Here is a 60,948-nt window from a genome sequence, read left to right on the forward strand (position 1 = left end):
TGGGAGAGATTCTGCTGGGACTTGTTGTGCTATGGAGATGGGAGAGATTCTGCTGGGACTTGTTGTGCTATGCAGATGGGAGAGATTCTGCTGGGACTTGTTGTGCTATGGAGATGGGAGAGATTCTGCTGGGACTTGTTGTGCTATGGAGATGGGAGAGATTCTGCTGGGACTTGTTGTGCTATGGAGATGGGAGAGATTCTGCTGGGACTTGTTGTGCTATGGAGATGGGAGAGATTCTGCTGGGACTTGCTATGGAGATGGGAGAGGTTCTGCTGGGACTTGTTGTGCTATGGAGATGGGAGAGATGCTGCTGGCACTTGTAGTGCTGTGGGGATGGGAGAGATGCTGCTGGTCAGGTCTATAGACATGAGATGTGGGGAGGGGGTTCATGCTGGCAACATGTTGGGAATTTTAATTATGTAGAGAGCAGAGTGGCATAAATAGGACATGCCTGAACTTGTAGCCGAGCAGTGGAAGGCGCTGGAGACCAGTGCAACATGCTTGGCGTTGTAATACTGCATTGACTAGAGAGATCTCAGTGATTCAGCGTGTAGGGCATATTGGCATTAATAGTTCTTTCAGATCTATAAAACCAAAGGAGAGGGGAGACTGAATGCACCTGGCAAAGCAGGGATCACTAGTCATCCCGCAACATCTATCACACACAAAACATGACATCCTCCTCCTGAACATGCCTGGCTGTCATGACTTTAGTCCATTCTGAGTCAACGTACAGTAACAAGTATTTATTCCAGTTCAGACTTCACTCACTGCATGCTTGTTCAAGGTCAGTCACTCAAAGTAATGAGGTCTAAGGTTCAGCATGATAGCCAGGCAGGTAGTATTTTCAGGCAAAGGTCAAATTGCACCCCAAGGAGAGTGACATCATATCTTCACCAGTGGTGAATATCACAATTGGTTTGATCCCTGGATTCTCAACTATGTGTTCATTTTCACTGTTAATGATTTTGTCTGAAGTTACAAACCCATTTTTCTCCCCTCAGGAGAACATTTAAGTGAAGAATTTACCAAAGTGAATCCACTTCGAAAGGTGCCGTCCATAAAAGATGGAGACTTCACAATGGCGGAAAGGTGAAATCAGTTTTGCTGCAATTCTTAATGAGGCTGTGGTGTTCAAAATTCCTTCTAGGGCTTATTCATGTGTGCTGCTTCCCCTCTGAAGAGTGATCCATGGTGGATCACTTTTCAGAGGCGTTTGACAGGAACTGATATGTGGCCTCCTCACCACCTGATTTAACCCTGTAAATGCTGCAATTGTGCACACAGTTGTGGCACAGCCCCGTGGACTTGTGTGGGTCACGGCCATTGGCATGTCTACAGCCCTGAGCAGCTACATGCCTATACAGGTGGGTGGTAAAACTGCAACTTGACTATCTGATTTTGCTGCCCCTTGGCTCCACATGTGAATGAAACCTTAAAGCAGGGATCCTCAAACTACGGCTCTCCAGCTGTTGCCTAAAAAGCATTACACCCTTGATCAGTGTATCATGGGTGCAATGTCAGGCTCCTGCAGACAAGTCCTATAACTTTTTTTTTTTTTTTTTTTTTCCCCGGAACAATGTGGAAGTTGTTGAGAAAATAAGTTCAAGGAAGGAAGCAATAACGCCAATCTCGCACAAATGGTACACATGGCATAAACCCCCAAATGCCGGGCGTGACATCGACCGGTTCAATAAAAACGGGCTGCCATTCGGGCCCTTCTTTTGTCGGATGAGCATACTGGAAATCCAGCAGCTGACTGGCTCCCAATCAGAGCTCTCAGCCAATGGCTGAGAACGCTGACTGAAATGTTCTGTCCCCCTGTCAGAACACAACAGCTCAGTGAGCGGGATTGCTGTACTAGTGGGTTGAATAAATGACCAAAAAAAAAAAAAACCAAACAAAAGGGGCTTCGACTGGAGCTAACAAGTTTTTGTTTGTTTTGTTTTTTTTTTTTTTTTGGTCTTTTATTCAACCCACTAGGTTGAGCAGGAAAAAAAAACTCAGTGTGTACCCGCCTTAACACAGTCACCATTAGTAGCATGACCATAAGAAGAGGACATTTCAACAATAGAAGAAACATCCGTGTATCCATCCTCCCTGTCCCTGTAAAATGGGATAGTAGACAGGATTTCTTATATTCTAAAACTTATACTAAAATGATGACACTACACCTTTAGAGCTGGTTCACACTACCACTACCAGAAAGTCGCCCCGTGACTTGAAGAGACTTGTTTAGAGACTTGTTTAGAGACTTGTTTAGAGACTTGTTTAGAGACTTGTTTAGAGACTTGTTTAGAGACTTGTTTAGAGACTTGTTTAGAGACTTGTTTAGAGACTTGTTTAGAGACTTGTTTAGAGACTTGTTTAGAGACTTGTGCACTACTTTGAAGAGACAGGCGACTTTGTCTGTGGGGAATGCCTGGCTAATCTCTTTCTTCTTCCTGGAAAGTCTGATAACAAGTCTCTTCAATTAAGATAAGGAGGCGACTCCCATTGAAGTATATGGGACAGTCGGATCACAGGTCGCCTCAAAGTAGTACAGGACCCTTTTCTGAAGTCGGAGCGACTTCAGTAGTGCCAATTAAGACGGCACTGATTGATTAACATTGCTTTTGTTATGTCAAGCTACCTGGGGCAACACAAGTTGCCTCACAAGTCGCGCTAGTGTGAATGGGCTCTTACTGTTGGATTTAAAAAGGCCGCAGCCGTTTATTATTTGTTTTAAAACACTCGTAACTTGAAAACCTCAATTCAAAGCAGTCAAAATTAACCCGGCCACTACGGCCCAGGTTAAAACAAATAAATAATACATAAATCAATTAGGCTCCGTTCACATCTAGGCGTTTTGGGGAGTTTTTCTGCTCTAGGATCAGCTCTCAAAACGCCCAACAAGACAAATCCTATTCATTTCAATGGCCCCTGTTCACATCTGAGCGTTTTGACGCTGTTTACAAAACGCCCAACGCTCAAAAAAGTACATGAGCTTCTTTTTGGGCAGATTACAGGCGTTTTCCATTGGTATCTATTCAATCAAAAAACGCCTGCACAAAAAACGCCTGTAAATCGCGGTAAAATCACGGTAAAAAACGCGCGAAAACGCTACGCTCAGGTGTGAATGTAGCCTTATCCAAACTTAAATCAAAACCTATCATTAAACAAAACCAATAGAATATCGTCCCCCTTTGCTTATTATGCAAAGGTGACCCTACAAATAATATACTGAAACAGTCAAAATAACCCGGCCACTACGGCCCAGGTTAAACAATTAAACAAAACCAATAGAATATCGTCCCCCTTTGCATGATGCAAAGGTGACCCTACAAATAATATACTGGCCGCGACAAACAAAAAGGGAGGGGGGGAGGGGAACAGCACGGTTTTTCTTGACTTCTGTGAGGTGTGCCTTGAGGTTCCTTTAGGGGTGCCTTGGCAAAATGCCTAAAAATTGCCCCAAAATTGTATATGAGCCAGCGTGTGGATGAAGTTTACCTGTTTAGTTACACCAAGTCACAGGTTTGCATCATCATTTGATAAGGAGGATGTCAGTCGCCTGCATGGCATCCTTGTTTGACCCTCCCCTGCCCCTCTCCATCAGCGATGGCGTCACATTAGCTGAGTGATGGAGAAAAACTGAGGGAGAAGGGAAACATTGGAATACTAGTCAGTACCAGTTTGCAAAAGTATATTTGCTTTGGAAGAAGTAATCCCCTCTAATGTTGAGTGTCCTACTTGGACTTGTGGATGTTGCTGCATTATGTAAAACTATTAGAAAAGCTTTTACATTTTAGAATGGGGCGCCTCTAGACTGTCCATAAATTTTAAAGGGTGCCTCGAGATTGTCCCAAGTTTTTAAAGGGTGCCTTGACTGAAAAAAGGTTGAGAAACACTGTTTTAAATCAAAGCATATTCAGGTGTTAGAATGGCCCAGTCAAAGTCCAGACCTAAATCCAATTGAGAATCTCTAGCATGACTTGAAAATTGCTGTTCAGATGCTCTCCATCCAATCTGACAGAGCTTGAGCTATTTTGCAAAGAATGGGCAAACATTTCACTTTCGTTTCAGACATACCCAAAAAAAACTTGCAGCTGTAATTGCAGGGAAAGGTGGTTCTACAAAGTATTGACTCGGGGGGGCTGAATACAAATTCACGCCACACTTTTCAGATATTTGTAAAAAAAATTGAAAACCATTTTCCTTCCTTTTTAATGCCAGAACTTGGTCTGCATTGTGTGTATTACATACATACATTACATTACATACATTAGTTTCTCATGAGCCCCCAGCTGTAGGCTCTCCTCTCACCCTCCCACCCTGTGACTTCTGATGTTCATGCTCTAGGTGCCTCAAAAAATGCCCCCATAATCTGTCTTGTGGCAGCACTAAAGCAGTGGAGAAAGCCTCGGAAGAGCAACTGTGTATATTCTTATTTTTTATTTTTTTTGCCATGGATGTGATGTAGCTGCATCGTGGCGATCTAAAGCGAGGCTTTTTTTTTTTTTTTTTTTTTTTTTTTTGCTTTTAATTGGCCATTTACTAGTCTGCCATAAACGGCTGCTACCATCCATTAGGAGGAGGGCACATTTCAGCCAAGACTCATTAAAGGTTTGCTGTACATATTTTTTTTTAGATTAGCATAAGAAACTGACGGTTGTGTGATCTAATTCTGATTCCCGGATGTATTCCTTGGCTCTTTATGCTTTTATGTGTTAAGTAACTAACAAAGTGTAAAGAAGAATTCCAGGTATGGCATTTTTACATAGTTCCATTGGTCCAGCTTGGGACCAGTGTAATTTATCCATATACAATACCTAGCGGATTCCTCTAGAAGCTGGAAATCACTGCAGTAGACACTGCTACTTCAGTGGTTTCCATTTACTGCCCTGCTGCATTGTGAAAAACACAATTTCTCAATAAATGCAAAGAGTTCTCAGGGTAGATTAAGTTGAGAGACAGGGTAGTGACCTCACGCTCTCCACCTCATCCAATCGGAGAAGGGTTTGCTTACATTCTCTGAATTGCACTCATGTCCAGCAGACAACCTACTGTGTTCACAATGCAGCAGCGCATCCTACTCATGAGCTTATTTGTTTCTAATACCATCCTACCTTTTTGTTGTCGTTCACCAGTACTGCAATTCTTCTGTATCTGGCCAACAAGTATAAGACCCCTGATCACTGGTATCCAGCAGATCTTCAAAAACGTGCCCGTGTTGATGAATATCTTGCTTGGCAGCATACCAATACCCGTCCACACGGCTCCAAATTATTCTGGATTAAGGTGAGATTGTGTGTGTGTGTGATTGTGTGTGTGTGTGTGTGTGTGTGTGTGTGTATGTATATGTATGTGTGTGTGGGTGTATGTATGTATGTATGTGTGTGTATATATATATATATATATATATATATTAATGTGTGTATGTATGTGTGTGTGTATGTGTGTGTGTGTGTGTATATATATATATATATATATATAGATAGATAGATAGATAGATAGATTATTATTCCCTTCTGTGTGTTTTATAATTTTAATGACTTTTTTACTTCTTTAATTTAAAAATGTTTCAATTTTTATGAAGCTATCAGATTAGTTTTAGAGAATTTTTTAATTACATTGGGATTCTGTAGTATTGCTGGTGTGGGCCGGCAGTGAAACTGATCTGGCAGCGAGCTGCTGCATGTGTAGTAAGTAAGTTATTACTACTGGAACTATTATGGTGCCAACTTTCACCATCAAAGACCATCACTGCACATAGGCAGTTGTGTTGCCAGCAAAATTACAACCCTACTCTGCAAGTGCAGTAGTGTTTTTGATTAAAAATGCTCAGTATTGTCTTTGTCAGGAGCTGCATCAATGCACCCAATACCGCTGCACCAGTGGACATTTCTACACCAGCATGCACTTCTGCAATCTTCTTCGCTGCACTGACTTGTGCTTCTGAATCTGCCACTACTGTGTAGATGGACCCAGGGACGGTGCAAGGATTTTAGCCTACACAGGCGACAGTGCGTTTTTTTTTTTTTTTTCTTTTTCTACCCTGCATCGGTGCTGCTAGCCCCCCCCCCCCCCTCCCCCTGTCCTCCAGCCATCCCACGATGGTACTGCTGTATCCTGCCCTCCCCCCAGCATCCTGCTGGTACACCCCCCTCAAATCCCCAAGTGACTTGGGATTCAGATTTTACTGCCCCCCTTCTGGCACCCTAGGGTGGCTGGAGCCAGCCTTGCCAGCCAGTATGGTGTGGAGTTGGGGGTCCCTGTCCCCAGGGGAAGTGGTTTATGGGATGGTGTATGGTGGAAATTGGGTTGTCTTACTCACTGTGACCGAGGTGCAGGGTCTGGTTGATGGGAGTGCGGGTACTGGATCCCGTCAATTGTGGTCTGGCCTGTGCCACAGGTATCCACCTGGATGTTGTAGTCAGTGAGGAAGCACTTGTCCATGGTCATCTGGGCTCCCTCCTGCAGCAGCAAGACAAATGGGGCAATCAGCATGGGAGGCCGCATCCTCTGCTCCATGGGCTCTCAGAGGGAGATCTGTATATGATGGGGGTTGTCCTCCAGAGAGCCAACTTTCATAGGGCTGCACCAATGGGCCAGAAGTTTGTTTGTCCAGGAAAGTGTGCACCAGAATGCTCTTCACAAAGGAGGGGTGGGGGGGGGGGGGCTGAACTGAGTGGTGCTCTATGGGGCAGGAGAGAGGAGCCAGTGGAGAACACGGGTTGGGGATGTGAGACTGAATAGCAGTACGGAAGGGCAGGAAGGTACCTGCTACTCCTCCTCACCCCCCAAACCCTCCAGCAACACGGACACTGGTACCGCTATGTGCGGATTCTAATGTGTAATGCCAGTCAATTTTGTCTTTTTATAGTGTTCTGGAGGCAGTTTTATCAAGCTTGGAAAACAGGTTTGCTTGTAGGTCTACTTTGTGTGCCTATAAGATGTCTAACAGATTGAGTACAAGAAAGATGAGTGTGATTTATTCATCTGTAACAGTGCAAATTAGGATATATCCAAACTTTTCCAAAACCTACCTTCAGGACGTCATAGAAGAACCTACACACGAGGGGAGAAATGGATAACCAATTTGTTAAATCATATGCATTGTCTTCCTATACTTCTTTGCAGTATTCTGTTGGTTCCAATACTATGGAAGTACCTTAAATTTATTTTTAAGTAGGTGGAGTCTTAACATTTTTATAAAAAAAAAAAAACCTTCCACGAACTTCTATATATTACATACACTATATTACCAAAAGTATTGGGGCACATGAACTTTAATGGCATCCCAGTCTTAGTCCGTAGGGTTCAATATTGAGTTGGGCCACCCTTTGCAGCTATAACAGCTTCAACTCCTTTGGGAAGGCTGTCCACAAGGTTTAGGAGTGTGTCTATGGGAATGTTGACTGTTTTTCCAGAAGCACATTTGTGAGGTCAGGCACTGATGTTGGAGAAGGCCTGGCTCGCAGTCTCTGCTAGAATTCATCCCAAGGGTGTTCTGTCAGGTTGAGGTTAGGACTCTGTGCAGGCCAGTTAAGTTCCTCCACCCCAAACTCACTCATCCACACTAGATTGCCAATAGTATTAGGCCACCCCTCCAAATCATTTGGTGGAGGGGGATTATTGTGTGGGGTTATTTTTCAGTGGTTGGGCTTGGCCTCTTAGTTCCAGTGAAGGGAACTCTTAAGGCCTCAGCAATCTAAGACAGTTTGGACAATTTCATTCTCCCAACTTTGTGGGAACAGTTTGGGGCTGGCCTCTTCCTGTTCCAACATGACTGCGCACCGGTGATTTATTGTGATATCACATATTTGAAATCACTTTAAACGCCCCCCCCCCCCCCCCCAGCATTTCCAGCCATGGCCATGTTGAGTAAGGGAAGATGGCTTATGTAGTGCAGTAAAACTTTGGATTGCGAGTTAGGGTCCTTTCATATGATGAAAGTCCATTCTCTGCTCAGCGGGGAATCGATCTGCCGATCCTGGCTGAGCAGGCGGATGACAGCTCCGTCTCCACTCTGTGTGCAGAGACGGAGCTGTCAGATCCCCGCTGCTCTTTATAGGGGAATCGGATGAGAATGGACCGCCTGTCCTCATCCGATCCCATCCGATCTGCTGGACGAATGGAAAATGGGGTTTCCATCCTTCCGGATTTCAGACAGAATCGGATAGCAGCGGGTGTCAGCGGAGATATCTCCGCTGACATGCGCTAGCCCATAGGGATGCATGGAACATCTGATCAGGTCCGCCTGAAAAACTGACGATCGGATCGTTCATGTGAAAGGGGCCTAACTTGGTCTTCGAGTGTTTTAAACTGTATGGTTACACTGTTTTTGTAATTTTACGTAAATATTTTTCTAACAGGTAATGACACCCTTTCTCCTTGGCCATGAGGCTGAACCTGAGAAGTTGGAACCTGTGGTGACTGAATTTAATACCACGTTGACTACTATAGAAGAAAAGTTCCTGAGAGGCAAACCTTTCATAGCTGGTGATGAGATCTCTATAGCCGATCTAGTGGCTATTGTGGAAATCATGCAGGTAAGTGACCAGCTAGGATATTGCAACCTTCACCCTGTATTGCTTACTGTATTCATTATTGAAGTAGTACTTTTTCAGAGTGGCAGGCTTCTCTTTATTTGGCACCCTGTGGCAGTAAAAGTCATCATGCACAGAGTTCTCTAAGGGCTCATTCACATGGGTCACTTACCTGCGGACCACGTTCTCCCAGCACCGGGATACACAGGCGTTGTGGGTATCCACATGCCGATGCCCTATTAATTTCTATTGGGACACGCGACTGCATGAACACACCTGCTGTATTTTAATAGAACATGCGTGTCCTTGGAACCCACCCTGTATGCATTTGGAGACCCTTACCCACACTCAGCCACATGTCATATTAGGACCCAGCGGCTGTGTCCATGCAGCTGCGTGTCCCAATAGAAATTGGAGTGCATCCTTGTACCAGGAAAATGCTGACCTGTACGGGGCCCGCAGTAAAGCCCCTTGTGTTAATGAGCCTTCACTGTTGTATCTGAAACAGACAGGTCTATCCACAAAAATGACAAACTCCTTCAGCTGTACACATAGTGCTAGATTACCCCTGCCAAGTAGAAGAGACCAGTAGGAATTTTATTTTTTTTTTTTTCTCCCACCCCCAGGTCCAAGCTTTGAAACTCAGAGCTCATAATGATGGTGTCCCTTGCCCTTTTGGGAACCCTCTGAAAAAAGCAGGGAATATTTTCCAAAAGGAACTGATGGTCAGATTACACAAGAGTCTCGGCTGTTTCAATAGTCCTTTTGGGAGAGGGAGAAGGCTGTCATTCCTATGGGCCCAATGAAGGCCTAGTGAGGATATGGTTTTCCCTCTCCACCCAAAATGTAAAAAAGGTATTTTGTTATACGATATTCCAATTAAAAGTGAAACGGCATGCCACTGATAGTTGTTCTTGATTAAGAATCATTATATGTAACTATAACTACAAATCTTTTATTACATGAGAGGATACCCAGAACTAGGGATAGACTGATCTGGTTTTTCCAGGGCCGATACCAATATTTTGGTCACAATGTATCGGTATCGTCCGATATTCTGCACATTCAATCACACATCCAATGCAGAGTGACTAGTGCCTCCATCCAATGCAGAGTGACTAGTGCCTCCATCCAATGCAGAGTGACCAGTGCATGGGGATTAGCGCCCCGCCTGATTACACAGAGCAGGGTTCTCCTGCTTACCCGGCGTGGGCGATGTCATACGAAGTCCTGCTTTCTGGACTGGCTCCTATTATAGACGTCACCAGTGTGCTGTCTGTCATAGGTAGGACTTCGTATGACAGGGCCCGCGCTGGGTAAGCAGAAGAACCCTGCTCTATGTAATCAGGCAGCGCTCTATTCCCCAACCCCTCCAGAGGCAGCCCTACCTTAAGAAAATATCGGTCATATCGGCCAAGTTTGTGACCGATGCTTTAAAAAAAGTGAATATCGTCCGCCGATTATCGGCCAAACCTATAATCTGTCGATTCCCTACCCAGAACACTATATGGGTTAGCTAAATTGAAACCTAAATGAAGCCATCTGCCTTGAGCTACTGCTTTTTCTGATTGAAACTTCAAAGGGAGCCATCTAGTCCTGACTATAAAAAACAAAAAATGCAGTATATTGCAGCCAGCATTTTTTGAATGGCCTGTAAAATGCAGACCATGATATGGGTAACCCTGTAACTTTTATAAATTTGAGCAAATGGCAATAACCACTCTTTTTATTAAAAGTGGACCCCATAGTATTTTACTATTCAAGTGTAATAGGGTTTATTGTGTATTTGACCAGAAAACCCAGGCATTACAGTGGGTACGGAAAGTATTCAGACCCCCCTTAAATTTTTCACTCTTTGTTATATTGCAGCCATTTGCTAAAATCATTTAAGTTCATTCTTCTTCCCCATGAATGTACACATAGCACCCCATACTGACAGAAAAACACAGAATTGTTGACATTGTTGCAGATTTATTAAAAAAGAAAAACTGAAATATCACATGGTCCTAAGTATTCAGACCCTTTGCTGTGACACTCATATATTTAACTCGGGTGCTTTCCATTTCTTCTGATCATCCTTGAGATGGTTCTACACCTTCATTTGAGTCCAGCTGTGTTTGATTATACTGATTGGACTTGATTAGGAAAGCCACACACCTGTCTATATAAGACCTTCCAGATCACAATGCATGTCAGAGCAAATGAGAATCATGAGGTCAAAGGAACTGCCTGAAGAGCTCAGAGACAGAATTGTGGCAAGGCACAGATCTGGCCAAGGTTACAAAAAGATTTCTGCTGCACTTAAGGTTCCTAAGAGCACAGTGGCCTCCATAATCCTCAAATGGAAGACGTTTGGGACGACCAGAACCCTTCCTAGAGCTGGCCGTCCGGCCAAACTGAGCTATCGGGGGAGAAGAGCCTTGGTGAGAGAGGTAAAGAAGAACCCAAAGATCACTGTGGCTGAGCTCCAGAGATGCAGTCAGGAGATGGGAGAAAGTTGTAGAAAGTCAACCATCACTGCAGCCCTCCACCAGTTGGGGCTTTATGGCAGAGTGGCCCGACGGAAGCCTCTCCTCAGTGTAAGACACATGAAAGCCCGCATGGAGTTTGCTAAAAAACACCTGAAGGACTCCAAGATGGTGAGAAATAAGATTCTCTGGTCTGATGAGACCAAAATAGAACTTTTTGGCCTTAATTCTAAGCGGTATGTGTGGAGAAAACCAGGCACTGCTCATCACCTGTCCAATACAGTCCCAACAGTGAAGCATGGTGGTGGCAGCATCATGCTGTGGGGGTGTTTTTCAGCTGCAGGGACAGGATGACTGGTTGCAATCAAGGGAAAGATGAATGCGGCCAAGTACAGGGATATCCTGGACAAAAACCTTCTCCAGAGTGCTCTGGACCTCAGAATGGGCCGAAGGTTTACCTTCCAACAAGACAATGACCCTAAGCACACAGCTAAAATAACGAAGGAGTGGCTTCACAACAACTCCGTGACTGTTCTTGAATGGCCCAGCCAGAGCCCTGACTTAAACCCAATTGAGCATCTCTGGAGAGACCTAAAAATGGCTGTCCACCAACGTTTACCATCCAACCTAACAGAACTGGAGAGGATCTGCAAGGAGGAATGGCGGAGAATCCCCAAATCCAGGTGTGAAAGACTTGTTGCATCTTTCCCAAAAAGACTCCTGGCTGTATTAGACCAAAAGGGGCTTCTACTAAATACTGAGCAAAGGGTCTGAATACTTAGGACCATGTGATATTTCAGTTTTTCTTTTTTAATAAATCTGCAACAATGTCAACAATTCTGTGTTTTTCTGTCAGTATGGGGTGCTATGTGTACATTCATGAGGAAGAAGAATGAACTTAAAGAGGTTGTAAACTTTTTTTTTTTTTTTTTTTTTTTTTTCTTCTTCACCCTGCAAGAGAAACGCATAATGAGCTAGTATGCATCGCATACTAGCTCATTATGAAATACTTACCTTAGAACGAGCCCCTGCCGTGCCGCCCGCTTAGCTGGATGACGGGCGACATGTCTAGTCGCCCGTCTTCCGGGATCCATCTGATTGGCCGGAGCCGCGGTGACTTCACTCCCGCGCACGCGCGCGGGAGCCGACAGTCATGGCACGGGGCTCTGAAGGAACGGCACGAGCGGCCGTTCCTTCACAGCGCATGCGCCAGTGACGTCACTGGATGCATCTAAGGTAAATATCTCCTAAACGGTATATGTTTAGGAGATATTTACAGTACCTATAGGTAAGCCTTGTCATAGGCTCACCTATAGGGAAAAGTGTCAGAGGAGGGTTTACTTCCTCTTTAAATGATTTTAGCAAATGGCTGCAATATAACAAAGAGTGAAAAATTTAAGGGGGTCTGAATACTTTCCGTACCCACTGTACATGTAATATGAGTTTATGCTACTATAATTGTAATGTAAATGATTGGTGCATGGCCAAAATTATAAATGAACAATAAAAAAAAAAAAAAAAAAACAGTAAACAGAGCTGTTTGTGTAAAAATTTTGTTATAACTTTCTTTAACAAGTCTCTCAGTTAGAAAAACCCAAACGAATTATGAGCTGTAATTGTGCCTGGTATAAACCAGGCTTAGAATGAAGGTGTGGCTTTCATTCTGTAGAGCTCCTGCTTGGGACAAAGGTTATTGGAATGTGAAGGTAGAAGCAGGGGAAAAAATGTAAATGCATAACTTTCCACTAAAGTTGACCTCCAGCCAAAACATCTAGGTTTGGATAGAGTGGGTAAAAGTGAACTATCAGATTTTCATTACGGTCTGTGTCCCCTATTTTGGGCAATCAATTTCCCAGTGGGAATTGCCAAAATTTTTTTTATTCTCACTTTTGGAGACATTTCTTTTCTTTTGACTTCTTGTGGATTGTGCCTTCTCCCTAATTGAATTCACATGACATTGCAAATCTGACCTGAACCGTAAAGGTAATCTACGCTTTCAAATGTTTTTGTTGACTTATAGTGTAAGGCCCCTTTCACACGGGCTTTCTGATCAGGTGCACCTGGCAGTTTTTCAGGTGGACCTGATTGGATGCTCCATGCACCCCTATGGGCCAGCGGATGTCAGCGGTGACGTGTCCGCTAACACCCACTGCTATCCGATCCTGTCCGTGAAATCCACACAGATCAGATGGTAACCCGTTTTTTTTTTTTCAATCTGTCTGGCGGATCAGATAAAAATGGGACAGACTGGCCATTTTCATTCGATCTCCCATAGAGGAGAGCGGGACTCTGTCAGGTCCGTCTCTGCACAGTAAGCAAAAATGGTCCTGTCATCCAACTGCTCATCAGTGGTCGGCGGATCAATCCCCCCCCCCGCTTAGCAAACGGAGTCTGCCAGGCGCAAAGCCCATGTGTAAGGACCCCAACACTAAAATCCCTGTATCTATAGACCTCCACGATCGAACACTAACCTAGCTAGCCCTGTAAAGTAGAAATCCGTATGCTTTTTTTTTTTTTATATGCCTCACCTTGTAATGTTGGGCTCATATGTTGCAGCTGCAGTTTGTGTAATCATGGCTACTCAATGCCCCTATGTCCCATGTATTCATTTACTTGGCTCTTCCCTAATCCCGAAAGGGACAAGACCACATCCAATGCATGCGTTCTGCATTGTTGCATCACAAATGTGGAAGTTCTAATGTAATTTAAAAGGGGGGGGGGGGTCTTGCAGCTGAACGGTGAGCACTCTCTATAAATGCTTTGCCTACGTTTTTTGTTTTGTCTGTCAGATCTAATTACTGTGCAGCTCTCACCTGAACCAGCACTAGACTGAAAGATCCAGGGATTGTGGGATATTTAGTTTCTTCACAGGAAGTGTCAGTTCTTAGGCTACAGACAAGAGTTCATGCATTAACTTGTGCAGTGCCTGGCTGCATCCTTCATGGTTGAACAAAAAAAGGGCTACAAACTACACCATGAAACAACCTGATCAGTGCAACACAAATTGGGGGGGGGGGGATAATACCTTTAAAGTGGATGTAAAGGTAGAAGGGGTTTTTTTTTTTTTTTTTTTTTTCTTTTTTCCCCCCCCCCCTTCATGCAGGGGTCACAAAACTTTCCTTTTAAAAAAGGGCCAGTTTTCTTTGCTTCAGACTTGAGGGGTGGCCAGTCGGAGTAAACCATGCCCCAGACATGCTGGTCAGTAGGAGGAGAATAGTGCCCCATCATTGGTGTTAATGGGAGGAATAGTGTCCCATTTTTGTCATTGGGAGGAATAGTGCCTCAGCTCTGGGGTCAGTTGGAGGAATAGTGCCCCATTGTTGGTGTCACTGGAAGGGTGGAATAGTGCAGTCTTATTGGTATCAGTGGGAGGAATAGTGCCCCATTATTGATGTCAGGGCCACATCCATCCTGTGGGCCACAGTTTTTGGAGACCACTGCTTTTAATGTAAAAATCCTTGTGCGCAGCCACTGAAACCCCCTCCCCTTTGTACCTACCTGAACCCAATCTTGTCAATTTCGATCCATTGCTGTGTACAAGAGCAGCGTCTCTCTACTCGCTGGACATGGAGGCAACAGTGGGAGCCATTGGCTCTTTCTGTTTTCAATTGCAGCTTGTGAGATGAAACTCAGTGCGTCTCTGAACACAGAGAGCGACGCTTGGGATTGAACCTGCACGAGTACTCCCATAACCAGCAAGTTGTTGTGGGGGGGGGGGGGGATTCAGGAGCGCTGGGGGGCCCGAGAAGAGGAGGATTGGGGCAGTTCTGTGCAAAATCATTGCACAGAGCAGCTAAGTAAAATATGTTAATTGTGTAGTGTGTGTTTGCTGCTTATTAGAAAGAAAGAGAGGGCTAGTAGTTAGCACTTCGGCCTAGCAGCACTAGCATCATCATTTTGAATCCCAACCTGCCTGGAATTTGCATGTTCTCCCTGTGCCTGCTTGGGTTTCCTCCAGGTACTCCTGTTTCTTCCCACTCTCCAAAGACCTGCTGGAAGGTTAATTGGCCCTAGTATGTATGAATGTGAGTGAAGGGCTTTAGATTGTAAGCTCATTGAGGGAAGGAGACTGATGTGAATGTGCAATATATAATGTAAAGTGCTGCATGAATTGACAGTGCAATCGAAGTACCTGGTGAAAAAGGTTTACAATCATTTTAAGGCTTCACCTGTCTACTATCCCGAACCATAAAAAGATTAGCAAGGGTTTTCAGTTTAAAGAAAGAAAAAAATCAATCTGCTTTTGTAACCCAATATGAGATTTCACATGACTTCTATCATTTACAGCCTGTTGCTGGTGGATTTGATCCGTTTGAAAACAAACCAAAGTTGGCAGATTGGAAGAAAAGAGTGGAGGATGCAATTGGAGCGGAGTTGTTCAAAGAAGCACATGAGAGAGTCCTGCGGGTGAAGGAGATGCAAAATATGCCCATCCCTCCAGAACTTAAGGAACGACTTAAAGGCAGATTACAACAGTTCACCCGCTAATGAAACTTGAAGAGGATATGAAAGTTCAAATTCTCTATTATATTAGGAGCCATTTTTTGCATCAAATAATTCTGCTGGTTCTATTACTGTGCCTTCGAGTTGTTGCATTTTTAGTAAACAATTTTTTTTTTTCAAAAAATCAAATTACCTTTTGAAAGTGTCTTTCTTGAAGCCAGGTGCAATACATTGTGTGAGGCTTGGCATTTTGTGTATTGCCTGTTGTGAGTGGTTGTGTAGCAGTATGTTTTTTTTTTTCCTTTGTGTTACTGGTCCTGCTGTTATTGCTCTACATGTCATTTTAATGTTTACCCCCCAATCCTCCACCAACCTGTCTGATGCCATTAATGATTTCATGCATTACAGCATATAAAATTTGTAGTGGTCACTAATGTATGGGCTGAGTTCTATTCCTCCCATTACATTATATATATATATATATATATATATATATATATATATAGCCCTATGGAAATTAAACTCTGGTATGTTGTTCACCTGACTCGGAAAAGCTTTTTTCCTTGACTGCGAAGATGAATAATATTAGGCAGGGGTTGGCAACTTTGGGCCGCCTGCTGTTCAACCACAAGTACCATTAGGATTTGTGTGTTTTCAAAAGCCACAGGTATGACTTGCACGATGGGATTAGAAGTTCTAACTTGATTATAAAACGACCACCCCTACCTTGCCTCCCCTTAAAGGGGGGCTCTCTGCCACAGCGGTCACTTGTGAATTTTGGTGGTGCTTCTTCCACACAGCTGCATCATTAACTCATGGATGAATTAAAAGTCCCGTCTTCCACTAAGGTAGTTCTCTGATTACCCCCACTGCGGTGGTTACTGCACCAGAGGTCAATTGACATTTTCTCCAGCTCTAGAGGAAGAGATTGCAAGAGCCTGTCCAATGCACCTTGTGTCCACTGTTTTGCAGCTTCAATTCTTTGCAGACTCATTTGTAAAACAATAAATGCATATACATTTTTTTTTTTTTTTTTACAAATTGCTGAGTTGGCCTTTTGGTTATTTATGTCAACTGTGACACAGTGATTGGCCGCAGCTGCTAGTCCAAATTTTGACAGTGGAGTGGGTGCATGTCCCCAATTACAGACTGTGTGTGTGCTCAGGGACATTCAACAACACGCATCTCAAATTGGGAGCAGTAGCTGTGGCCCAGTTGACATGAATGGGACTGCCTGCATACAAATTTGTGGGACACCTGTGCATCCCTGTGGGGGCAAACATGGCCCTTGCCCTGTTATGGGCTTAAAGGATAAGTTCACCTTTTGTAACCTGTTACAAATGCGCTGTGGGCCCCCCTAATTTCACAGCGAGCAGGGGGGCCTTTTGTTGCAACGTAAAAAAAAAAAAAAAAAAAACGGCAGCTATGTGGAGGCACCTCCTAGGTGTCTGGGGATAGCCACTTTAACGCTGGCTATAGATCAGATGCTATGTTATGCCGTTCTACACTGTGTGTATTCAACATCCTTATTTCTAACAGGCCAATTACAGAAGTTTGACCTTTTGATATAGTGATGGTTATTAGTTACACAATATGTGGTTATCTTTCTTTACAGGTATTGCGACATCTTTTAGAGAAGCTGTAAGCAGTCTAAAATGGCATATATTCTTACATAGGAACAAGTTATAACAAGGCACTTTTAAAAGTGTCTATACGGTATTGCTGCATCTAAGTAACGTGACTGACAAAATGGAGTACATGCTTAGTCATTGCACAACAAGCCTACATCCCTCATCTCACATGAAGTGGGAAAACTACGGTGATGGAAATATGCAAAGGTGTTTAGTTTATACATAGTGTATTGAAAAAGTATTCACACCCCTTGAAATTTTCCACATTTTTCATGCTACAACCAAAAACGTAAATGTATTTTGTGTGCTAAGACCAACACAAAGTGGCACATATTAGTGAAGTGGAAGGAAAATAATAAATGGTTTTCAACATTTTTTACAAATAATTATCTGAAAAGTGTGACATGCATTTGTATTCAGCCCCCCTTTACTCTGATACCCCTAACTAAAATCTAGTGGAACCAATTAACTTCAGAAGTCACCTAATTAGTAAATGGAGTCCACCTGTGTGTCATTTAATCTCAGTATAAATACAGCTGTTGTGTGGTTGTTAGAGAACCGTAGTGAACAAACAGCATCATGAAGGCCAAGGATCACACCAGACAGGTCAGGGATAAAGTTGTGGAAAAGTTTAAAGCAGTGTTGGGTTATAAAAAAAAAATATCCCAAGCTTTAAACACCTCATAGACCACTGTTCACAGTTCAATCCATCATCCGAAAATGGAAAGAGTATGGCAGAACTGCAAACCTACCAAGACATGGCTGTCCACCTATACTGACAGGCTGCCAAGGACAGCAATAATCAGAGAAGCAGCCAAGGGGCCTATGGTAACCCTGGAGGAGCTGCAGAGATCCACAGCTCAGGTGAGAGAATCTGCCACCAAGACAACGATTAGTTGTGCACTCCACAAATCTGGCCTTTATGGAAGAGTGGCAAGAAAGCCATAAGAAGTTCTGTTTGCAGTTTGTGAGAAGCCATGTGGGGGACACAGCAAACATGTAGAAATAGGTTCTCTGGTCAGATGAAACCTTTTTAGCCTAAAAGCAAAACTCTTAGGCGGAAAACGAATGCTGCACATCACCCTGAACACACCATCCCCACTGTGAAACATGGTGATGGCAGCATCATGTTGTGGGAATGTTTTTCTTCAGCAGGGACAGGGAAGCTGGTCAGAGTTTATGGGAAGGTGGATGGAGCCAAATACAGGGCAATCTTGGAAGAAACTCTGTTAGTCTGCATAAGACTGGGGTGAGGTTCAACTTCCAGCAGGACAACAACCCTAAACATACAAGCAGAGCTACAATGGAATGGTTTAGAAAAAAAAGCATATTCATGTGTTAGAATGGCCCAGTCAAAGTCCCTAAATCCAATTGAGAATCTGTGGCAAGACTTGAAAATTGCTGTTCAGATGCTCTCCATCCAATCTGACAGGGCTTAAGCTATTTTGCAAGGAATGGGCATAAATGTCACTCTCTAGATGTGCAAAGCTGGTAGAGACATCCCCAAAAAGACTTGCAGCTGTTATTGCAGATATAGGTGGTTCTACAAAGAATGGACATGGGGGCTGAATACAAATGTACACCACACTTTTCAGATATTTATTTGTAAAAAAATTTTGAAAACCATTTTTCATTTTCCTTCCACTTCACAATTGTGTGCCACTTTGTGTTGGTCTATCACATAAAATCCCAATGAAATACATTTACGTTTTTGGTTGTAACATGACAAAATGTGAAAAATTCCAAGGGGTATGAATACTTTGCTAAGGCACTGTATATCTGTCCACCTGTAAAAAGTGTAGATCCAGGCTTTACCAGATAATAAAACTTAATATAACTAGCAATGTAGCAGAGGAAAGGCTGATAAGAAGCCATCATTTTAGCAGTGATGTAAGCAAAGCCATAGCAGCCCATGCAGCTGTTATGGGGGTTTGAGGTGGAAGGGGACCCTATCAGGGAAGCTTTTAGAGCAATTTAAACATAGAAAATATGTGTGCATGTGAAGATAACACAAATCCATCCCTGCATCATTAAAGGAGAATTTCAGCCTAGCACCAATAGTGCTTAAAATTGTCCCCCTCCTGATATCTAAACTCCCCAACCTGTGTATACTTCCCCATTTTCTTTTTTTTTTTTACTCTGCTCTTTTCTAGTTACATGATTCCCTGTGTCAGTGCACGGTAACTGCAGGGGAGAGGAGGCAGCATTCGACAACAGTTGGATATGTAGAGCAGTGATGTCACCCATAGGCTCCCATGTCCCAGCAGTTGTTGGTGCTCCCCTGTAGCCACTGCTCATGGACAAGGACAGCTAAAGTTCGATACAAAGGAGGAAACTTCAGAATTGTTTGCACTAGTCACAGCTACCTCTTTGCAGGCTGTGCAGTAAGGAGAATCTGGTTAGCTCTTTTAGCAGCGCTACATTCACTTTGGCGATGCAATCTTTCTGTGTGCACTAAATACTGGAAAACTAGTTAGCTGGATTATGAAGGTTAAGCATTACTACACTGCATCCGAGAACCACAAACGAAAAACACTATTTAATGAATTTATAATATTGAAAGCAAACTCACCCATCCATGTCTCCATGCTTTATTTTGCTGAGAAATCGCCTTGAAACACACCTCCTAGCATTTCTGGCCATGGCCATCTTGAGTAAGGGCAGATGAGTCATGAAGCATTTACTTCTTTGAATCCATCTGCCCTTAGCTCAGGCATGCAGACAGGTGGGTGTGCTTTGCTGAGAAAACCTCTCCTCTCCTCCTGAAGACTCCTGGGATGTATAACATTATTTGCCTAGGCATGGAAACCAGAAAGTAACTAAAGAAATGTAAGAAAAAACATTTAAACAAGTAAATATGATATACTTTCCAGTCTATTTACTAATGCTAACACCATAAGGATTAAAAATAGTCATTGTTGATTGAGAGAGTGAAGTTCTACTATAAAGAGGAAGTAAACCCTCTTGGAAAAAAAATGATAAAAAAAAAACAGTAAAGACAAAGGCATAGTGAGCTAGTATGCATCGCATACTAGCTCATTATGAAGTACTTACCTAAAAACAAAGCCCCCACAGTGCCGACAGGACGGCCCACATGTCCGGCCGCCCTGCTTCCTGGATCGCGTCCTCCGGCCATCTGATTGGCCGGAGGCGCGATTACATCACTGTCGCGCAAGAGCCGCCGTTCACGGCACAGGGCTCTGAAGGAACGGCACGGGTGGCCGTTCCTTCAGAGCGCATGTGCCGATGACGTCATCGGCTGCATGCACTGTAAATATCTCCTAAACGGTGCATGTTTAGGATATAGAATATAAAACTGTATTGCGCAGAATAAAAATCTATTAAATATGATAAATATCTTCAATAAATAACTAGTGCATATAAAGTTCATATGGATAAATCCCTAATACTCTTCATTAGTAAAAAAATGTCTGATATAAATGATGAAAAAAATATAAATTGTGAAAATTAACCAGTGAATAATTCAGAAACTAGATATTATAAAATGTACTCTCAATATAACCATTAAAAATCACATATAAAGTGCATAGTGCAAATACTATGCAATGTGCATCAATCCAAAGTGCTAATCAAGTCCTAAAATACTAAAATAGTACATCAACAATAAATCCAATATTTAAGTGCAAAATCAATAGATGAAAAAAGTGTTGATATAAAAATTTGTGTCCAAAAATAGAGAATTAATTTAAAGTCCTTGTGAATAAGTGCAAATAACAATTCCTTGCAGTGCTCAAAACCACCAAGAGGTGGCAGGTGCTCCCCAAAGTAGTGAGTGACCAGAGTGTCACGGATCCTTGAATCACTGTGCACCCCCTTGTGAATGGGCGCTCACCTTAGGGACGATTATATCAGACTCATCTATAGGGGCTCCTTCTCAGGGATGACCCTTCCAATGATCCGTAGGCTCACACCACAATATAAATGAACTCTTATAACGGGAATCAGGTGAATCTCTCCATCAAAACCATGACATTCCAATACCGAAGTATCACCGTATTATATGCAAAAAAGGGGAAATCTCCAATAGTGCTTATACCATTAAGACATTTATTTCAAAATAAGAAGAATCAATATAAACTCACAATCTTCGGTGCATCCATGCACCTTTAGCAAGCAGTGTACAGTATATTCTCGCGAGCCGCAATGGGAAAGCGGAGACGTGGTGGCTGTGTATCCTCTACTCTGCTCTTACAGCCCGACAGTCTCACAGTCTGTGAAGCGCTCTGTCCGTCCTAGCCCCTCCCCTACGCGTGACGACACAGGGACCTCGTGTCTTCCTCAGGGGGACGTGATTCATCTTTCTGGTGCATGTTTAGGAGATATTTATAGCACCTATAGGTAAGCCTTAATATAGGCTTACCCAGGGCTCAAAATTTCAAGTCATGAGCTACTAGCCAGGCCTTAAGAGTTACTCGCCACTTGTTGCCCCACCCAAACCCTACAATGCTCCGCCCCTAAACACGCCCTCGTAAAATATCTCATAAAATTACAATGTTAAATGTTTTATTCAGAATTAAGTTACAAAAAAATATTAACAACAACAACTTTAGAGTGCCCACAGCGTGCCCCCTTTCAATGCAGAGTGACCACAGCGTGCCACCTTCAATGCAGAGTGACCACAGCGTGCCCCTTTTCAATGCAGAGTGACCACAGCGTGCCCCCTTTTAATGCAGAGTGCCCACAGCGTGCCCCCTTCAATGCAGAGTGACCACAGCGTGCCCCCTTTCAATACAGAGTGCTCACAGCGTGCCCCCTTAAATGCAGAGTGACCACAGCGTGCCCCCTTTCAATGCAGAGTGCCCACAGCATGCCCCCTTAAATGCAGAGTGACCACAGCGTGCCCCCTTTCAATGCAGAGTGCCCACAGCGTGCCCCCTTCAATGCAGAGTGACCACAGCGTGCCCCCTTTCAATGCAGAGTGCCCACAGCGTGCCCCCTTCAATGCAGAGTGACCACAGCGTGCCCCCTTTCAATGCAGAGTGCCCACAGCGTGCCCCCTTTTAATGGAGAGTGACCATAGCGTGCCCCCTTTCAATGCAGAGTGCCCACAGCGTGCCCCCTTCAATGCAGTGACCACAGCATGCCCCTTTCAATGCAGAGTGCCCACAGCGTGCCCCCTTTCAATGCATAGTGCCCACAGCGTGCCCCCTTTCAATGCATAGTGCCCACAGCTTGCCCCTTAAATGCAGAGAGACCAGCGTGCACTTACCTGATGCAGCGGCGGCTTCTCCTCAATCCTCCGCATTTCCCTCCTCCTCCTTGGCCAATGGCAATTGTTCGCCTTTCGGTCAATCAGGAAATGGGTCTCGGACCCGCTTCCTGATTGGCCAGGAGGAGGATCCGTGTGACAATATGAATATTCATTCGCTATTGTTACACAATGGGTAAGCTCAGGGCGCACTGCTCTGCGCCCCGGGTCCACCCTTTTCTTACAGCACAGCCCTTACTCGCCATCCTCATCATTCCACTCGCAAAATGCAAGCAGGCAAGCAGAATTTTTGAGGGCTGGGCTTACCTATAGGTAAAAGTCTTTAAAGTAGGTTTATAACCACTTTAATTGCATGAACTGGTTCCTAGCAATGTTCCGACTACTTCTCCCTGATATAGAAATACTTCATATTACCATCCATGACCATAGCGATCATGCCTTATATCTGGTAGGGAGTAGGCTTTACATAAAGCTTTGAAGGGGTTTTAGCAGCTCTGTCTGGAGGCCTTGAGGTTCCTCTAGCAACCACATCCCCTCGATACTCACTCAGCCTGTGCTGCAGGGTATGGTATAAACATTAATGATTAGTACAACACAGTGGCGTACCTAGAGCATTTGGCACCCGGGGCGGATCCTATATCTGGCACCCCCCCAACTTTAAAATGTAAAAACACCCACAAAAATTTGTAATGTTTTCAGGAATATTTATTGCACAAATTTCACAGCCCCCCATCACAGTGCCCCCTTTTACACTCTCTGCCTCCCCTGCACAGTCCTACCTTCAGCATAAATAGCTAATATTATTAGCAATGTGTTTAAGTTTGAGTAAGAGATTGGAGACTTGCTAAAGGAGATGGTCAGAGACTGCGGACATGATACAGGAGATGGTCAGAGACTGCGGACATGATACAGAAGATGGCCAGAGACTGCAGACATGATACAGGAGATGGTCAGAGACTGCAGACGTGATACAGGAGATGGTCAGAGACTGCAGACATGATACAGGAGATGGTCAGAGACTGCAGACATGATACAGGAGATGGTCAGAGACTGCAGACATGATACAGGAGATGGTCAGAGACTGCAGACATGATACAGGAGTTGGTCAGAGACTACAGACATGATACAGGAGATGGTCAGAGACTGCAGACATGATACAAGAGATGGTCAGAGACTGCAGACATGATACAGGAGATGGTCAGAGACTGCAGACATGATACAGGAGATGGTCAGAGACTGCGGACATGATAGAAGAGCACTAGGGGGGCCCGGAGAGCACAGGTGAAGCAGAGAGCACTGGAGGAGCTGAAGGGCACGGTGGGGGGGGGGGGGAGAGAATTAAGAGGGGGTTTGGAAAGCATTGCAGGGGGGTTGGAAGGCGCAGGGGGTGGAGAGCACTGGGGGGGAAAGGGAGCACTTGGGGGGGCGGGCAGGGAAAACCAGGGTGGTGGAGAGCACTGGGGGGGACAGGGAGCACAGGGGGGAGGGAGATTAAAAGCACTGTGGGGAGCTGAAGAGCAGGGGGGGGCTAAAGAATGGGGGGTCTTCCTGCAGGAGGGAGAGGAGGAGAATCAGTTATTCAGCAGCTGCAGGACCAGGAACCTTTCCCTGCTCTATTTACCTTCCCTAACAATCAGGGACACTGTCCTTGACCTACCACTCTCTCCAGGCATGCCTGAATGACGGTGTCAGAGAACACTTTGTAGAAGGATTGGCACATCTGCAAATGCCCAGCAAATCCAAAGATTGGCACATCGAAATTTGCCAATGCTAATGCACTTGTGCACACTGGCAGGATCCATGCACTAATGTTCATGCAATGTGTGACAGATGCTGGTGCCCACTGGCTGCTGCCCCATCCCCCTCCTATCCAGCATACACACTTGGGCACTTACCTTCTTCCCGCCGAGGCTCCGCCCCTTATTCCAGCCGAGGCTCCGCCCCTTATTCCCATCACGGCCCCGCCCCCTCCTTCCCACCGCAGCTCCGCCCCCCGCTAGCATACCTGCCAACTGTCCCGTTTTTCCCGGGACAATCCCGGCAAATAGGAGCCTGTCCCGGGTATTTTACAGTGTCCCTGTTAATCAGGGACATTGTAAATCATTTTTTTTTTTTTTAAATGTTTTATTTTTATTTTTTTTATTTTGTGCCACACAGTGTCGCTCTCACCCCATCTAGGAGTTGTAGTTCTGGCAGCAGGTTGTCTCTCTCTCTCTGTGCCCACTCACTCTTCCCGCCTGTCGCAAATTTAACGTGTCACCGAAGGCAGGGTGTCAGCATGGTGCACTTTCCAAAATCCGCCAGCAGGGGGAGGCAGAGCACCTTCCGACAAGCTGGAGGCCTCACACTCCATTAATTACTACTATCAATAATGTTTTTTTATAGATATAATTTATACACCTGTTAATTGATACATATATATATATATATATATGTATATATATATATATCGTTTTCTAGCTCTAGATAAATGTGTGTACATATCCGTGTATGTGTATGTGTGTGCATATATATATATATATTGCTCAAAAAAATGAAAACAGACCTCAATCCTCAATGGGAAAAATCTCATGCTGGATATCTATACTGGTATGGACTTGGTATGTGTTATGATGGTATGGACTGGGTAATGTGTTAGGATCTATACTGGTGTGAACTGGGTAATGTGTTAGGGTCTATACTTGTATGGACTTGGTAATGTGTTAGGATGGTATGGACTGGGTAATGTGTTAGGATCTATACTGGTATGGACTGGGTAATGTGTTAGGATCTATACTGGTATGGACTGGGTAATGTGTTAGGATCTATACTGGTATGGACTGGGTAAAGTGTTAGGAAGGAAAGGATGCCACATTGTTTTATGTAAATGAAAATTATCCCCCTACAGAGGGCTGAATTCAAAGGTGAATAAAGTGTGAAATGTGCTCAGGTGTGACCATACAAAAAATGGAATATGTAAATCTAAATAAAGTGTTAGGTGTAAATAAGTACAATAAAACCTAATTATACCAGATAGTATAATCGTACTTATTTACACCTTGTACTTTATTTATATTTACATATTCCATTTTTTCTATGGTCACACCTGAGCACATTTGACACTTTAGAATTGCAGGGAATTGTGATGAGAAGTAGTGCAGTAGAATGGGAGAATTATTCCAACTCTGCTACTTTGGCCTCAAGTTTTCAATTCCCTTTTCAATTTCCTGTAATTCTCTCTTTATGAAGTAGACCCTATAATCTGATAAATAGGCGGAGATTAATTATGCGGAGTGGGCGGAGCTTCAGGGAAGTGGGTGTGGTAAGTAATTGATAGCTGTGCTGCAAAGTGTCCCTGGAAATTTTTTTCAAATGTTGGCAACTATGCGCTAGCAGTGCGGACTGAAGGAGCTGCCAGCCTGCCACTGCAGCTGCCTTCACACTGCATACGGGATAATCAAAACACGTCGGGCAAGACGCCGGCTGACACCCCCCAGTGCGTGGCACCCGGGGCGGGCCGCACCCCGCCCCCCCCCCTCGTTGGTACGCCACTGGTACAACATTTGCTTTGTCTAAGGTCCAGTTCACACTGGTGCAACATGGGATCCGACTTGTGAGAGCACAAGTCGCATGACATGTCAAATTCAATGTTTCCCTACGAGAGTCGTCTTAACTGATCCGACACAAGTCGCGCCAAATTTAGAATAGGGTTCCTGCACTACTTTGGTCTGACTTTGATACGACTTCAGTGCCATAGAGCAGTGTTTCTCAACCTTTTTCCAGTCGGGGCACCCTTGAAAAAGTATTTTCAGTCTTGAGGCACCCCTGTCCAAGGTTCAGTTAACGTTACTGTATGTCATGGAACACGCAAAAAATCAGGCTGGTTCCTGACACAGACAAATGCTCTGCTTTTTAGGGGTGCCAATAATTCTTAATGGTACCCCACACATTGGAGAACATGGGGTGCTTTTGGTGCGGCGCCATTTAACCACCTCCCACCCGGGCCATTGTAAATATACGGCCGGGTGGGAGTGTCCTCCTTCTGATCGGACGTTCCGGAACGTCCTTCAGAAGGAGAGAGATCGCGCCGCCGCGGGCACGCGCAGCGGCGTGATCTCGATGTGCCTGTGTCCCTAGGACACAGAGCAACAAGCCTCGGCAGGAGGGCCCTGTGATTGGCCCTCCTGATCACATGACGGCTGTGTCCAATCACAGCCGTCATGTAATGTCAATACAGCCGTTGTAACGGCTTCGATCTCTTCTCCTCCTGACAGATCCTGTCAGTGAGGAGAAGAGCAGAGGATCGATACTGCAGCCGGGGTGATCAGTGAGTATTTCTAATTACTCACTGATCACAGGGGTGGTTTGTGCTGGTAATCAGATGATTGATTACCAGTGCAGTCCTGGGGGGAGGGGGTGCCACTAAGCCACCAGGGATGCCCACCCATGACCACCAGGGATGCCCACCATGGCCACCAGGGATGGCAAACAGAGCTCAGAGAGCCTGCCAGTGGTGCCCCCCTATTAGTGCTGCCCACCAATGCCATCTATCAGTGCTGCCCACCAGTGCCCGTTATTGCCATCTATCAGTGCCGCCCACCAGTGCCCATTATTGCCCACCAGTGCTGCCTATCAGTGCCCATCAGTGCCCCCCATCAGTGCCGATCAGTGCCTCCCATCAGTGCCGCCTATCAGTGCCCATCAGTGCTGCCTATCAGTGCCCATCAGCGCTGCCTATCAGTGCCCACCAATGCTGCATATCAGTGCTATCTATCAGTGCCACATATCAGTGCCCATCAGTGCTGCATATCAGTGCTACCTATCAGTGCCCATCAGTGCTGCATATCAGTGCCACCCCATCAGTGCCACCCCATCAGTGCCACCCGATCAGTGTCTCCTCATCAGTGCCTGTCAGTGCGGCGTCATCAGTGCAGGAAAAAACATATCGATTTACAAAATTTTATAACCTAAACAAAAAAACTTTTTTTTTTTTTCAAAACTTTTCAGTCTTTTTTTATTTGTGCTTAAAAAATGAAAAAACCTGGCGGTGATCAAATACCACCAAAAGAAAGCTCTATTTGTGGGGAAAAAATGACACAAATTTGGTTTAGGTACAGTGTTGCATGACCGCGCAATTGTCATTCAAAATGCAACAGCGCTAAAAGCTGAGAATTGGTCTGGGAAGGAAGGGGGTTTAAGTGCCCAGTATTGAGGTGGTTAAAAAAAGGGTCAGGTACTTCTTTCCCTGCATTTCTGCGGGTAGGGAAGCCAATTGAAATGAATGGGCTGCCCTAAATGCAGATGCCATGCAGATGTGAACAAACACAAACACACAAACACAAACACACATGTATAAAGCCCTTTTAAAACGTAGCACAGTACCTTATTCTCATTCAGCCAGGTACTGCATTTTAGGGGAAGCAGAGGGCACAGCACACTCCTCTTCCCTTTACTTTCACTTTTGAAGCTGAAGGAGCTCACAGTGCTGATGTACAGTTCGGCAGGGGATCGGGAGATTGGGCTCATCTGACAGCCCTGGGCTCATCTGACAGCCCTTCTCTCCCACGATTCCGAGGCACACCTGAGGACCTCTGGCGGCACACCAGTGTGCCACGGCACACTGGTTGAGAAAGGCTGCCATAGAGTGTAAAAAGTCACATTAAGTAGGATCAAAGTTGGACTGAAGTTGCAGGGCAAAGTCGGATCGGAAGTCGTGCGACTTTCATGTTGGAGCAGTGTTAACCTGGGCGAAATCTGCTTACAGGGCAAAATGTTGCCTGCCAGCTTTGATGCTATGGCAGTCATTTGCCATGTTTTGTGAAATCCCCTGACCAATAAAAAGTGAAAATGTTGGTGTCTGTGAGCCCTTAAAGTGAAGAAGAGAAATGGAGAAGCCATCATTGGTTTTAGAGGTACTGGTTCCAACACTGGAAATTGGCCAAGCTTTACCCATAGTCAGTTACTGACCTAGAACGAGAATGCAGGGGAGGAGTGCAGCCTTTTCAGACTGGTTGCATGCTTGCTCCATACAAGTGACACCCTGGATATTAGATTCAGAATCAAGATAGTCCTGGAGCTACATCTTTATAAACAAACATACAGTGGCAGTGTCTGTATTTCTATCCTTAGTGAAAATCTTGATGCACACTTAAGCCCCGTACACACGATCAGATTATCGACCGATCTGTCGTCCGTTTTTTGTGGCATGCTAGTCTGATGTGGAAAGTGAAGAGGTTATTTTCATACGAATTTTCCCGTACGACAGAATTCTACTTCAGAAGTGATGTCATGTGTTGGATTGCTTTGTATGTGTTCTTTCGTCTTTGAGCATGCCTTGTCTTGCTCTTAAGATTTTTTTCCGTGGAAATCTGTACTAATGAGACGAAAATCGGACATTGTATTATGGACGACAAAAATGATATAGCCTTCACATCAGGATTTTGTCAGCCGAAAAGTCGGAGTTGGCTGTCGAAAGCACCATACTATCAATCCGAAAATCGGCAGATCGGTCGTTGGATGAAATTTCCCTTTCGAATTTCTTATCGTGTGTATGGGGCTTTAGACACACTAAAGTAAATCTGTGAAACATTAAGGTTACCATGGCAAACGGTTCACAGCCACATCCTGGTGAACAGCGAATATAGCTTTAAGAGACATTATTAAATAGAAGCTAAAGGCCCGTACACACGTACCAATTGTCGGCCGTAAAGATTCGGCCGACGACCGATCGGCCGATTGTAGGCTTGTTAGTATGATGCTTCCGACAGCCGACAGCGCATTTTCGGCCGAACAGAATCTGTCATGCAGACTTTAAAATTTTTGTTGGCCAACACCAGAACGGCCGATTGTTCGCCAGTCAGTACAGATTTCAGCCGACAGACAGCAGATTAGCAAGACTGGGCATGCTCAGAGAAGAAAAAAGACAAGGAAAGTTAACCATCACATGACATCACTTCTGCAGTCGGCTGTTGTTGGCCGACAAAATTCGTGTGCAGTCTTTAGCACTTTTCAACAGACAAGACAGCCCTCGGACAAAAGACGGCCAATCGTTCGGCCGGCGATCGGTACGTGTGTACGGGGCTTAAGCCTACTCTCATGTAAGGGTCCATTATTGGATGGTGGTTCCCACCATGTAGACTCTGGACCCTTCCTGCTATTGTTTGGATTCGATAGTCACCTACCTGTTGTTTAGAAGAAACTTTGCCATATTGTGTCACCCCAGATTCTGCTAAGCCCTCTGCCTGCAGACCTTCACCACCACTGGGCCAGAGTTGTGTGAAAGATATGCCCATCAACATGGGGACAAGGTGCTTCACCAGGGGGTTCCCTCTTGTAAGGTATGCCCCTCTTTTCTTGCCTATTAGCAGAGATTTATAATAACTAAGTAGAACTACTTCACTACTGTACTTAAGTACCGAAAGGCGGTATCTGTACTTTGCTAGAGTAGAATTTTTTTCTCCTACTTCCACTTTTACTTCACTACATTTTTTTGATGATTTCAATACTTCTACTCCGATATTTTTTTTTGTGCTGCATAGTTACTCGTTACTATTATAAAAATTACCACTGCCAGAACAGTAGATGGCAGGTTTCATGAAGCTCAAAACATGTGTATTATCAGCGCATACGAAAATAAATGCTACTGTATGTATAAATAAAAGCTGCATTTGAAATAATAAACAATATGATGTTCAAACTTTTGACTTCTTTCTTTAATACATAACACAGTACTTGTACTTTTACTTTCAGTACTTGAGTAGCAATTTTTTTTTTCAAAACTACTGGTACTTTTACTTTTAGTACTTGAGTAGCAAAATTTAAAAAAAAAACTACTTGCAATACTTAAGTACAAAAAATGTTGAATACTTTAGTACTTCTACTCAAGTCACTTTTTGATCGAGCACTTCCACTTTTACTCAAGTCACTTTTTGATCGAGTACTTGTACTTTTACTCAAGTATGGGTTTAGAGTACTTTATACAACTCTGCCTATTAGGCTGCATGCTAGGGTAAAGGTCCCGTGTGGATTTTTTGGAAGTGTTCCCCCTTAAAGTGGAAATTTAGGCTATGGAATAAAAATTTAAAGACAGGCAGTTGTAATGCAAAAGAGACATACTTTGACTCTTCTTCGTTAAAGTAAAACTATAGGCAAAACTTATTTTTTCCATTTTGGATAGAGTAAGGGAGGGTTATAAACCCTGTCAGATTTTTTTTTTTTTTTTTTTTACGCCTGCGTCCCATTCCGGAGATTTCCCTTCACTTCCTGTCCCATAGCCAAACCGGAAGTGAGAGGAAATCTCTGCAATTTAAGGAAATTCCTTGGGGACCTCCAGATCACCAGAACTAGTGTCCCCATTGGAGGATTTATCCTCTATTACGTTTCTGAGGACAACCCACAATTTTGTAATTTTTTTTACCTTCACTTTTAATGATAATAGTAAACAGGACAAATAGAGAGGGTGAATCTCCCTAACGGGGGCACAGAAAGCTAGAAAAAAAAACTGACAGGGGCACTATTCCATCTCCACTCCACAAGAAACAAAAAGTTTTTAGTTATACTTTAAAGTGGTTGTAAAGTCAGAAGGTTTCTTATCTTAATGCATTATATGCATTAAGATAAAAAGCCTTCTGTGTGCAGCAGCCCCCCTCAGCCCCTCTAATACTTACCTGAGCCCCATCTAGATCCAGCAATAACCACGAATGCCTCAGCCACCCGGGGCTCTCTCTCTTGATTGGTTGAGACACTCAATCAAACTCAGGCAATCAGGAGAGAAAGGGGGCAGGGCCGAATGGCAGCTCTGTGTCTGAATGGGCACAGGGAGCTGTGACTCAGATTGTGTGCCCCTATAGCAAGCTGCTTGCTGTGGGGGCACTCAACAGGAAGGAGGGGCCAGGATCACAGAAGAGGGACTTGAGAAGAGGAGGATCTGGGCTGCTCTGTGCAAAACCAACTGCACAGAGGAGGTAAGTATTACATGTTTGTTAGTTTAATAGAAAAAAAAAAAAAAACAAGACTTTACAATCACTTTAAAGCTACTTACCTGCTTGTCCACCCCTATACAGAAAGACATGCACACGCAGCTCACTGTACAAATTTGGCAATGGTGAATCTGACAGAACTCCCGCATGCGCATTAGTGACGTCATCCCTGCCAATCACAGCGGCTGGCGTTCGAGACCTAGAAGTCGGCCGCCCAAAGATGTCAAGGAGCTTGGAGATGCTGCATTGCTGGAGCTGAGGTGAGTATTGTTCCTCTTTAAAAGTCTGGTATGGAATTTGGGGGGACCCTACATTGTTTTTTGTCCCCCTTGACATCCATACCAGACCTTTAATAAGGATAAGGGTTCTTCATCAAGTATAAAGGGGAATATTTCTTATGCATTATTTTTTAAACAAGCTAACTGTAAAGGTCTGCAGGCAGAGGGCTTATCAGAATCTGGGCAGCAAAATGGCTAAGAGGTTAGCGGCTGTGCCTTCCTCGACTGGGGATCTTCAGTTTGAATCCTGCCCAGGACACTATCTGCATTGATTTTGCATGTCCTTACATTGGTTACCTCCCACTTCCTAAGTCTGGGTTTACACTGCTGCAATATCAGACATCGCATGTGATTCGCACCGCGTTGCTGTGCAGATCACATGCGATGTCTGTGCAGATGTAAATTCAGCCATACAGTTGTATGGCTGGATTCGCACAAAAAAGGTGCAGGAACCTTTTATTTTCCATGCACTGAATTTGGATCGCATGGGTGTTCCCATGTGATCCGATTCCTGACCGAATTCACAGTTCGCACTGCGACCTGCGAACCGGTCTGGGAGTGTCATTAACTTTGTATTGACACCCGCAGCAGTTCGCAGAGGGCAGTGTGAACTTCTTGCGGGGGGAGATGCGATTCGGGAATCCGCACTAGAATCGCACTGGTTCCCCCATTGCATCTGTGTGAACCTATGCTAAAGGAATACTGATAGGGTTGGCTCCTGTCTAAATTCTAAATTGTGAACTGCTTGCGGGGGAGATGCGATTTGGGAACCCGCACTAAAATCGCACTGGTTCCCCCATCGCATCTGTGTGAACCTAGGCTAAAGGCATACTGATAGGGTTGGCTCCTGTCTAAATTGCCTTTAGTATGTGAGATAGGGCACTTAGAGTGGTAGTAAACTGATTTTTTTGAATTTGTATATACAGGTAAGCTTATAAGTAAATTTACCTATAGGTACAAGGAATATATTCTCTAGCTCCGCAGCCAGAGACATCACCAGCGCATGCCCATTGCGCTCTGAAAGGACAGCATACTGAGTAAGCTGTCCTTTAGAGCGCTGTGCCACGATCATGTCTCCTGTGTTTATGCACGGGAGTGACGTCATTGCGGCTCGAGCATTCAAACAGTTGCAGCCCGTGAACATGGAAAGAAGACCAGATGAAGATGGAAGCCCTGTCAGCGGTGACATCGTGCCACCGGAGGTCTTCGTTTTGGGGTAAGTCTTTCATAATCTGCTAGTTTGCGATGCATACTAGCACATTATTACTTTGTCTTTCAGGAAAAAGGTTTTTTTTTTTTTTAAATCAGCCTTTAGTACTGCTTTAAGCTGGCCATAGATGAATTGAAAATTGACCGGTTCAGCAGTGACTTGCTAAATTTCAATCCATCTATGGCTGGTCCCACTAGAGAGAAGTTGATCCAACAGCTTCTCTTGAGCAGAAATGTTGGAAAGCTTCCACTCGATTAGTGCATGCGGCCAATCGGCTGCAGCGCTGGTTAGCCCCCATGGTCAGAATACAATAGCGCAGCAGGGAGAATTCCCTCATCCACCTCGAATGTGTGGATGGGGGAATCGTTATGGCCAGCTTTAGATTGCAAGCTCTTTGACTGATGTGACTTTAAAGTGGAGTTCCACCCAAAAGTGGAACTTCTGCTTTAAATACTCCTGACCCCCTGACATGCCACATTTGGCATGTCATTTTTTTTTTTTTGGGGGGGGGGGGGGGAACCTAGATTTGACAGGTACCCGCTCCCATTCCTGCTCGGCCACCTAGGCAGCTTGAGTAGAAGTTCCTCTCCCACTCCCTCCCTGCAATCTTCTGGGACACGTCAGAGGTCACAGAAGATTGCCTGGCCATTCACGATTCGCATATTAACTTATATTGCATTCACGGACAAGATTTCTGTAAGAAAGTTTCGTCTTTGAACATGTGGTGACAGATCTGCAGCTTTCTTTCTCCTTTTCCTGTGTGTGCCTGCCCCTTTAAAAGGAAGAATTCATGACTTGAGAGGCGTAGCAGGGCTCAGCCAATCAGACACTTCCAGTTTGTACTTTATGAATCCTGGTTCAGCTGCCATTCATCTTCCTGTGTGCAGCCAAGTGTAGTCATGCCTTTCCTGGATCTGGACACCAATATTCCCCAGCAGGATATTCCAGAGGACTTTGCTGAAAAGCTGTGCTCGGCTGCAGGATCCATCCTCAGCAAACCCAAGGAAGTGAGTACAACAGCAGGCCAGTGTACTGATTGGAGGAATGTCACATTCAAACAATGCTATTGTCTATCAGGATCTTCTGACAGTTGCAGTTCCTTCATCATAAGCAGCAAGTGTTCATATTTGGGAAACAATGATTTCTATTCTTTCAGCTGGAGATGGATAAGGACACCTGTCAGGTTTTTATTGCTGTATTTGTCCCTGATATGCCCCATTGTGACCTCCCAATTTGTAATCGCAGGCAGAATTGCAGTGATTCTACCTGTGATTCTTAATTCCAGCAGAACGCATGATGCGTGTTTGTTTACCAGTATCCTGCAGTGGTAACCCAAACGCAATTGTATTGTGTGGCAAAATGCGAGTTTAAAAATCGCTCTAATATACACACTATACAATTGTCTTTAGATTTTTTTTTTTCCTTTTAGATTTGCCAAAACCATATAATATGAGGTCAAATCTAAAAACTTTCAATGTGCATGCAATCAGGCAGGCCCTTGCACTACATAGTTGATGGTAAATCTAACAACAAAAGTTGTATAGTATGTATCCTGCTTAAAGAGGTTGTAAACCCACTTCACAAACTTTTACCTATAGGTAAGCCTATATAAACCACTTCCCGCCCGCCCTATAGGCAAATGACGGCGGGAATGTGGTTGTGTTATCCTGACCGGACGTCATATGACGGCGGCAGGATAACACAGCTCTGGGCACCGCCCGGGGGCGCGCAGAGCGGCGATCGGTGATGCGTGGTGTCAGTCTGACACCCTGCATCTCCGATCTCGGTAAAGAGACTACTGACGTAGCTCTTTACCATGTGATCAGCCGTGTCCAATTACAGCTGGTCACATCGTAAACAAGAACAGCCGTTGATCGGCTTTCCTTAGTTCGTGCCTGACCGGCACGAGTAAAGGAGCGCCGATCGGCGGCTCCCCTGACAGGGGGGGGGGGGGGGGGTCGGCACTGGTAATCAGATCATTGATTACCAGTGCAGACCCTCAGGGGGGGGTTGCCACTAGATCCACCAGGGAAGCCCACTATGACCCCAGGGAAGCCCACTATGACCCCAGGGATGCCCACTATGGCCACCAGGGATGGCAATCAGGGCTCAGGGAGCCCCCCATTGCCCTCCCCATCAGTGCTGCCCGCCAGTGTCCTCCCTATCAGTGCTGCCCACAAGTGCCCATCATTGCCATCCTTTAGTGTCGCCCACCAGTGCCCATTATTGCCCATTAGTGCCGCCTATCAGTGCCGCCCACCAGTGCCGCCTGTCAGTGCCGCCTATCAGTGCCCAGCAGTGCCGCCTATCAGTGCCCACCAATGCTGCATATCTGTGCTACCTATCAGTGCCTCCTCATCAGTGCAGTCTCATCAGTGCAGGAAAAAACTTATTTATTTACAAAATTGTATAACATAAACAAAAAAATTTTTTTTTTTTTTTTTTCAAACTTTTCGGTCTTTTTTTTATTTGTTTAGCAAAAAGGAAAAAACCCACAGGTGATCAAATACCACCATAAGAAAGCTCTATTTGTGGGGGGAAAATGACATAAATTTGGTGTAGGTATAGTGTTGCATGACCGCGCAATTGTCATTCAAAATGCAACAGCGCTAAAAGTGGAAAATTGGCCTGGGCAGGAAGGGAGGGAAGTGCCCTGTATTAAAGTGGTTAAGGCTTACCTATAGGTGCTATAAATATCTCCTAAACTTGCACCGTTTAGGAGATATTTAGAGTGCATACAGCCGATGACGTCATCGGCGCATGCGCTCTGAAGGAACGGCCACCCGTGCCGTTCCTTCAGAGTCCTATGCCGCACACGTGGGAGTGATGTAATCGCGCCTCCGGCCAATCAGATGGCTGGAGGACGCAAACCAGGAAGCAGGACGGCCGGACATGTCGGCTGTCCTGTCGCTGAGGGGGCGGCACAGTGGGGGCTTCGTTTTAAGGTAAGTACTTAATAATGAGCTTGTATGCGATGAATACTAGCTCATTATGCCTTTCTCTTTACAGGGCTTTTTTTTTTTTTTTTTTTCTCGTTTTTTTTTAAGTGATTTTACTTCCTCTTTAAGCTTTTTGTCCAAAAAAACAGCAGGAGTTTTTTTTTTTTTTTTTTTTTTTTTGAAAACAAACGTTTATTGAATTATGCATAAAATAGCCGTACAAATATGGTACACAGCAAATATAGAAAAACGGTCAAAAATTTGTAAAAGGCAATATGCAAACAAATCTGGGTAGCGTATGGAGCAGTCGAAAAGAATAATACAAGCTAAAAGAGAAATTGCAAATAAACAGCATGAGATTGTGCGCGATGGGGGCAGCTATGCAGGCATAAAATAGTAAAGAGCGGGGTGGGACATTAGGAAGGTTATCATGAAGTACAGGTGGAGGCGGCCTGGAGCCATCTATCCCATATCTTATGGTAACGGGCCGGTCAGCCCCTATGGATGTATATAATCTTCTTCTTATATGGAAGGTGGTTATTAACATCAGCGATCCAGGTGGCCAAAGTGGGTGGAGACGACTGAATCCACACCTGAGCAATCACCTTTCTGGGCACAAAATAATATTTTGTGTAAAAACTTGATAGTGTATTTGTCCATTTCTCCATCTGAGAGTATGCCTTGGGGTCCAGTGTCACGGGAGTGCCCATCTGGTCATGGAGGAACTGCACCACCTGTGCCCAGAAGCCCCGGATACGAGGACAATGCCACCGCAAGTGACCAAAGGTGCCAACCTTGAGTAGGCATCTAGGACAGGTATGGCTATGGGAGGGATCGAATCTAGCCAGCAGGAGCTTCTTTTAGGCGACAAATATGCAAAGGGCCAAATGAAGTTGATAAGTGAAATCACATGAAAATCGTACAACACAATTGAAAGCGGGGATGTTTGTTGTCACAACGTGATAAGTGAATGGGGCCCTAGGGAAATTCACCTCCTTTGTCCTATTTAGGCCTCATGCACACAGGGCATTTTTACAGCTGCTTTTAGGAATGTCAGGCTTTTTTTTTTTTTTTCAGCTTAAAAACCCCCCTCCATGTTATTCTATGGCCTCATGCACACAATGGCTTTTAGGAGCTGTAAGTGGCATAGGCGTTTTTAAGCTGTAAAAAAAAAAAAAATCCCATGGCCAGCGCGTTCTGGAGCAGCAGCGTTAAGCTGTAAAAACGCCTGGCGCTGCATACAGCGTTAGGCCATGTCAGACATTTTTAAGCTGTAGTAGTTGGATTTGAGGTTGGAAAATGGAAGAGGGCAGAGAAAGGCTGCTAAACGTGGCTAAAATGTGCATTAACGGCAATACAAAATGCTTCTAAAAGCACGTTTTTACAGCTGCTTTTTCCTGGCGTCAGAACTGGCTTTGCAGCTCGTTTTTTCAAACGCCCTGTGTGCATGAGGCCTGAATATTATCACTGAGCATAAGGCTCCGTTCACATTTTAGCGTATGGATCACGGGCAGAACCGCCGCGGTTCCACCTGCGATCCGGGGATTATTGCAAATCGAGGGACGCCTGTGCGTTGCCCGTTGATTTGCAATAGACCCCCAAACGCTGAGCGATGTTGCCGCGATTTCTGCCTGCCGAATCGCGGTAACATCGCGCAAAAAAAAAAATTGCGGGACGCATTACGACCAAAAAAGTACAAGAGCTTCTTTGGATCGTATTGCGTCCCGCGATTTTTTTTTTGCACGATGTTACCGCGATTCGGCAGGCGGAAATCGCGGCAACATCGCTCAGCGTTTGGGGGTCTATTGCAAATCAACGGGCAATGCACAGGCGTCCTGCGATTTGCAATAATCTCCGGATCGCGGGCGGAACCGCGGCGGTTCTGACCGTGATCCATACGCTAACATGTGAACGGAGCCTAAAAGAAACCCCCCCCCCCCCCCCCAAAAAAAAAAAATTTTGTTGTCACCAGAACAGGAATGGAGAGAATCTTCCATTGGGACACTAGTTCTGGTGACAGCCAGGGACTTCCTCATATTTCCTGTTTTGGCCATGGGGCAGGAAGTGAAAGGAAATCTCCCCACAGATGGCAAAATAACCTGAGAGGTGTTCTAACCCTTCCTTACTCTAGATCGAATAAACCTGATACTTCTATTTTAGCCCGGGTTCACACTGCACCGACTATAAATTCGGACCCCAGCGCCACTTTGGCACGTCTTGCATGCAATTTCTGTAATGGAAGTGCAAGTCATACCAAAGTCTTACCAAAAGTAGTGCAGAAACCTTTTTCTAAAGCTGGATACACACTATACAACTTTTGTTGGAAGATTTCCTTTAGATTTACCTTTTTCTATGTAGTGCAGGGGTCTGCCTCATTGCGTACACATTGAAAGTGTTTAGGTCTGACCTCCTATTATATGGTTTTGGTAAATCTAAAGGAAAAAGTCTAAAGAAAATTGTATAGTATGTGTATCCAGCTTTAGTCGGAGCGACTCAAGTTTCACTGATTAGAACGGTTCAATTGCACAGAATGGGGTCCCACTTCTGATGCGATATGATCCAAAGTCGGAGCGATTCTTGCATCAGTGTGAACTGGGCCTAAAGGGCCATACACACTATAAGATTTTCTAAAGACTTTTTCCTTCAGATTTACCTTTTTCTATGTAGTTCAAGGGCCTGCCAGATTGCATACAAATTGAAATGTTTAGGTTTGACCTCATATTATCTGGTTTTGGTAAATCTAAAGGAAAAAGTCTTCAGAAAATCTTATAGTGTGTATGGCCCATAAGTGTTGATATAATTTTTCTGGTTTCAGACACATAATCAATATTTAAAAAAAAAAAAGTTTTTGGATTAGGTAACCTTTGTTATACTGTATATAGGTTGCGTTGCCTACTGGGCAGTGATAATAGTTCAGAAATAATTTTCTTTGTTTAGTAGGTGATAAATGACTTGGCAAAAGGTGATTGAAGAAGGTCGATTGCAGTTATGTAATTTCATGACCTGGATTAGAGGTTATCGCTAGTTAGTGGTAAAGGTCAGAACGAATGTAGAGTATAAATGCTGGCTCAGGGATCCACTGAAGTTGTTGTGCAAGGGCCTTTTGCCACAGTGAACTGCAGTGCTGCCATAAAGTGTGTGTGTGTATGTATGTATGTATGTATGTATAGGGCTTTTTTTTCTCAGAGAATAGGTGCAGGTACTCCCCTCTTCTGAGTCACCCCTTGTCTCCACCCCCTACCCTCCTCCGAGCGCTGTCCTTTGCTTCTATCCTCTACCCACCTCCCAGTACCCCCCCCCCCCCTTCTAGAGAATACAGAAAGTATCATGTTGTGGTTCTAGGTAATTTTGTATAGATTTTGTTAACTAGAAAAGCAGTAAATAAGATCCCCTGGAATCGGCAACAATAGATCCACCCAACAATAGTTCCCCCCCCCCCCCCAGCAATAATAAATTGTCCCCTGCAACAATAGACAAAACAGTAAAATGGATCCCCTGCAATCAGCAACAAGAGACCCACAACAATAGCCCCCCAGCAACAATAAATCCTCCCCTGCAACAATAGACCCCCCCCCCACTACAATAGCCCCCCAACAACAATAGTTCCCCCAAGCAACAATAAATCCTCCACTGCAACAATAGTCCCCCCCCCCCCCCCCATAGAGCAGTATTCAGCAACAATAGATCCCCTGGCAGCCAGCCTCAATAGGGCATTCAGCTCACCCCACTGACCCCAGCACCCCTTTGCCATTGCATAAATTCAGACTGGAGGTGCCGGAAAATTGCATTCCCCTGCGTTCCCGCTGAATAAAAAGCCGTGTGTGTGTATGTATGTGTATATATATATATATATATATATATATTACACATTTTTTTTTTTCTTCATTCAAACTAAGTCCTAATTCATACTAATGTTGTTTACCCCTTGATGTGAACCTGCGTTTGCTTTAAAATGTGCATTTTTCCTAATCTGTGGTGCAGCCATACTGCTATATGCAGCGCTCACTTATAAATAAGATTGTATGAACCAAAAAGTAATACAATGTGATATTCTAAGTAAACTAGAGCAGTATTCATATGAAACAAAAGTCCAAAATCCAAAAATAAATATGCCATATCCGTGGTATACAGAGTGTCAAAACACTCACCAGATGTAAAAGAAAAACCGTGTATAATGAATGCTTTCCTTTCACCATAACAATGCACTCACCAGAAGCCATGCTAAATTCTGCCTTGCATCCGATACAACCAATAGCTAGGAAACTGGTTACTGGAGTCCCTCCCGCATACTTGCTGCGCTGGATATGCTGTATAAAAAGCTCACCAGACGGAGCCGTGAAATGCTCCTATAGTGTAGTATTTTATTAAAATTTAAATAAAAAGTACATATACATAATACAAAACCTGGCCATAAAAAAAAAAAACTCACTTAGGAAAGACCGCGGTTCCTAGTGTTAAGGAGCAGCGGTCCTCGTTTCCTGTGCAAACACTTGTTCACGGGGATCAGATCAGTTTAGATCCCTTGTGAACAAGTGTTTGCATACGAAACGCGTCGGAGCCTACACGCTGGCGTTCGGACCGCTGTTCCTCAACACTAGGAACGGAGGTCTTTCCTAAGTTTTTTTTATGGCCATTTTTTTTTGTTTTATGTACATGTAAATTTAATTTTAATAAAGTACTACACTATATGTATTTTGTGGCTCAGTCTGGTGCGCTTTTTATACAGCATATCCAGGTATGCGGGAGTGACTCCAGTAACCAGTTTCCCAGCTATTGGTTGTATCGGATGCAAGGCAGACTATTGCATGGCTTCAGGTGACTGCATGGTTATGGTGAAAGGAGAGCACTCTTCAAGCAATTGAATTTCCCACCAGGTGTTGGTCATTATACACGGTTTTTCTTTTACGTCTGGTGAGTGTTTTGACACTCTGTATACCACGGATGGTGCATATTTATGTTTGGATTATGGACTTTTTTTCATATGAATATTGCTAGTTTACTTGTATCACATTGTATTACTTTTTGGTTCATACAAATCTTATTCATAATTGAACGCTGCACATATTTGTTATTTATTCACGAGGAGGTTATATATTCATATTTTTAATTTTTTTTTTCCTAGAGGGTGAATGTCACTGTAAGGGGCGGAGCCTCTCTGCTAATTGGTGGCTCTTCATCACCATGTGTCCAGCTGGTAATCTCTTCCATTGGTGTAGTGGGAACAGCAGAACAGAATAAAGAACACAGTTCGAAATTTTTTGAGTTTCTGACCAAAGAACTTGGCCTGACACCTGACAGGTAAAGTACCTGCTGAAAAACATATGTAGTCTGTTTGCAATTTAAAAAGGATCAGTGAGGCCTTTTTTCTGGTAAGGTCTCAGTTTTGAAGGGGGAAGGAATTCTGCAATGCCTAAAGTGATTGTAAAGTTTTTTTTTTTTTTTTTTTTTTTTTTACAAGCACCTTATACTTCCCTCCTCTGTGCAGTTGGTTTTGCACAGAGCAGCCCAGATCCTCCTCTTCTCTGGTCCCTGACTGGAGCTCCTGGCCCCTCCCTCCTGTTGAGTGCCCCCACAGCTAGGAGCTCGCTATGGGGGCAGCCGAGCTGCAGCTCAGTGTATCCATTCAGATACGGAGCTGCCGTTTGGCCCCACCCCCTCTCTCTCCTGATTGGCTAACTGACTTTGACAGCAGCGGGAACCAATGGCCAATTCGGGAGGCTGAGGCGCTCATGGACATCACTGGATAGAGAGGGGGCTCAGATAAGTATTATGGGGGCTGCTACACACAGAAGGCTTTTTTTTTATGCATAAGCATAAAAAACCTTCTGATTTTACAACCCCTTTAACCACTTGCCGACCGCCCGCTGTTTTAGGCTAGCGGGGATGTCAATCAACGAGTCCTGCGGACCCGATGGCCACCCGCAATCGTTCCCAGAAGGGGCAGATCTGCCTATGTGAACAAGGCAAATCGCTGTTCCGCAAGGGGACAACATCGAGATCTTGTGTTCCTGCTAAGCAAGCACACAAATCTGTCTCCCCCCCCTTGTTAGTAAGCACCCCCCTAGGGACACATTTAACTCTTTGATCACCCCTGATGTTAACCCCTTCCCGGTCAGTGTCATTAGTGCGGTGACTGCATATTTTTTTTAGCACTGATCACTGTAATCCTGTCACTGTTCCTCAAAAACTGTCAAGTGTCAGATGTCCGATTTTTGTCACGGCAATTTCAAAGTCCCACTAATAATCGCTGATCGACACCATTACTAGTAAAAAAAAAAAAAAATAGTAAATAGTCGTGCGGCAGTCAGCAAGTGGTTAAAGCATTTGGTAACATAAAAAAAATAAATAAATAATTGATCCTGTTCTCTTAAAGCGTGTTATACAGCACAGTGCTTTGTTGTGTAATTTGGCCCCTTCTATCACCTAAAATGCTTGGTTGATCCTGCCTGGCTATGTCCTCCCATCTGTAAACTGACCACGGTATACCATGGCGGCCGAGCCCTGACACTGGGGTCAGTTTACCTGTCTCCGTCATCCTGTGTGCCCCAGTGTCTGTCTGTGTTTTATAAAAATAAGTCATTCTTTACAAGTTTTGAGAGCGCCACTCGCCGCGCACGTGATCGCCACCTCTCTCCTCCCCTCCTGATTTACAGCAGTGAGGAATCCTCGGCCCCGCCCGCTGCAGGCAGCTGTCAGACTGGGAGAGAAGAGAGCCGACGAGTCACGTGAGTGGCGCTCGGCCCTCTGAAAACTGGTAGCAAAGGCTTATTTTTTTTTTTTTAAACAAAGACACAGGCACACAGGATTATTTAACAGACCAGACAGGATGGCATAAAGTGGCTTAACAACCACTTTAAAGGGGAGCATGAGATTCCGGGGGGGGGGGGCATTTGCCCCCCCTTGCCCCTACCTGCAGACGCCCATGGTGGCTGCCGAAACTGACTGGGAGAAAAACCTATGTGACCTTTAGGTCAAATAGCGAAACTAAATTCCTTGTGGTTTTGCGTTGTTGCTGAAAATTCATTTACCAAGAGTGGGACCTGCCAGACCTCCGAAACAGGCAGCAGAAGTTCAGAGTGAGGGAGGCTCTCCTTAACTCCGGTCACATAATAGTTGAGGGAGGACTCCCCCCCCCCCCCCTCCTTCTGAAATGCATGGTCTGGTAGGTGCACAACAAGCAGAAGATAGGAGTGCACACTGAAGCTGCCCAGTGCTCAGACTTCAACTCAGGCTTCAGCTTTTCCTCCTCCCGGACCACACCCACTAACGCGTTCCACCCACCCCTGGGCTTAGTCCTAGAAAATCTTTACCTGGGGGGGAGGGAATCTGTGTCAGTGGGGGAAAGATCTACACTATATTACCAAAAGTATCAGCTCCCCTGCCTTTACACGCACATGAACTTTAATGGCATCCCAGTCTTAGTCTGTAGGGATCAATATTGAGTTGGCCTACCCTTTGCAGCTATAACAGCTTTAATTCTTCTGGGAAGACTGACCACAAGGCTTAGGAGTGTGTCTATGGGAATATTTGACCATTCTTCTAGAAGCACATTTGTGAGGTCAGGCACTGATGTTGGACGAGAAGGCCTGGCTTGCAATCCCCCACACAGGGGGGATTATGATGTGGGGTTGGGCTTTACCCCTTAGTTCCAGTGAAGGGAACTCCTAAGGCATCAGCATGCCAAGCCATTTTGGACAATTTCATGCTCCCAACTTTGTGGGAACAGTTTGGGGATGGTCCCTTCCTGTTCCAACGTGACAAACAAGCTCCATAAAGACATGGATAAGCGAGTTGGGGTGGAGGAACTTGACTGAACAGAGTCCTGTCCCCAACCCGATAGAATACCTTTGGGATAAATTGGAGCGGAGACTGCGGGCCAGGCCTTCTCGTCCACATCAGTGCCTGACGTCACAAATGCGCTTCTGGAAGAATGGTCAAAAATTCCCATAGACACACTCCTAAACCTTGTGCGCAGCCTTCCTAGAAGAGTTGAAGCTGTTATAGATGCAAAGGGAGGGCCAACTCAATATTGAACCATGAAGACTAAGATTGGGATGCCATTAAAGTTGCCTGTAAATGCAGGTATCCCAACATTTGTGGTAATTTAGTGTATATTGGGGAGGGTATCTGTGCTAGTGAGGGGGATTTGGGCTTGAGGGGAGTTCGCTTTTTTTGTGGTACTCAATTAACCACTTCTGGACCGGAAGGTTGTCTGCCTAATGACCAGGCCATTTTTTGCGAAACGGCACTGCGATACTTTGACAATTGCGAGGTTGTGCGATGCTGTACCCAAAAATGTATGTCCATTTTTTTTTTCACACAAATGAGTTTTCTTTTGGTGGTATTTGATCACCTCTGCCTTTTTTTTGCGCTATAAACAAAAAAAAGAGCGACAATTTTGAAAAACAATAATTTTTTACTTTCTGCTGTAAAACACAGCCAATTTTTTTTTTTTTTTTCTTATCCATTGTTTTCATCAATTTAGGTCAATTTAGGCCAACATGTATTCTGCTACATATTTTTCGTAGAAAAAATCCCAATAAGTACAGTGCTTTGCGAAAGTATTCACCCCCTTGAACTTTGCGACCTTTTGCCACATTTCAGGCTTCAAACATAAAGCTATAAAACTGTAATTTTTTTGTGAATCAACAACAAGTGGGACACAATCATGAAGTGGAACGAAATTTATTGGATATTTCAAACGTTTTTAACAAATAAAAAAACTGAAAAGTTGGGCGTGCAAAATTATTCAGCCCCCTTAAGTTAATACTTTGTAGCGCCACCTTTTGCTGCGATTACAGCTGTAAGTCCCTTGGGGTATGTCTCTATCAGTTTTGCACATCGAGAGACTGAAATTTTTGCCCATTCCTCCTTGCAAAACAGCTCGAGCTCAGTGAGGTTGGATGGAGAGCGTTTGTGAACAGCAGTTTTCAGTTCTTTCCACAGATTCTCGATTGGATTCAGGTCTGGACTTTGACTTGGCCATTCTAACACCTGGATATGTTTATTTGTGGACCATTCCATTGCAGATTTTGCTTTATGTTTTGGATCATTGTCTTGTTGGAAGACAAATCTCCGTCCCAGTCTCAGGTCTTTTGCAGACTCCATCAGGTTTTCTTCCAGAATGGTCCTGTATTTGGCTCCATCCATCTTCCCATCAATTTTAACCATCTTCCCTGTCCCTGCTGAAGAAAAGCAGGCCCAAACCATGATGCTGCCACCACCATGTTTGACAGTGGGAATGGTGTGTTCAGGGTGATGAGCTGTGTTGCTTTTACGCCAAACATAACGTTTTGCATTGTTGCCAAAAAGTTTGATTTGACCAGAGCACCTTCTTCCACATGCTTGGTGTGTCTCCCAGGTGGTTTGTGGCAAACTTTAAACAACACTTTTTATGGATATCTTTAAGAAATGGCTTTCTTCTTGCCACTCTTCCATAAAGGCCAGATTTGTGCAGTATATGACTGATTGTTGTCCTATGAACAGAGTCTCCCACCTCAGCTGTAGATATCTGCAGTTAATCCAGAGTGATCATGGGCCTCTTGGCTGCATCTCTGATCAGTCTTCTCCTCGTATGAGCTGAAAGTTTAGAGGGACGGCCAGGTCTTCGTAGATTTGCAGTGGTCTGATACTCCCATTTCAATATAATCGCTTGCACAGTGCTCCTTTGGGATGTTTAAAGCTTGGGAAATCTTTTTGTATCCAAATCCGGCTTTAAACTTCTCCACAACAGTATCTCGGACCTGCCTGGTTTGTTCCTTGTTCTTCATGATGCTCTCTGTGCTTTAAACTGACCTCTGAGACTATCACAGTGCAGGTGCATTTATACGGAGACTTGATTACACACAGGTGGATTCTATTTATCAACATCATAGGTGTGCGCACAGGGTGTGCCAGGTGTGCCTGGGCACACCCTAATCACCCTGTGTGGTGCAGATTCCACCTATTTAGACCCTTGATATTTCACCTATTTAGACCCTTGATATTTCACCAAAGCCTCCTAAAGGGGCTCCTTAGATTTAAAAAAGGTCCTCTGCTCTACTGACAACAAAATCTCTTCCCTACTGACACCATCCCACACTCTCTCCTGACATTGTCAGTATACTGTATATACACATGCACACACACGCAAATACGTTTGAGTTTTTGGGTGCACACCCTAATGCAATAGGCTGTGCACACCTATGATCCTCATTAGTCATTTAGGTCAACATTGGATCATTCCGAGATCCTCACTGAACTTCTGGAGAGAGTTTGCTGCACTGAAAGTAAAGGGGCTGAATAATTTTGCACGCCCAATTTTTCAGTTTTTTATTTGTTAACAAAGTTTGAAATATCCAATAAATTTCGTTCCATTTCATGATTGTGTCCCACTTGTTGTTGATTCTTCACAAAAAATTAGTTTTATATCTTTATGTTTGAAGCCTGAAATGTGGCAAAAGGTCCCAAAGTTCAAGGGGGCCGAATACTTTTGCAAGGCACTGTATATATTGATTAGTTTGGGCAAAAGTTAGTGTCTACAAACGATGCAATATTTTTATGGAATTTAAAAAAAAAAAAAACATTTTTTGACTTGTAATGGCGGTGATCAGTGATTTTTAGCAGGACTGCGACATTGCTGCGGACAAATCAGACATCTGACACTTTTGACATTTTTTTTTGGGGGGGGGGGGGGGGACAGTGACATTATTACAGTGATCAGTGCTAAAAAAATGCAGTCACTGCACTAATGACACTGGCAGGAGAGGGGTGATCTAACTGTGTGTGTGTGTGTGTGTGTGTGTGTGTGGGGGGGGGGGGGGGGGGGTTCTCTGACTGGGGGAAGACAGATCTGTGTTCCCGCATGGCAGGAACACAAGATCTCTATTTTGTCACCTTGAAGAACAGCGATCTGCCTTGTTTACATAGGCAGACTGCTGTTCTGCCTCTCCCTGGGTTGATCACAGGTCGCTGGCCTCCAGACCTGCTGATTAACATCCCCGTTAGCCAATCACGGTGCGATCCCGCCATCTGGTGGCTATTGAATGAAATGGGAGTACAGGTAGGTAGTTTTAAGTAATAGAGCCACACTGCTGCAGTAATTACACAGTAGGCGGGCGGGTGGCAAGTGATGAATTGACCTGTGCATTATGCTCTACTGACCCCCTGTGTTCTCAGTATTACGCATACTTGACGTGTGCACTTTGTGTTTTGCATTGCAGACCCCTGGGTTCTGTGGGTTATGCACTCCTGATCCCTGCGTTCTGTGCAGTTGTGCTAGAGTTTGTACGTGTCTTACTCCTGCTTGTACACAGTCCATATTCCCATCATAGCGACCGCAAGCTGGATACTGGAACATGCACAATAATGTAGATATTTGCCAGCACACCAAGGATCTTCAATTTTGTCCAAACGGTTACCACGGCACCAGCTGCCCTCGCTGACTGGTGTCCCTGGTCACCCGGGTTACAACCCGCTGCATAGAGCATGCGCGGCCGGTGCCTGGAGCTGATAGGCTGGCTTGGCTGGTTGCATGGCGACCAATACCAATGACAGGGCACATCTGAACATGCGCCGCTGGCACTTTTTAGTGGATTGGCTTACCCGGGCTGTTGCTTGGCAACCAGCAATGCCAACATGACTCCTACAATCAGGCATATCTGCCAATCGGGCAGATGCACCTGATCAATACACAAAGTACATGTGCAACTGTTTAGAGGGCCAAAGCGACCTCCAGTACTGCTATCTATTGCCATGCTTCCCCAGCCATAGCCGACAAACTCAGCCTGTATGTATTTGACATTTGTATATATTTTTTGGCTGGACTGATGATGCCATATGCTGTTATGGAATGGGAGGGGCCATTGGTTATAATTGGTGGATCTTTATGTAAATACTTCTGCACAACTAAAACCGGAGCAGGCAAGACCTGAAGCAGCTGTGCCTAGTAGCCAATCAGCTTCCATCTTCAGCTTGTTCAGTTAAAGCGGAGTTCTGCCCAACCGAAAAATTAAAACTCAGCAGCTACAAATACCGTAGCTGCTGACTTTTAATATTAGGACACTTACCTGTCCAGGGATTCCGCAATGTCGGCACCCCACCTGAGTTTCGGGTCGGCTCTCGGGTGCTGCCGCCGCTTACCATTTGTGGTAAGAGAAACCGGCAGTAAAGCTCGCTACTGTGAGTGCGCGAAGCGCACTGCGCTTTCTAACTGGCCCGGGGGCGGAGAAAGGAGGAGGGGGGCTGAACTTCCGAAAATCTCGCTGCTGCGAAATCTCCCGGAAGTGGGGACAGGTACCTGTCAAAAAACGGTACTCATCCCCCCCCCCCCCCCTGAAAGGTGCCAAATGTGGCTTGAAAATAAAAGCTTGAAGCTGATTGGTTGCCATGTTTATCTGCCCCAGATTCTGGTTGCTTCAGTTTTAGTAAATTCCCTATAGTGAATAGACTTTTAGTTTTAGAGCTGGTTCATACCAGCGCGACTTGTCAGCCTGACAAGTCGCGCTCCCTCGTGGTCCATTGAGCGCTACAGGACCCGTTCTAATAGGCGCAACACAAGTCGCTCCGACTTAGAAAAAGGGTCCTGTACTACTTCGGGCGACTTGCATAGACTTTCATTATGTGAAGTTGTGGTGCATGGGAATGCACAAGTCGCCCCCGAAGTAGTAAGGAGTCGTGTCACCTCAGTGTGAACCGACTCTTAAAGTTATACTAAAATCTCTGTTTTTTTTTTTTTTTTGTTAAATAAGGCACAATTAACATTTCTATGTACAGTAACACTATATCTTTTCTGAGTCCAGTCCCACTTTGAAGAGTTTATCATAAACAATTATTGGTTGAGGCGCTTACAAAATGCAAGGGCTTCAGGTTTTACATGAAAAACACAAGGGTAGTGACAACTTTTGTATGGAGATGAGCTAAATATTTAGCAGTTGATGGTCTGGTTTTACAGGTGCAAGGGTCACTAGTGCAAAAATGTTGTAAATCCTCTTATACATTACATACAGCCAAAGTTACACCAATCTAGTATTGGATTCATTTTGCATTTCCTTGCCATTTCCCCTCCGTCTTTTTCCTGTAAGGTCCACATGGCATTTTTACAAATAAAATAAACTTGTAGTCTTTAAGTTATATTTTACTGGTCAGGCTATGCAACAGTAAATCTACAGTGCCTGCTTTTTCTATGCCAGCGCTGGTGCTGTCACCTTTTTCACTGCCACACTAAAAAACTTGGTACTTCTTGGTATGGAGGCACATTCCATGCTCCTCCAGCCTTCCATAACTTCTTACTCAGTCCCTGGTTAGCCAGTCTTCTGAATCTAACCGAGGGTGTAGAAGGCCTTCACCCTGGTTTAGGGATGGTTGTTTCATTTTGATGTGTATTGCCTCTTGAGAACCACTGTCCTGCATGAATGTCCCGGTTTTCCTTTAATCAGTTTGGAATGCCCAGGAAGGATTGGCAATCATGTGACCACTATCACAGTGGTCACAGGAATGGAAGGTGGACCCTCCAGATACCGATCCTCAGAGCTGTCTTCGACAGCTTGGTTTTTGTACTGAAAAAGCAAAGTGAGCGCTCTTAGCTCTTTTGGCACATAAACATTGACCATCCAGTGCCGCATATGTACGGCATGTTGGCGTTACATCCCTCCCTTTTGCAACTGCACATATGTGTTGGACAGTCATAAAGCAATTAAAGAAGAAGTTAAAGTGGTTGTAAACCTCAGACATGAAATATGAACAAAGCATATCCCTCTATAGTGTGTACTTGTTCCAATTAAAGGCACCAAGTGGCATTTTTGTCTGCTGCTCTGTTCCTCTATCAGCATGAATCACTTCTGACAAGTTTTCCTGACGCCAATCCAAGAGAAAAATGGTGACTTAGGAGGGAGCTCCAGCTGATTGTCAGCTTTAGATTTGTTCCTATGTGCTGCATGAAGGGGGGGGGTGTCTCTTCCCTCCAATTAGCTCTCAGAGCTCTCCTCACTGAGCTCTTCAGTATGTAATTTCAGCTCTGCCTCTTCTTTTTTTTTTTTTTTTCCTGAACTCTCAGACAAGCTGTATAAATTTAGCACTTTGAACAGCTATAGAGAAGCGAAAACTGCAGATAGGTAGGTAACTTATGTAGGAGGATTTGTTTTAATCTCTGTGTATCAGGCCAGTCACTTCACGGGGTATATGAAAGGGTTTTTTTTTTTTTTTTTTTGCAAAAACAGAAAACAAAAAGGGGGGGGGGGCGAAAAAAAAAAAAAAAAACAAGAAAAACTAATCAAACCTCCTGAGCTTGTTAATGGACATCTGCTCAAAATGTCAATTTAGCTACGCCGATATCTAGAACACAAGGAAAGTCCCAAGCCAAGGCAAACATCACTAAAACTTTTGGTGGGTTTAAAATTGTAACAATCTATCCATCACTAGCTGTGGAGGGGCAAGGCTAGGGTTCTCTTGCCAGCTTTGCCAGAGAAGGTTGAATTTTTTTGACAGCATTACGACGGCGATAGGCCAATTGTTCTCTAAGAAGAATAGAGTAACATAGGCAACCCACTGGGCCCTAGTAGGCTCAGTAAATGCCAGCCAAAATCGAGCAATCCACTTCCTAGCAAGATATAATAATCTGGTTACCATGATGTAAATACCTTTTTGGATACACTTCAGCATCGATCGCACCCAACAGACACACCAGAGGGGTGAGAGGTAAAGTTGTTTGGGCTAGATCAGATTTTGGGAACCCGATACAACACAACTGGAAGAGACTCCAGGGCCATGTCCCATTGAGCCCCATCTATATATCTATTATCAGCAGTCCAATGGGTTCTACATTTAGGTAAGGCAGGATCCTGAATGTATGATAACAAGACGGAGTATGCTTGCGATCAGACGTCTGCATAACCTCATGTAGCAATGAGGAGCTAGAGAAATCAAATTTAGCGTTTGTTTTTGTGTCTGTATCGCATGCCTGAGTTTGAGATATTGAAAGAATTGTTTGTGTGTTCATAGAAATTCTGCCAACCCCCCCCCCCCCCCCCCATCTTTGCCATATTGTAAGGTATTCAAGCCCATACGGGCCTGCCTCTTCCATATGAGATCACAAAATTAAGAGTCAATTCCTTTAAACCATTTATTAGAAATCCACATAGGTGAATTATGAAAAATGTATAAGAGCTGTGGGGCCCAGATCATCTTTAGTAGATTTACTCTACCCACTACTGAGAGTGGTAACTTGGACCAACCTTGACATTTAATCCGTTGTCTGTCTAGTAAAGGAGTTCAATTAAGTGTCAGGTATTCCAACGGATTCGGGGATATCACCACCCCCGGGTATCTAAAAGAACTAATGATAGCAATCTGAGAGGCACCTACGGGAAGGGGTGATACCAGCGGGTCAAAGGGGCTCAAGAACAGATTAGACCAGTTTATGGCTCCACTGGGGAGACGGGTGCAGAGGAGGCAGCCGACAATGCAAGCCCCATAATAACTCTATGGGTGATGTCACTTCACAATAATATCCTAGCCATTGTAGGCTGTGTCCTACTGCAGCGCTTCCTTCGTTGGAGACCAGACTGAAGCTGCTTCAAAAAAGGTATGTATACTGATTTTCTTCTTTACAGGGTTAGATACCGTAGGTTAAGCCCCGTACACACGTACCGATTGTCGGCCGCAAATATTTGGCCGCCGACCGATCGGCCGATTGTAGGCTTGTTAGTATGATGCTTCCGACAGCGCATTTTCGGCCGAACAGAATCTGTCGTGCAGACTTTAAAATTTTTGTTGGCCAACACCAGAACGGCCGATTGTTCGCCAGTCAGTACAGAATTCGGCCGACAATCAGCAGATTTGCAAGACTGGGCATGCTCAGAAAAGAAAAAAGACAAGGAAAGTTAACCATCACATGACATCACTTCTGCAGTCGGCTGTTGTTGGCTGACAAAATTCGTCTGCAGTCTTTTGCAGTTTTCAACAGACACGACAGCCCTGGACAAAAGACGGCCGATAGTGGTGATTTAATAATGTTTCAACCTCAAAATGCATAAAATTAGAGTACTAGCTTTGAGTGGTGTTGGCTTCCATATTCTGTACATTACTGATTTTTGTGACATGTTAACTATGTTCACTGACATTTTTGTTGGCCTTTTTCTTGTAGGATTCTGCTGCGCTTTCATCCTCTGGAACCTTGGCAGATTGGGAAAAATGGAACCGTCATGACATATTTGTGATGCCTTGCTAATCTCAAAGAGTATACAACCATTCAAATTGTTCTATTGGAAAGCATTTCAAGATATTCTTTATTTTAAATATACTATCCATGATCTTTACATAATGAAATAATTTCCCTGCAGATTACAGAATATCGGGACCAGAAGTTACAATATCTGTTAGTTGTGCTTTTTATGGCTACATGTTAAAGTCAATGAAGATTTACATACTAACCGTATGCTATGTATATTAATAAAGTATTACAATTGATGCTATTGATGACACATGTGTAGTTAGGTGAACTGTTTGTACATGCCTTATTATGTCCTTTTTTTGCTTTCTCATGCAAACTGCCTTTCTTGTTCTTACAGGGAAAAAAACATTTCAGAGCATTTGAAAATAATGCCAAAAATCTTTACCCTAACCAGAAAAAGTCTGTAAAAAAAAAAAAAAAACAAAACAAAAGGAATCTCCAAAAAGTTGGCTGAATGTAGTTACATCCATGCAAATTTTGTAGCGTGTTTTTATATGAAGGGCACTTACCGTGCAGGAATCAAGACATGACCACAATTAGTGAAATCATAACCAGTTTCCTTGATTCTAAATAATTTCTATGTAGAAGTACCTTCATCAACTGTATCATGGACTGATCTCAACTAGGAATGATCCCAAGATACTTGAGTTAGGTTCAACACCGGTTTGGCAAACAGGACCCATGTGTGGATCCTGAATCTGGACCCCATTGAAGGTAATTGAAACCCAATTGTAGAAATCATTAATGACCATTTTAAAAGCTAATAGGCAATGGATTGCCAAACAAAGGACATGGGGAGCAGTCCTCCAGTGGCCCGGAGGACAAACATCTTTTACATTTATTGTACGGTAGGGAAATTAACTTTTCAGGCAGCTTTAAAAGGCTACGTTCCCCTTTAAGGAAAAATCAATGAGCATATTTTTGCTGAAACAAATGTGCATTTATATTTTTTTCCCTACAGGACCCTGTAAAGCATTGCACCCATGATCAGTGGATCAAGGGTGTAATGTCAAGCTCCCGCACACCGTCCCTCCAGACGGGTGTAATGTCAAGCTCCCGCACACTGTCCCTCCAGATTTCTGCCTTTACCCTCAGTAATTTAGAAAGCTGGAGGAAGAGTGGATAGAACTATGATTGTGGTGATCATAGTCCATGGAGAGCTATAAACCATCTGCCATGGTGTAAGATGGACAATGATAAAATATGGTGCAGCGCTAAAATCATAAACACACATATACAATATGTAAGATATCAGTGTTCAATATGTAATAATATTAAGAGTCCATCAAAGTCCTCAAAGGTATAGCAAATATCCAGTGCAGGAAAGATGAGTACAGGCACCACTTAAACGTGAATCCTTCACCATAGTGAGTTATAGCCTCTCGCCTCCATCCTTCGACCACTAGGGGTCACTACGCCTTTAGGTACAATGAAGATGGCTGTGTTTGCGGGAGGAGGAGTCTGACGTCACCCGCGGCGCTCCGATGTATGCTACCAGCTTGTACATGCCTGCATTGAGCACTTTGATAGTGCCATTCATGTGAGTTGAACTATTTATGCTTTTAACCGCTTGCCGCCCGCCCGCCGTCATATGACGGCGGAGCGGAGCGACCATTATCCTGGGCCACCGTCATATGACGGCGGCACTTTAAGCAGGGCAGGCGCGCGATCGCGTGCGCGCCGCCCTGCACTGCCGGTGTCGGGGTGTCCCCGGGACACCCCCTGTCACCGGCAGGGGGGAAACAGCCAATGGGCGTGGCTGTTTCCCACGTGATCGGCTGTGTTCCAATGACACAGCCGATCACAATGAAGGCGCCCACAAGATGACCGCGCGATCGGGAGCGCGCAGCGCGGTCATGTCGGTGGCACTGTGTTCCGTAGGAACTCAGCTGTCACCGGCGGTAGTAAACAGCCACTGACAGTGACTGTTTACTATGTGATCGGCTGTAAATCCATTCACAGCCGACCACAAAATGTAAACAAAGAGCAGTAACTGACTGTTACTAGCTCTTCTCTCCTCATACAGTTTCCAGTATGAGGGGAGCAGAGCTAGAAATAGTGAGTTACTGCTCTGTACACATGTCACAAAGTAAAAGCACACTAATAAAGGTCCCCACACAGTCCTCAGCCCCCCCCCCCAATGTCACCTGTCACCCAACAGTCACCTCATCAGTGCCCAGAAATTGACACCCATAACGTTCACATGTGAGCGTAGCGATCGCAGGCAGAATCACAGCGATTCTGCCCGCGATCCGGAAATCATTGCAAATCGCGGGACGCCTGTGCGTTGCCCCTGATTTGCAATAGCACCCCAAACGCTGTGCGATGTTGCCGCCATTTCCACCTGCCGAATCGCGGTAACATCGCGCAAACATCGCATGACGCCCAAAAAAGGTACAAGAGTTTCTTTGGAGCGTCATGCGTTGTTTGCGCGATGTTACCGCGATTCGGCAGGCGGAAATCGCAGCAACATCGCACATCGTTTGGGGTGCTATTGCAAATCACGGGCAACGCACAGGCGTCCAGCGATTTGCAATGATTTCTGGATCACGGGCAGAATCAGAGTGATTCTGCCCGCGATCGCTACGCTCACATGTGAACATAGCCTAAAGTTCACCGGTCACCAGAGACTGCCATCAGTACCGCCGTGCACCATCGCCCGTCACCTGTCACCCATCAGTGACCATCGCCCGTCACCTGTCACCCCATCAATCACCGTCACCTGTCACCCCATCAGTCATCGTCACCTTTCACCCCATCAGTCATCGTCACTTGACACCCCATCAGTGATCGTCACTTGTCACCCCATCAATCATCGTCACATGTCACCCCGTCAGTGATTGTCATCTGTCACCCCATCAATCATCGTCACCTGTCACCCCATCAATCATCGTCACCTGTCACCTCATCAATCATCATCACCTGTCACCTCATCAATCATCGTCACCTGTCACCCCATCAGTCATTGTCACCTGTCACCCCATCAGTCATCGTCACCTGTCACCCCATCAGTCATTGTCACCTGTCACCCCATCAGTCATCGTCACCTGTCACCCCATCAGTCATCGTCACCTGTCACCCCGTCAGTCATCGTCACCTGTTTGCCATATACATGCAATCACTTACTGACCGCCTAACGACTATATGCGTCGGCCATTAAAAGCTAAATACTGGAGTTATGGCAGCAGATAGCCCCCATAACCCCGGTATTTTTTTAAATGGCGGGCGGTCGGCTTTCAGATAAGGGTGGTCCCAGTGGCGGATTCGCCGCGGAATTACCCTTACGGTGCAGGGGAAGAGGTGCCTCCCCCCCTCCTGCCACGTCCCAGACGTTTTCCCAGCTTACCGGACCCGCCGGCAGCGGGGAAAACTATCCGGTTCCGGATCCTCCGAGACAGGAAGTCGAGTGAGGGCAAAATGGCCCTCATTCAACTCTATGGTCTTGGAGGACCGGAGCTACGTCAAAAGACGTTGCCTAGCAACCGGTTTAAAGGGCCGCCTTTTTTTTTTTGCTTTTTTTTTTTCCTCTTTCAACAATTTTTTTTTTCTTTTTTCTTTTTTAGTGTAGTTGTGAGGTGTGAGGTCTTTTTGACCCCAGATCTCACAATAAAGAGGACCTGTCATGCCTATTTCTATTACAAGGGATGTTTACATTAAAAATATATAAAAAAAATATATAATGTTTGGGGGTTCAAAGTAGTTTTCTAGCAAAAAAAATGATTTTAGCTTGTAAACACCAAGTGTCAAAAATAGGCCCAGTCTTAAAGTGGATAAATGGACAACTTTGTGTAAAGCGCTACTTGGATGTGAGGCCTATGTATGTGGCCAGGCTGTGAAAAAGTGTTACACATGTGGTATCGCCATACTCAGGAGGAATAGCAGAATGTATTTTGGGGTGCAAGTTTTGCTATGTACATGCGATGTGTTAGAAATATTGCATAAATGGACAGCTTTGTGTAAAAAAAAATGTGTTTTCATTTTCTTTCCACATTTTCCAAAAACTTGTGGAAAAAAATGACATATTCAAAAGACTCATTATGCCTCAAAAATTATACGTTGGGCTGTTTGCTTTCCAAAATTGGGTCATTTTATGGGGGTTTCCATTGTCCTGGTGCTCCAGGGCCTTCAAAAGTGCGATAGGTTGTCAGGAAATTATATGTGTAATTTGTGCTCCTAGAATGCCGGACGCTGCTACTTGGATGTTAGGCCTCTGTATGTGGCCAGGCTGTGAAAAAGTCTCACACATGTGGTATCGCCATACTCAGGAGTAGTAGAATGTGTTTTGGGGTGTAGTTGCAAGTATACATGTGCTGTGTGAGAGAAATAACCTGTTAATACGGCAATTTGTAAAAAAAAAAAAAAATAAAAAAAAATAAATCTTCATTTTGCAAAGCATTGTGGGAAAAAATTACAACTTCAAAAAAACTCATCATGCCCCTTATTAAATACCTTGGAATGTCTACTTTCCAAAAAGGGGTCATTTGGGGGGTATTTGTACTTTCCTGACCTTTTATTGTCTCAAGAAATGAGATAGGCCTTCAGTACATCAGGTGTGATCAAGTGTGATCAATTTTCAATGATTCGCACCATAGCTTGTGGACTCTATAACTTTCACAAAGACCAAATAATATACACTTATTTGGGGTTTTTTTACCAAAGATAAGTAGCAGTATAAATTTTGGCCAAAATTTGTGAAGAAAAATTACTAATTTGCAAAATTTTATGACAGAAACAAAGAAAAATGTGTTTTTTCACGATATTTTCAGTATTTTTTTATTTATAGCACAAAAAATAAAAAACCCAGTATTGATCAAATACCATCAAAAGAAAGCTCTATTTGTGGGAAAAAAGGACACAATTTTTGTATGGGTACAGTGTTGCATGACTGAGTAATTCTCAGTCAAAGTGTGAGAGCGCTGAAAGCTGAAAATCGGTCTGGGCAGGAAGGGGGTGAAAGTGCACTGTAGGCAAGTGGTTAATAAAATTTGTGTTGAAATGGAGAGCATTAGATCTCTTTCTATATTTTTTGGGATGATCGATATCTGAGTCCATCTGTGGTTTTGGAGATCTTGTGCTGACGGTGGTCATCCAGCTATCTTCATTTTACCTAAAGGCGTAGTGACCCCTAGTGGTCGAAGGATGGAGGTGAGAGGCTATAACTCACTATGGTGAAGGATTCACGTTTAAGTGGTGCCTATACTCATCTTTCCTGCACTGGATATTAGCTATACCTTTGAGGACTTTGATGGACTCTTAATATTATTACATATTCAACACTGATATCTTACATATTTTATATGTGTGTTTATGATTTTAGCGTTGCACCATATTTTATCATTGTTCTATTTTAGGTATTGATAGGTTTGACCTATTCCGGTGTTCAGCAGCTTTTCCCATTTTTACTGATCATAGCGCTGAATAATTTTCTCTGTTTAAATGGCATAAGATGGGACTTGTAGTTTATTCATTCACAGGATCCATAAATATGGATGTAATATGTTCTAAAGGTTAACTTTGCATTTACCGAGCAACATTGGAAATACAAACATCCTTTAAATGACATGCTTAGGGGTTTCCTGTACATGGTTTCACTGAACATTTTGGTACAAAGGGACACCACCAGCAAATGTGTATTGTTCCATCACATAAATTGCATGTATATGAATTAGGTTAACTTTTACACCATTCACTGGCTTACAAACGGCAGCAACCATTATTTCCAAAGACACTGATTGCTTGGTGTAGTAGTGATAGACCATAAATGAGCGCTGGAGGTAGCAGGGACAATAGAACTAACATATATTGCAAATGATATACTTTAAAGAAAAATTATGCTGGCGCGATCAACTTCATACAAATTGCCAAACAGTGTCTAAACAAGTCACTTAGCATAGTGTGTGATGTTCTTTTCAGTACCCCACTGTATTATGTACAAAGTGTAAAGCTGATCTCCAGCTGTACTTTCACTTTAAATAGTTTGTTTGGTGGCCCAAAACAAACTATTTGCTACACTAATGTGCAATCCTGTCCCAGAGGTCTGCAGACAATTCCTTGGACTTCATGGCGTGGTATGCGCTCTGACATGCACTGTTAACTGTGGGACCTTGGATAGACAAGTGTGTACCTTTCCAAATCATGTCCAGCCAACTGAATTTACCACAGGTGGACTCCAATCAAGTTGTAGAAACATCTCCAGGATGATCGGTGGAAACAGGATGCACCTGAGCTCAATTTTGAGTGTCATGGCAAAGGCTGTGAATACTTAGGTACATGTGATTTTGGAAATATAAATTTGCAAACATTTCAAACCAACTTCTTTCACGTTGTCATTATGGGGTAATGTTTGTAGAATTTTGAAAACAATAATGAATTTAATCCATTTTGGAATAAGGCTGTAACATAACAAAAAAAAATGTGGAAGTAAAGTAAAATGCTGTGAATACTTTCCAGATACACTGTATAACAAAAACTGTCCCTGCATAATGTAAGTAACCAATTTTGATCTGTGCAATCTTTACAATGTGCAAATCTCCTACAAATGTTTAGGGGGAAAATATATCATAAAGTGCAAGTCAGGAAAATGTAACCATCATATGTGCAAATATTCTGGATTTATTAGAAAGTGAACTATGTGCAACTACAATATAAAAGAAAAAAAAAATGTATATACTGTATATAAAAAATTGTTGTGAAATAAACCTAATCTCTTCCGCCAAATACAAATGAGAACATACCATAAAACATGAAAAAATGTTGTATAAATTATAAAGCATAATTCAGTGTAATTTTGTTCATATCATCAAGGTGCTCCTTATTTCAATATTTTCCTGCGCAGGATACATTATGGATAATATAGTCTTTTTCCACCAGTGAATACTTTGAGGGATGCATGTATTTGTAGATCTCCTATCCCACCACCTGTGTTGTACTGCTCTCACCTCATAGGATGGACACAATGTACACTATATAGTCAAAAGTATTGGAACGCCTGCCTTTACACGCACATGAACTTTAACCACTTTCCCACCGGATGATTTTGCAGCTTAAAGACCAGACCCCTTTTTTCAACTTGGCACTTCGTGACTTTAACTGATAATTGCTCGGTCATGCAATGCTGTACCTAAACGAAATTTACGTCCTTTTTTTCTCACAAACAGAGCTTTCTTTTGGTGGTATTTGATCGCCTCTGCGCTTTTTATTTTTTGCGATATTAATAAAAAAAGAGCGAAAATTTTGCAAAAAAATGACATTTTCAACTTTGTCTTTTAAAAAATATCCAATATACTCAATTTATGTCATTTTTTTTTGCCAAAATATATTTAGCTACATGTCTTTGACAAAAAAAAAATCAATGAGCGTATTTTTATTGGTTTGCGCAAAAGTTATAGCGTCTACAAACTATGGTGTAAATAGTGAAATTTACGCAGCTTTAATTTCTGACTGCCAATCTCATTTCATGAAGTGCTAAAATGGCGGGGCAGTACAAAACCCCCCCAAACTACCACTTTTTGGAAAGTAGACATCCTAAGGAATGTCCTGACAGGCATGTTGAGCTCATTGAATATTTCATTTTTTGTCACAGGTGTTTGAAAAATGACTAAAAAAATTTTTTTTTTTTTTTTTTTACACAAAGTTGTCATTGAAATGATATATTGCTCACACATGCCATGGGTATTTGTGTAATTACACCCCAAAATATATTCTGCTGCTTCTCCTGAGTACAGGGATACCACATATGTGGGACTTTTTGGGAGCCTAGCTGTGTAGGGGTCCCCAAAAACAAATCACCACCATCAGAATTTCAAAGGGCGTACATTTTTCATTGCATTTTCTCACTACCTCTAACGGTTTAGGAGGCCCTGAAATGTCAAGATACCACAAAACCCCCCCAAATGACCCCATTTTGGAAAGTAGACACCCCAAGCTGTTTGCTGAGAGGCATGGTGAGTCCATGGAATATTTTATATTTTGCCACAAGTTTTGTGAAAATTACAATTTTTTTTTTTTAATTTTTTTTTTTTTACACAACGTTGTCACTAAAAGATAAATTTCTCACACATGACATGGGTATATGTGGAATGACACCCCAAAATACATTCTGCTGCTTCTCCTGAGTATGGGGATACCCCATGTGTGAGACTTTTTGGGAGCCTAGCTGTGTACAGGACCGCAAAAGCCAATCAACACTCTCAGGTTTTCTAATGGCGTAAATTGTTCATGTCATCTCTGCACTACCTGTCACAGTTTCGCAGGCCCTAAAATTCCAAGATAGCACAAAACCCCCCCAAATGACCCCATTTTGGAAAGTAGACACCCCAAGCTATTTGCTGAGAGGCATGGTGAGTCCATGGAATATTTTATATTTTGCCACAAGTTCCGGGAAATATATATATATATATATATATTTTTTTTTTTTTTTTACACAAAGTTGTCAGTAAATGATATATTGCTCACACATGCCATGGGTATATGTGAACTGACACCCCAAAATACATTCTGCTGCTTCTCCTGAGTACAGGGATACCCCATGTGTGAGACTTTTTTGCAGTCTAGCCGAGTACAGGACCCCGAAAACCAACCTCCACTTTCAGGCTTTCCAAGGGCGTAAATTGTTGATTTCACTCCTGACTACCTATCACAGTTTCGGAGGCCCTAAAATTCCAAGATAGCACAAAACCCCCCCAAATGACCCCATTTTGGAAAGTAGACACCCCAAGCTATTTGCTGAGAGGCATGGTGAGTCCATGGAATATTTTATATTTTGCCACAAGTTCCGGGAAATATATATATATATATATATATATTTTTTTTTTTACACAAAGTTGTCAGTAAATGATATATTGCTCACACATGCCATGGGTATATGTGAACTGACACCCCAAAATACATTCTGCTGCTTCTCCTGAGTACAGGGATACCCCATGTGTGAGACTTTTTTGCAGTCTAGCCGAGTACAGGACCCCGAAAACCAACCTCCACTTTCAGGCTTTCCAAGGGCGTAAATTGTTGATTTCACTCCTGACTACCTATCACAGTTTCGGAGGCCCTAAA

The 60,948-nt window shown here is 44.0% G+C and overlaps 2 protein-coding genes across 2 annotated transcripts in view; both read left to right on the plus strand.

Moving 5' to 3' along the window:
- Positions 1 to 15,543, plus strand: part of GSTT4 (glutathione S-transferase theta 4) — a 28,683-nt gene extending 13,140 nt beyond the window's left edge. Inside the window, exons 2-5 of the mRNA XM_082244215.1 lie at positions 1,008 to 1,095; positions 5,133 to 5,283; positions 8,361 to 8,537; positions 15,290 to 15,543. Coding sequence (XP_082100341.1) covers positions 1,008 to 1,095; positions 5,133 to 5,283; positions 8,361 to 8,537; positions 15,290 to 15,490 — 617 coding nt within the window. The 3' untranslated portion in view covers positions 15,491 to 15,543. The remainder of the gene's footprint in view (positions 1 to 1,007; positions 1,096 to 5,132; positions 5,284 to 8,360; positions 8,538 to 15,289) is intronic.
- Positions 15,544 to 33,576: 18,033 nt separating this feature from the next.
- On the plus strand, positions 33,577 to 52,133 carry DDT (D-dopachrome tautomerase). Its single transcript, XM_082244239.1, has 3 exons — positions 33,577 to 33,758; positions 40,813 to 40,988; positions 51,811 to 52,133. Exons 1-3 carry the CDS (start codon positions 33,651 to 33,653, stop codon positions 51,881 to 51,883), a joined length of 357 nt encoding a protein of 118 aa, XP_082100365.1. The 5' UTR covers positions 33,577 to 33,650; the 3' UTR covers positions 51,884 to 52,133.
- The last annotated feature ends 8,815 nt before the right edge of the window (positions 52,134 to 60,948 follow it).

This window comes from Pelophylax lessonae, assembly GCF_965119305.1.
Source record: "Pelophylax lessonae genome assembly, chromosome: 1".
Classification (NCBI taxonomy): Eukaryota; Metazoa; Chordata; class Amphibia; order Anura; family Ranidae; genus Pelophylax; species Pelophylax lessonae.

Excerpts from the sequence above, each read along its gene's own strand:
- DDT (XM_082244239.1), top strand. The coding sequence starts at position 33,651 with ATGCCTTTCCTGGATCTGGACACCAATATTCCCCAGCAGGATATTCCA. Across the intron at positions 33,759-40,812 it reads TCCTCAGCAAACCCAAGGAA|AGGGTGAATGTCACTGTAAG; the intron begins GTGAGTACAACA and ends TTTTTTTCCTAG. Across the intron at positions 40,989-51,810 it reads CTTGGCCTGACACCTGACAG|GATTCTGCTGCGCTTTCATC; the intron begins GTAAAGTACCTG and ends TTTTTCTTGTAG.